Source organism: Diceros bicornis, chromosome 13 (assembly GCF_020826845.1).
Source record: "Diceros bicornis minor isolate mBicDic1 chromosome 13, mDicBic1.mat.cur, whole genome shotgun sequence".
Classification (NCBI taxonomy): Eukaryota; Metazoa; Chordata; class Mammalia; order Perissodactyla; family Rhinocerotidae; genus Diceros; species Diceros bicornis.
Genome location: NC_080752.1, coordinates 56,764,792 through 56,836,301, shown reverse-complemented (window position 1 = coordinate 56,836,301; position 71,510 = coordinate 56,764,792).

Genomic DNA, 71,510 nt, shown 5'->3' with positions numbered 1-71,510 from the left:
GTGAACACCCAGGGGACTGGATCTGGCTCTACCTTCCTGACCAGGGATCCCAGGCCTGAAGAGACAGCCCGAGGCAGAACAGAGCCTCATCACAGGTTGTGGAAGACTTAATCACCGTGCTAATGAATGGGCTTGAAAATGATTCTCAACTCTCTTCTATACTAACGGTGAACACCTCGAATTTAAAGTTACAAACACATCATTGATATCAGCATCAAAAATGACACACACAGGTGTAAATCTAAACACTTACGCACAAGATCGATGTGAGGAGGTCTACAACACGCTGACAGAAGAAATCACAGAAGACCAACAGCAATGCAGACTTCCTCCATGTTTCTTCATAGGTTGACTCGGTATTGTTCGGCAGATGTCAGCTCTTCCCAACAGGATCTACAGAGTCAAGACAATCCTAGTGAAGATCCCAGCGGCAGACTCAACACGCCTCCCCAGTATTGAAGCAGAACATAGTGAGAGGAAGGTACGGTACTACCATCTTCGGGACTGCCTCTAAAGCTACACTACTCGATAAAGGGTGTGTGGTGGTGGTGGTGGGCCTCCTGGAAACAGTCAGTGAGGAGGGGGCACGTGATGGGGTACTTAGGAGGCGGGGAGGGCGGGGGGGGCGGTGGCGGGGGCGGGGGGGGGCGGCAGGGGGCGGCTTGTCCAGAGGGAGTGGCACCTGGACAAGGCCTTGAAGGACAGGGAGGACTTGAAGGTTGGAGGCAGGTGGGAAGAGAGGCCCCTGCAGCCTGAGGGAGGCGACAGCAGGAAGCACGGCACGGAGGAGGGGAGGGCACTGCTGTGTGAGTGTGGGGTGACAGAGCACCAGGAGCTGGCACTGCGGGCAGCCAGGCCCTTCCCTTCCTCCTGTAAATCTGACCTGTGAGCCGCCAACGCCGCAGTCCCCGTTCCAGACAGTGGACATTCAGTCCAGCGCAGGACCGCAGCCTGCCTCCCGGGGCTGGACTTCTAGGTGGGGACAACAGGGGGGGCCCCATCCTGAGGGACCATCTGGGCACACATTTAATAAGAGGTGCCCACGGAAGTGGGGTGCACCGTGGCATGGCACAGGAGCCGCACTGAGCGGGGGCCCTTTGGGGGGGTTCCCCTAGAGCTGCGGGTGGTCAGGAGGGCCCAAGTGGAGAAGGAGTCGCTCGTCCCCGTCCACCCCTGCCCACCTCTGGGCTCTGAGCACGTTCGCGACACCATGGTCAAGGGCTCCACGCGTGGCGTGAACTGTTTCTTTGCAGACTCATTTGCCAAGCGCGGCCTTCGACGGGATTCGCTGGTGACGGGATGTTTGCTTCGCCACCTCCCACCTTCCCAGCCAAACCAGGGATCGGGGTGGCAGCGGGGTTCCCGGAAGTTCACAAAAGTGGAAACACGCCGCTCCTCTCTCAAAGGCAAGACGGAGGTGAGAAGAACCCCCTCCTCCCTCGGTCACTGACACCTAGGGAGCTTTCGAGGTTAGCGCCTTCAAAGATCTGTTCTCTTCACCAGGTACAGTTCTATACCCGTTTGGAATGTAAAAATGATATGCGTCTTCAGGAAGGGGAAAAAGTCACCGAAATGTCACCTCGAGAGGCCCATTTCAAGCCACTGTGGCAAGTATTCTTCCGCACGTCAGGAAGTGAGCTCTTCCCTGAGCAGCCCTGGTTCTGAGGAGGAGCCTCACGACGCATCCACAAATGGCAACGTGTGAGGCCCTCGAGCCCGGAGCGACGTCTGGGCCTCTCGGCCCTTCCTCCTGGCTCTAAAAGGCAACCCCGCTTCCAGAGCTAGGAGCTGCCCTAAAACCTGAGAACTGGCATCACCCCCAGGCCCTCCCTGCCAAAAACAAAGAAAGAAATGGGGACAGGAGAAGTATCAAGAGGAAAGAAAAGAGGCCAGCTTCATCTCTGTCCCCTAGAAATGCCACCATAAAACCCACGCCAGCTACAGACACCATCTTTTAGGGCCTCCCAGCCCCCTCGACCCGCCCCCACCACCCCCAACCCCACAAATGGATTCAGGCTCAGTGGACCTTCAAGACAGCTGCTTGAGGCTTCCTGTGCTCCCCTGGTCACCTGGCTCCCATGGGACACCTGGCTTCTGTTCTCTACTGTTTTCATCTGTGAGGCCTCCAAGCCCAGGACACCAGAGGCAGGCCTGGGCTGATTACTGACCCTTCCACTCCAGAGAAAGGAAAAGGTAAATATTCACTTCACTTCTCTGGGCCTCAGCTTCTGCATCTGTAAGATGGGCTCTCGCCGCAAACAGGCCCATGGAGTCTACCCTGTGGCATCTTCTCGGCCCTTGGACATCGTCTCTGCTACGGGAACTTCCCTCCCCGATGCCCCTGCGTACTTCTATCTGCAGCCGTGAACGCTCCTCTGAGCGCAGACACCTGTCTCCTCCGAACAGTTGGTATTTCTACTCTGCTGGCTGAGGGGCCCTGAAACCTAACTCTCACAGAGGCCCACTCTGATTTCCCGTCCAAAGGCACTCCTCTGCCATTCCCCCCATCTCGCTGAAGGACACCACCCCTCACCTGGGGCTCCCGTCCCCATGCCGACTCCTCTCTTTTCTCACACCCACAGGCATCAGCACGTCTCACGGTCTCTGCCTGCAGGACAGGTCCCGGATCCCACCCCACCTCTCCGTCTCCACCTCCACCGCTGCCCGGGGGCAGCCTTCACCATCCTCAGCCTCGAGTCCCTGCCATGCTCTCCCACAGGTTTCCCTCTGTTCTCCTCTTCCCCATGGCAGCTTCTGTCCTTTGAAAGGGAAACCAAACTCTTTACGGTGGATTCGACTCCCTCCACCTTCTGACCCCTGATGGCCTTGACCCCCTTCTCTCTGGCTTCACTCACTGCACTCGGGCCACTCTGGCTCCTGGTCGCTTCTCACACTCACCGTGCTCATGCCGCCTTCAGAGCCATGGCCCGTTCTGCACCCCCTGCCTACAGAGCTCTCCTCCAGGGCTCCTCAGTGCTCAGGTGACCACTCCCACCGAGAGTGTGTGTCTAGGCAAGTGTGCCCCCCATTCCCACACCCATCACCCCTTACCCTGCCTTGTTTATTCTTCTCCAGAACATTCGTTATCACCTAATATGCCATGTCTTCTACTCAATTTGATTCTTTAGCACCTGCCTGTCCTTCCTAAAATGTCAGCAACACAAGGGCAGGCTCTCGCATTCGAGTCTTCATTGCTCTGTTTCCAAGGCAAGCGCAGGTTTTTGGTTTGTTGCTTTCTCTCGACTTAAGAGGAGAAATCCTTTCTGTGCTGCTGATGCTGTCTCTGCCATTTGTCTCATGTGACCCCTCCTATTTGCTCCAACTGCCACTTGCTGCTTTCCTGCCACTAGAGTCATCCGCAGCTGGTGCTCGTTGCCTAACTGGGGGACATTATCTGTGAGTGAAACTAGGAATGATCGAGACCCTCACTTCGTCACATGGGAGAGAAACCCCTGAGACTTCCCTCAGCTTTCCAGTGTGGAGCGTTAGCTGGTGAGTAGAGGGGGCCGAGGGCAGCAACGAGGAGGTTCCCCCCACATGTCAAAGGTGATTTCCTCTTCATCAGTAAACTCTCCCTCGGCCTTCGTGTAGTGCAAGGACAAACCTCCACGTAGTTTATCATTTGTTTCTTTAAAATTGTTTAGCCGTTGCCACATTAGAATCAAGTCACAAAATAAGGCAAACCTCTCTCTAACCAGGCAATGTAACTTGATCCCCAAAGAGATCGATCAGCTTTTTCTTTTTCTAACCACTACATACTTAGTCCAAGAAAGCTCCTTCGACCTGTGAGTCGCGACTCTTGGGAATACTACTCTGAAACAAGACTGCTGTCGATTGCTAAAAGTCTTGACTGCTACATGGCGCACATTTACAACTTTCAATGCAACACTGAGACAGACACCGTGAATAATTCACTGAAGTTTAATATATACATAATATTTACACAATACCGTCTAGAGAAAGGTAGTTTGATGAAGGTTCAATTTAAGGAAAAGATCAGTCTCTTCTTCACTACTAACGAGGGATAATCCAAACAGTCCGTGAAGTGCAACAAAGTCCCACTTTTCTCGGTGTGCTCTAGGAATTCCAAAAGTCTGTCGATTTGGAGGAACTGACCGCGAAGGAGCCGTCTGCGGTGTCCAGCAGGCGAAGGTAGAGGATCTCCAGCCCAGCGAAGGGGCTCCCCTGCATCCACTGGCCTCAGGAACGCTCCGATGGAGGTCCAGCTGGCTGGAGGCAGCCAGGCGGCTTGGGAGGCCTGCGTGGAGGGGGAGAGAACAGGCCCGCTCTAAGACCCAGGCCCACCGCCGGGGAAGGGACCAGCAGGGCTTGGCTCTCGGCCTCCGGGCAGCTTTGGCAAAGCTCCTCGTGACGTGCTGGATCTCACGACCGCTTCTACGGACGCGAGCGCTTTTAGCATCTCGGCCATCTCTCCTTCTTCTTTCGACCTTTTGGCTCTCTCTGCCTTCAGTTCTCGAACCAGGCCAGTTAATTCCTCCATCAGCACTGAGTTGGTCCTCGTCACCTTTCGGTAAGCGTCTGTGAGGCCGGGTATATTTAGCGACTCTCTCTCTAGCCTGGCGTTCTCTGAAGACGAGTCGATCCCCATATACTCCTCTTGAGCAGCGCTGAGCTTGTCAATGAGCTGGCATTTCTCCTCAATCGCTGCAGCCACTGCTTCTGCCAGCCGCTTTTCACGTCTCACGTAACGTCGACTTCTAACAGACTGAACAAGTCTGAAGAGAAATAAGAGACCCACCAGTAAACCGACGACAGGTGGGCGCATCACTGTCTCCCACTGGAGGCTGTGGCAAGTGAGGCGTGGACTCAGGCCATCGGGCAGCAGCGCCACCACCACCTCGCCCAGCTTGCCGAGGATCGGCCCAAAGCCCAGCTCCACAGAGGACGGCAGCCCCTCCATGGCACTGACCCACCACAGGGCTCTGCCCAGTCACCGTGGCAACACCAGCCACAACAAATGTCGGCTCCCGACATTCCGCCTGGAACCCGACCGGCAACTGACAGTCTGGAAAGGTCACTTACATGGTGGGGCTGGGGGGAGATCTGTAAATAAACTATGCGTAGCTCCATGACGGTTCAGTGTTCCTTCTGATTTCCCTCTTTCTTTTCGCTTTTTAGTCAAATCAAATGAAAATAGAGTGAAACGTGTCAACATTAGCTGCGTGACTTGACCAATCTTCGACACTTCACGAACCCCTAGAGCGTCCAAACCCCCTCCCCTATATGAATCACTCCCATGACTACAGAAAACAGCCCTCTGCAACGTTTCAATTGAGACCCAACCACCCTCGACATGCGCAGCCTCTGTTTTCATTTCTGTTGACATCCTTCAGTTGGGTCGTGGCAGAACTTCATGAAAAGGAAGTAAATCACGGCCTACAGTTCGATGTCTGTCTGTTTTGCTCAAAGCAATGTTTTTTGAGATCTATATATTTTTCTTTGAATAAGCAGTACGCCCTCCTTTGAAGGCTGAGTATTTTGACCTCATGTAAATATATCCCAAAATGTCCAGCCCTTCACATAATAATGTACTTCTGCGTTAGTTCAAGCGTGGTATGTTATGAACAGAGATGCTGTGAAAATTCACGTATACGTCTGCCTTATAAGCACGTAGTTTCATTTACCTTGGGGGAAGAATACCCGGGAGTAGAAATGCTGGGTAGATACACGCTAAATGCCCTTTTATTTTGAAACCGTTTTCTTGAGGCACAATTTAGTGTCATCAATTCACACACCGAAATACGCAATTCACTGATTTTTCTCTGTACAAGTGCAGAGTTGTGTAACTATCACAGTGCCGTTGTAGGAAAAGTCCATCACTCACCCTTGACTCTCTTGGCTGCATTCGACACAGTCGGTCCCTTCTCCTTGAAATGCTTCCATCACTTCGTTGCCGGTTCGGTCCATTCTACTCTTTCGAGGATTGTCTTGTCGTCGGCTGGCGTGTTTCTCTGACCTCAGTAGCCTTTCCTTCTCTGTCTCCATCGCTGACGTCTGTGTTTCTCCCAAACCTCTCAGCATCAGTGTTGACCCAGGACGTAGATCCTGGACCGCTTTTGAGCCCTTGCTGACCTTAGCCAGTCTCCGGACTTCAATGACATCTGTGCTGTCGTGACTTCCACGTTTATTTATCCTTTCCACACCTTGCCACACAGTCCGGACTCACACCCACCCAGCTGCCTCCGTGACATCCCCATGTGGACATCGAACGAGCCCACACCATACTCCAATTCTCCCCTGAACCCGCTCTCCCTCTTTTCCACGTGGGCAACTCCACCCCGACGGGGGTTCAGGCCCCAGCTTTGTGGTCTTTCTTGACCTCTCCCCTCTCTCCTCTTCACCTCCACCCCATCGGCAAAGCCTTCATTCCCAGCATCAGAGTAATGCCCTCATCCGGCCATTCCTTGCCTCCCGCTACCCTACCTGTTCAGAGTCGCCTTCACCTTTTGACAACATGAGCGTGGCTGCTCCTAACCAAGCTCCTTCTCCTGCCCTCAGCCGTGCAGTCGGTTCTCCACCCAGCTCCAGAGGATCCAGTCAGGTCCGTCCTCAGCTCACGCCCCCAGCAGCTTTCCACTCATCAGAGTGCAAGTCAAACACACCCATGCCCCAGGAGCCCTACGGGATCTGACCCCCGCTTACCTCCCCGGTCGAACTGCACAGCTGGGCCCTCACGCGCTCTGCCCCAGCCTCGCAGGCCTCCTTCCTGCTCCACGAGTGCGCCAAGATGCTCCTGCCCCAGGGCTTGACGTTTCCTCCTCTCTCTGCCTTGAATCCCTGTCCTGTGAGACCCACGTGCTGGTCTCCCTCCTTCCCTTCAGGTCTCTGCTCAAGCGTCTCCCTGTCAGTGTCACCGCTTAGTCTCCAATACCTATCACAGGACCTATCCAGTCCCTATCATGACACGTGCAGTGTGAAGGCAGAGAAAAGCATGACTGAGTTACGTGAGCACCAAAAGTCTACTTTAGTGGATTGTACTAAGCCTGCGACTTTTTCCAGATCTGCATGTGGACATACACGTCATCGTAGTGCAGTCCCTCCTTAGTCTTCACATTTCCAATTAATTTCTTCAAGGTCGTCTCGGGAAATATTCCTCGGCTTGAGAAGACGTAACAGTAAAGAGCAGAAGAGCAGCTAAAGATATGTACGAGTACTTAAATGTATCTCCCAGTCATGCAACCTCTCGTAACGGATGCTGTGGGAGGGGAGCCCATGAGAAGGGTAATTGCCTGACCTCGTGCGTCTGCCCTGTGGTTGTGAGGAATGGTGTGTGTCCACGGATGTGCGTGTGACCTGTGCGGGGAGTCACGGTTCTGGAAGGCTTATCAGTATCTGCTTCTGCTCCCTCCAGGCCCAGCCTCACGGGGAGCTCACAGTCAAGTTCAGTCCTTGGGAATTTTCTGGAAGCCTCTTTCTTTCCCCGGCACAGAACTGGGGGATAAGAGCCCCATGGCTCTTCCTCATGCTCAAGGCAGAGCCGGGGATGTGGGGTCCACTCCAGCACATTCCCCTGCACCCACGAAACTCCGATCATAAAAGAAGAACCACCGAGATCGAGCCAGCTCCTCCCTTTCCAGGACACTGCAGATCACCTCTCTGGGATTTGGAGCAGGACCCAAGGCTGGCTCTGGTCTCACAGGCCTGTGCTCCTTCCCTTGACTCGGCTGTACACTCCCAGCCACGCATTTGTTCCGAGGCTGTGGCATCTCTCCGTAGCGTTGGCTCTCCCTGGCTGTCACAGGAAGGGAGCTCAGCCAGGACTTGCCTCTCCCTTTGTCGTCGGAGGCAAACCACAGGACACGTCCACTGTGGGTCGCATGAATTCCCCTTCCCTGCGTATCCCCTTGGAAGAACAGGCAGAAATTCTCAGATCCACATTCCCCATAGAGGACGCCTGGAAGCTGAGCTCCCTGCATCATGTCGCCGGGTCGGAAATTCCTTCACAGAAGGGAACAGCTTGACGGTGGCCTCCCAGGGCCATTGGCCCTCCTGGCCAAAGTCTCCCCAGAGCAGAAGGGGGGGTAGAGTCCACGGAAAGTTCTGCCCATACAAGGTGGTAGCAGTATTGTGTATGTGAACATAAATCTGCAGATTTTAGGTTTCGTCTGGAGTGCAAAGAAAACAGACGATCACGGGATCAGATGTGAAAAGTCGTTTAGCCGACTGGTTTGCGAACAGCGGCACCAAGCGTTCTCGCGGATGGGGACAGCGGGGACGCAGCAACAAACTGGGGAGAGTGGGGCGGTGGCGGTTCTTCGCTGCTTACAGCCCACAAAACCCTCCACTCCCCGGGGGACGGTAGGATCAAGAGTGCCGTGAACACCCAGGGGACTGGATCTGGCTCTACCTTCCTGACCAGGGATCCCAGGCCAGAAGAGACAGCCCGAGGCAGAACAGAGCCTCATCACAGGTTGTGGAAGACTTAATCACCGTGCTAATGAATGGGCTTGAAAATGATTCTCAACTCTCTTCTATACTAACGGTGAACACCTCGAATTTAAAGTTACAAACACATCATTGATATCAGCATCAAAAATGACACACACAGGTGTAAATCTAAACACTTACGCACAAGATCCATGTGAGGAGGTCTACAACACGCTGACAGAAGAAATCACAGAAGACCAACAGCAATGCAGACTTCCTCCATGTTTCTTCATAGGTTGACTCGGTATTGTTCGGCAGATGTCAGCTCTTCCCAACAGGATCTACAGAGTCAAGACAATCCTAGTGAAGATCCCAGCGGCAGACTCAACACGCCTCCCCAGTATTGAAGCAGAACATAGTGAGAGGAAGGTACGGTACTACCATCTTCGGGACTGCCTCTAAAGCTACACTACTCGATAAAGGGTGTGTGGTGGTGGTGGTGGGCCTCCTGGAAACAGTCAGTGAGGAGGGGGCACGTGATGGGGTACTTAGGAGGCGGGGAGGGCGGGGGGGGCGGTGGCGGGGGCGGGGGGGCGGGGGGGGGCGGCAGGGGGCGGCTTGTCCAGAGGGAGTGGCACCTGGACGAGGCCTTGAAGGACAGGGAGGACTTGAAGGTTGGAGGCAGGTGGGAAGAGAGGCCCCTGCAGCCTGAGGGAGGCGACAGCAGGAAGCACGGCACGGAGGAGGGGAGGGCACTGCTGTGTGAGTGTGGGGTGACAGAGCACCAGGAGCTGGCACTGCGGGCAGCCAGGCCCTTCCCTTCCTCCTGTAAATCTGACCTGTGAGCCGCCAACGCCGCAGTCCCCGTTCCAGACAGTGGACATTCAGTCCAGCGCAGGACCGCAGCCTGCCTCCCGGGGCTGGACTTCTAGGTGGGGACAACAGGGGGGGCCCCATCCTGAGGGACCATCTGGGCACACATTTAATAAGAGGTGCCCACGGAAGTGGGGTGCACCGTGGCATGGCACAGGAGCCGCACTGAGCGGGGGCCCTTTGGGGGGGTTCCCCTAGAGCTGCGGGTGGTCAGGAGGGCCCAAGTGGAGAAGGAGTCGCTCGTCCCCGTCCACCCCTGCCCACCTCTGGGCTCTGAGCACGTTCGCGACACCATGGTCAAGGGCTCCACGCGTGGCGTGAACTGTTTCTTTGCAGACTCATTTGCCAAGCGCGGCCTTCGACGGGATTCGCTGGTGACGGGATGTTTGCTTCGCCACCTCCCACCTTCCCAGCCAAACCAGGGATCGGGGTGGCAGCGGGGTTCCCGGAAGTTCACAAAAGTGGAAACACGCCGCTCCTCTCTCAAAGGCAAGACGGAGGTGAGAAGAACCCCCTCCTCCCTCGGTCACTGACACCTAGGGAGCTTTCGAGGTTAGCGCCTTCAAAGATCTGTTCTCTTCACCAGGTACAGTTCTATACCCGTTTGGAATGTAAAAATGATATGCGTCTTCAGGAAGGGGAAAAAGTCACCGAAATGTCACCTCGAGAGGCCCATTTCAAGCCACTGTGGCAAGTATTCTTCCGCACGTTAGGAAGTGAGCTCTTCCCTGAGCAGCCCTGGTTCTGAGGAGGAGCCTCACGACGCATCCACAAATGGCAACGTGTGAGGCCCTCGAGCCCGGAGCGACGTCTGGGCCTCTCGGCCCTTCCTCCTGGCTCTAAAAGGCAACCCCGCTTCCAGAGCTAGGAGCTGCCCTAAAACCTGAGAACTGGCATCACCCCCGGGCCCTCCCTGCCAAAAACAAAGAAAGAAATGGGGACAGGAGAAGTATCAAGAGGAAAGAAAAGAGGCCAGCTTCATCTCTGTCCCCTAGAAATGCCACCATAAAACCCACGCCAGCTACAGACACCATCTTTTAGGGCCTCCCAGCCCCCTCGACCCGCCCCCACCACCCCCAACCCCACAAATGGATTCAGGCTCAGTGGACCTTCAAGACAGCTGCTTGAGGCTTCCTGTGCTCCCCTGGTCACCTGGCTCCCATGGGACACCTGGCTTCTGTTCTCTACTGTTTTCATCTGTGAGGCCTCCAAGCCCAGGACACCAGAGGCAGGCCTGGGCTGATTACTGACCCTTCCACTCCAGAGAAAGGAAGAGGTAAATATTCACTTCACTTCTCTGGGCCTCAGCTTCTGCATCTGTAAGATGGGCTCTCGCCGCAAACAGGCCCATGGAGTCTACCCTGTGGCATCTTCTCGGCCCTTGGACATCGTCTCTGCTACGGGAACTTCCCTCCCCGATGCCCCTGCGTACTTCTATCTGCAGCCGTGAACGCTCCTCTGAGCGCAGACACCTGTCTCCTCCCAACAGTTGGTATTTCTACTCTGCTGGCTGAGGGGCCCTGAAACCTAACTCTCACAGAGGCCCACTCTGATTTCCCGTCCAAAGGCACTCCTCTGCCATTCCCCCCATCTCGCTGAAGGACACCACCCCTCACCTGGGGCTCCCGTCCCCATGCCGACTCCTCTCTTTTCTCACACCCACAGGCATCAGCACGTCTCACGGTCTCTGCCTGCAGGACAGGTCCCGGATCCCACCCCACCTCTCCGTCTCCACCTCCACCGCTGCCCGGGGGCAGCCTTCACCATCCTCAGCCTCGAGTCCCTGCCATGCTCTCCCACAGGTTTCCCTCTGTTCTCCTCTTCCCCATGGCAGCTTCTGTCCTCTGAAAGGGAAACCAAACTCTTTACGGTGGATTCGACTCCCTCCACCTTCTGACCCCTGATGGCCTTGACCCCCTTCTCTCTGGCTTCACTCACTGCACTCGGGCCACTCTGGCTCCTGGTCGCTTCTCACACTCACCGTGCTCATGCCGCCTTCAGAGCCATGGCCCGTTCTGCACCCCCTGCCTACAGAGCTCTCCTCCAGGGCTCCTCAGTGCTCAGGTGACCACTCCCACCGAGAGTGTGTGTCTAGGCAAGTGTGCCCCCCATTCCCACACCCATCACCCCTTACCCTGCCTTGTTTATTCTTCTCCAGAACATTCGTTATCACCTAATATGCCATGTCTTCTACTCAATTTGATTCTTTAGCACCTGCCTGTCCTTCCTAAAATGTCAGCAACACAAGGGCAGGCTCTCGCATTCGAGTCTTCATTGCTCTGTTTCCAAGGCAAGCGCAGGTTTTTGGTTTGTTGCTTTCTCTCGACTTAAGAGGAGAAATCCTTTCTGTGCTGCTGATGCTGTCTCTGCCATTTGTCTCATGTGACCCCTCCTATTTGCTCCAACTGCCACTTGCTGCTTTCCTGCCACTAGAGTCATCCGCAGCTGGTGCTCGTTGCCTAACTGGGGGACATTATCTGTGAGTGAAACTAGGAATGATCGAGACCCTCACTTCGTCACATGGGAGAGAAACCCCTGAGACTTCCCTCAGCTTTCCAGTGTGGAGCGTTAGCTGGTGAGTAGAGGGGGCCGAGGGCAGCAACGAGGAGGTTCCCCCCACATGTCAAAGGTGATTTCCTCTTCATCAGTAAACTCTCCCTCGGCCTTCGTGTAGTGCAAGGACAAACCTCCACGTAGTTTATCATTTGTTTCTTTAAAATTGTTTAGCCGTTGCCACATTAGAATCAAGTCACAAAATAAGGCAAACCTCTCTCTAACCAGGCAATGTAACTTGATCCCCAAAGAGATCGATCAGCTTTTTCTTTTTCTAACCACTACATACTTAGTCCAAGAAAGCTCCTTCGACCTGTGAGTCGCGACTCTTGGGAATACTACTCTGAAACAAGACTGCTGTCGATTGCTAAAAGTCTTGACTGCTACATGGCGCACATTTACAACTTTCAATGCAACACTGAGACAGACACCGTTAATAATTCACTGAAGTTTAATATATACATAATATTTACACAATACCGTCTAGAGAAAGGTAGTTTGATGAAGGTTCAATTTAAGGAAAAGATCAGTCTCTTCTTCACTACTAACGAGGGATAATCCAAACAGTCCGTGAAGTGCAACAAAGTCCCACTTTTCTCGGTGTGCTCTAGGAATTCCAAAAGTCTGTCGATTTGGAGGAACTGACCGCGAAGGAGCCGTCTGCGGTGTCCAGCAGGCGAAGGTAGAGGATCTCCAGCCCAGCGAAGGGGCTCCCCTGCATCCACTGGCCTCAGGAACGCTCCGATGGAGGTCCAGCTGGCTGGAGGCAGCCAGGCGGCTTGGGAGGCCTGCGTGGAGGGGGAGAGAACAGGCCCGCTCTAAGACCCAGGCCCACCGCCGGGGAAGGGACCAGCAGGGCTTGGCTCTCGGCCTCCGGGCAGCTTTGGCAAAGCTCCTCGTGACGTGCTGGATCTCACGACCGCTTCTACGGACGCGAGCGCTTTTAGCATCTCGGCCATCTCTCCTTCTTCTTTCGACCTTTTGGCTCTCTCTGCCTTCAGTTCTCGAACCAGGCCAGTTAATTCCTCCATCAGCACTGAGTTGGTCCTCGTCACCTTTCGGTAAGCGTCTGTGAGGCCGGGTATATTTAGCGACTCTCTCTCTAGCCTGGCGTTCTCTGAAGACGAGTCGATCCCCATATACTCCTCTTGAGCAGCGCTGAGCTTGTCAATGAGCTGGCATTTCTCCTCAATCGCTGCAGCCACTGCTTCTGCCAGCCGCTTTTCACGTCTCACGTAACGTCGACTTCTAACAGACTGAACAAGTCTGAAGAGAAATAAGAGACCCACCAGTAAACCGACGACAGGTGGGCGCATCACTGTCTCCCACTGGAGGCTGTGGCAAGTGAGGCGTGGACTCAGGCCATCGGGCAGCAGCGCCACCACCACCTCGCCCAGCTTGCCGAGGATCGGCCCAAAGCCCAGCTCCACAGAGGACGGCAGCCCCTCCATGGCACTGACCCACCACAGGGCTCTGCCCAGTCACCGTGGCAACACCAGCCACAACAAATGTCGGCTCCCGACATTCCGCCTGGAACCCGACCGGCAACTGACAGTCTGGAAAGGTCACTTACATGGTGGGGCTGGGGGGAGATCTGTAAATAAACTATGCGTAGCTCCATGACGGTTCAGTGTTCCTTCTGATTTCCCTCTTTCTTTTCGCTTTTTAGTCAAATCAAATGAAAATAGAGTGAAACGTGTCAACATTAGCTGCGTGACTTGACCAATCTTCGACACTTCACGAACCCCTAGAGCGTCCAAACCCCCTCCCCTATATGAATCACTCCCATGACTACAGAAAACAGCCCTCTGCAACGTTTCAATTGAGACCCAACCACCCTCGACATGCGCAGCCTCTGTTTTCATTTCTGTTGACATCCTTCAGTTGGGTCGTGGCAGAACTTCATGAAAAGGAAGTAAATCACGGCCTACAGTTCGATGTCTGTCTGTTTTGCTCAAAGCAATGTTTTTTGAGATCTATATATTTTTCTTTGAATAAGCAGTACGCCCTCCTTTGAAGGCTGAGTATTTTGACCTCATGTAAATATATCCCAAAATGTCCAGCCCTTCACATAATAATGTACTTCTGCGTTAGTTCAAGCGTGGTATGTTATGAACAGAGATGCTGTGAAAATTCACGTATACGTCTGCCTTATAAGCACGTAGTTTCATTTACCTTGGGGGAAGAATACCCGGGAGTAGAAATGCTGGGTAGATACACGCTAAATGCCCTTTTATTTTGAAACCGTTTTCTTGAGGCACAATTTAGTGTCATCAATTCACACACCGAAATACGCAATTCACTGATTTTTCTCTGTACAAGTGCAGAGTTGTGTAACTATCACAGTGCCGTTGTAGGAAAAGTCCATCACTCACCCTTGACTCTCTTGGCTGCATTCGACACAGTCGGTCCCTTCTCCTTGAAATGCTTCCATCACTTCGTTGCCGGTTCGGTCCATTCTACTCTTTCGAGGATTGTCTTGTCGTCGGCTGGCGTGTTTCTCTGACCTCAGTAGCCTTTCCTTCTCTGTCTCCATCGCTGACGTCTGTGTTTCTCCCAAACCTCTCAGCATCAGTGTTGACCCAGGACGTAGATCCTGGACCGCTTTTGAGCCCTTGCTGACCTTAGCCAGTCTCCGGACTTCAATGACATCTGTGCTGTCGTGACTTCCACGTTTATTTATCCTTTCCACACCTTGCCACACAGTCCGGACTCACACCCACCCAGCTGCCTCCGTGACATCCCCATGTGGACATCGAACGAGCCCACACCATACTCCAATTCTCCCCTGAACCCGCTCTCCCTCTTTTCCACGTGGGCAACTCCACCCCGACGGGGGTTCAGGCCCCAGCTTTGTGGTCTTTCTTGACCTCTCCCCTCTCTCCTCTTCACCTCCACCCCATCGGCAAAGCCTTCATTCCCAGCATCAGAGTAATGCCCTCATCCGGCCATTCCTTGCCTCCCGCTACCCTACCTGTTCAGAGTCGCCTTCACCTTTTGACAACATGAGCGTGGCTGCTCCTAACCAAGCTCCTTCTCCTGCCCTCAGCCGTGCAGTCGGTTCTCCACCCAGCTCCAGAGGATCCAGTCAGGTCCGTCCTCAGCTCACGCCCCCAGCAGCTTTCCACTCATCAGAGTGCAAGTCAAACACACCCATGCCCCAGGAGCCCTACGGGATCTGACCCCCGGTTACCTCCCCGGTCGAACTGCACAGCTGGGCCCTCACGCGCTCTGCCCCAGCCTCGCAGGCCTCCTTCCTGCTCCACGAGTGCGCCAAGATGCTCCTGCCCCAGGGCTTGACGTTTCCTCCTCTCTCTGCCTTGAATCCCTGTCCTGTGAGACCCACGTGCTGGTCTCCCTCCTTCCCTTCAGGTCTCTGCTCAAGCGTCTCCCTGTCAGTGTCACCGCTTAGTCTCCAATACCTATCACAGGACCTATCCAGTCCCTATCATGACACGTGCAGTGTGAAGGCAGAGAAAAGCATGACTGAGTTACGTGAGCACCAAAAGTCTACTTTAGTGGATTGTACTAAGCCTGCGACTTTTTCCAGATCTGCATGTGGACATACACGTCATCGTAGTGCAGTCCCTCCTTAGTCTTCAGATTTCCAATTAATTTCTTCAAGGTCGTCTCGGGAAATATTCCTCGGCTTGAGAAGACGTAACAGTAAAGAGCAGAAGAGCAGCTAAAGATATGTACGAGTACTTAAATGTATCTCCCAGTCATGCAACCTCTCGTAACGGATGCTGTGGGAGGGGAGCCCATGAGAAGGGTAATCGCCTGACCTCGTGCGTCTGCCCTGTGGTTGTGAGGAATGGTGTGTGTCCACGGATGTGCGTGTGACCTGTGCGGGGAGTCACGGTTCTGGAAGGCTTATCAGTATCTGCTTCTGCTCCCTCCAGGCCCAGCCTCACGGGGAGCTCACAGTCAAGTTCAGTCCTTGGGAATTTTCTGGAAGCCTCTTTCTTTCCCCGGCACAGAACTGGGGGATAAGAGCCCCATGGCTCTTCCTCATGCTCAAGGCAGAGCCGGGGATGTGGGGTCCACTCCAGCACATTCCCCTGCACCCACGAAACTCCGATCATAAAAGAAGAACCACCGAGATCGAGCCAGCTCCTCCCTTTCCAGGACACTGCAGATCACCTCTCTGGGATTTGGAGCAGGACCCAAGGCTGGCTCTGGTCTCACAGGCCTGTGCTCCTTCCCTTGACTCGGCTGTACACTCCCAGCCACGCATTTGTTCCGAGGCTGTGGCATCTCTCCGTAGCGTTGGCTCTCCCTGGCTGTCACAGGAAGGGAGCTCAGCCAGGACTTGCCTCTCCCTTTGTCGTCGGAGGCAAACCACAGGACACGTCCACTGTGGGTCGCATGAATTCCCCTTCCCTGCGTATCCCCTTGGAAGAACAGGCAGAAATTCTCAGATCCACATTCCCCATAGAGGACGCCTGGAAGCTGAGCTCCCTGCATCATGTCGCCGGGTCGGAAATTCCTTCACAGAAGGGAACAGCTTGACGGTGGCCTCCCAGGGCCATTGGCCCTCCTGGCCAAAGTCTCCCCAGAGCAGAAGGGGGGGTAGAGTCCACGGAAAGTTCTGCCCATACAAGGTGGTAGCAGTATTCTGTATGTGAAAATAAATCTGCAGATTTTAGGTTTCGTCTGGAGTGCAAAGAAAACAGACGATCACGGGATCAGATGTGAAAAGTCGTTTAGCCGACTGGTTTGCGAACAGCGGCACCAAGCGTTCTCGCGGATGGGGACAGCGGGGACGCAGCAACAAACTGGGGAGAGTGGGGCGGTGGCGGTTCTTCGCTGCTTACAGCCCACAAAACCCTCCACTCCCCGGGGGACGGTAGGATCAAGAGTGCCGTGAACACCCAGGGGACTGGATCTGGCTCTACCTTCCTGACCAGGGATCCCAGGCCAGAAGAGACAGCCCGAGGCAGAACAGAGCCTCATCACAGGTTGTGGAAGACTTAATCACCGTGCTAATGAATGGGCTTGAAAATGATTCTCAACTCTCTTCTATACTAACGGTGAACACCTCGAATTTAAAGTTACAAACACATCATTGATATCAGCATCAAAAATGACACACACAGGTGTAAATCTAAACACTTACGCACAAGATCGATGTGAGGAGGTCTACAACACGCTGACAGAAGAAATCACAGAAGACCAACAGCAATGCAGACTTCCTCCATGTTTCTTCATAGGTTGACTCGGTATTGTTCGGCAGATGTCAGCTCTTCCCAACAGGATCTACAGAGTCAAGACAATCCTAGTGAAGATCCCAGCGGCAGACTCAACACGCCTCCCCAGTATTGAAGCAGAACATAGTGAGAGGAAGGTACGGTACTACCATCTTCGGGACTGCCTCTAAAGCTACACTACTCGATAAAGGGTGTGTGGTGGTGGTGGTGGGCCTCCTGGAAACAGTCAGTGAGGAGGGGGCACGTGATGGGGTACTTAGGAGGCGGGGAGGGCGGGGGGGCGGTGGCGGGGGCGGGGGGGCGGGGGGGGCGGCAGGGGGCGGCTTGTCCAGAGGGAGTGGCACCTGGACGAGGCCTTGAAGGACAGGGAGGACTTGAAGGTTGGAGGCAGGTGGGAAGAGAGGCCCCTGCAGCCTGAGGGAGGCGACAGCAGGAAGCACGGCACGGAGGAGGGGAGGGCACTGCTGTGTGAGTGTGGGGTGACAGAGCACCAGGAGCTGGCACTGCGGGCAGCCAGGCCCTTCCCTTCCTCCTGTAAATCTGACCTGTGAGCCGCCAACGCCGCAGTCCCCGTTCCAGACAGTGGACATTCAGTCCAGCGCAGGACCGCAGCCTGCCTCCCGGGGCTGGACTTCTAGGTGGGGACAACAGGGGGGGCCCCATCCTGAGGGACCATCTGGGCACACATTTAATAAGAGGTGCCCACGGAAGTGGGGTGCACCGTGGCATGGCACAGGAGCCGCACTGAGCGGGGGCCCTTTGGGGGGGTTCCCCTAGAGCTGCGGGTGGTCAGGAGGGCCCAAGTGGAGAAGGAGTCGCTCGTCCCCGTCCACCCCTGCCCACCTCTGGGCTCTGAGCACGTTCGCGACACCATGGTCAAGGGCTCCACGCGTGGCGTGAACTGTTTCTTTGCAGACTCATTTGCCAAGCGCGGCCTTCGACGGGATTCGCTGGTGACGGGATGTTTGCTTCGCCACCTCCCACCTTCCCAGCCAAACCAGGGATCGGGGTGGCAGCGGGGTTCCCGGAAGTTCACAAAAGTGGAAACACGCCGCTCCTCTCTCAAAGGCAAGACGGAGGTGAGAAGAACCCCCTCCTCCCTCGGTCACTGACACCTAGGGAGCTTTCGAGGTTAGCGCCTTCAAAGATCTGTTCTCTTCACCAGGTACAGTTCTATACCCGTTTGGAATGTAAAAATGATATGCGTCTTCAGGAAGGGGAAAAAGTCACCGAAATGTCACCTCGAGAGGCCCATTTCAAGCCACTGTGGCAAGTATTCTTCCGCACGTTAGGAAGTGAGCTCTTCCCTGAGCAGCCCTGGTTCTGAGGAGGAGCCTCACGACGCATCCACAAATGGCAACGTGTGAGGCCCTCGAGCCCGGAGCGACGTCTGGGCCTCTCGGCCCTTCCTCCTGGCTCTAAAAGGCAACCCCGCTTCCAGAGCTAGGAGCTGCCCTAAAACCTGAGAACTGGCATCACCCCCGGGCCCTCCCTGCCAAAAACAAAGAAAGAAATGGGGACAGGAGAAGTATCAAGAGGAAAGAAAAGAGGCCAGCTTCATCTCTGTCCCCTAGAAATGCCACCATAAAACCCACGCCAGCTACAGACACCATCTTTTAGGGCCTCCCAGCCCCCTCGACCCGCCCCCACCACCCCCAACCCCACAAATGGATTCAGGCTCAGTGGACCTTCAAGACAGCTGCTTGAGGCTTCCTGTGCTCCCCTGGTCACCTGGCTCCCATGGGACACCTGGCTTCTGTTCTCTACTGTTTTCATCTGTGAGGCCTCCAAGCCCAGGACACCAGAGGCAGGCCTGGGCTGATTACTGACCCTTCCACTCCAGAGAAAGGAAGAGGTAAATATTCACTTCACTTCTCTGGGCCTCAGCTTCTGCATCTGTAAGATGGGCTCTCGCCGCAAACAGGCCCATGGAGTCTACCCTGTGGCATCTTCTCGGCCCTTGGACATCGTCTCTGCTACGGGAACTTCCCTCCCCGATGCCCCTGCGTACTTCTATCTGCAGCCGTGAACGCTCCTCTGAGCGCAGACACCTGTCTCCTCCGAACAGTTGGTATTTCTACTCTGCTGGCTGAGGGGCCCTGAAACCTAACTCTCACAGAGGCCCACTCTGATTTCCCGTCCAAAGGCACTCCTCTGCCATTCCCCCCATCTCGCTGAAGGACACCACCCCTCACCTGGGGCTCCCGTCCCCATGCCGACTCCTCTCTTTTCTCACACCCACAGGCATCAGCACGTCTCACGGTCTCTGCCTGCAGGACAGGTCCCGGATCCCACCCCACCTCTCCGTCTCCACCTCCACCGCTGCCCGGGGGCAGCCTTCACCATCCTCAGCCTCGAGTCCCTGCCATGCTCTCCCACAGGTTTCCCTCTGTTCTCCTCTTCCCCATGGCAGCTTCTGTCCTTTGAAAGGGAAACCAAACTCTTTACGGTGGATTCGACTCCCTCCACCTTCTGACCCCTGATGGCCTTGACCCCCTTCTCTCTGGCTTCACTCACTGCACTCGGGCCACTCTGGCTCCTGGTCGCTTCTCACACTCACCGTGCTCATGCCGCCTTCAGAGCCATGGCCCGTTCTGCACCCCCTGCCTACAGAGCTCTCCTCCAGGGCTCCTCAGTGCTCAGGTGACCACTCCCACCGAGAGTGTGTGTCTAGGCAAGTGTGCCCCCCATTCCCACACCCATCACCCCTTACCCTGCCTTGTTTATTCTTCTCCAGAACATTCGTTATCACCTAATATGCCATGTCTTCTACTCAATTTGATTCTTTAGCACCTGCCTGTCCTTCCTAAAATGTCAGCAACACAAGGGCAGGCTCTCGCATTCGAGTCTTCATTGCTCTGTTTCCAAGGCAAGCGCAGGTTTTTGGTTTGTTGCTTTCTCTCGACTTAAGAGGAGAAATCCTTTCTGTGCTGCTGATGCTGTCTCTGCCATTTGTCTCATGTGACCCCTCCTATTTGCTCCAACTGCCACTTGCTGCTTTCCTGCCACTAGAGTCATCCGCAGCTGGTGCTCGTTGCCTAACTGGGGGACATTATCTGTGAGTGAAACTAGGAATGATCGAGACCCTCACTTCGTCACATGGGAGAGAAACCCCTGAGACTTCCCTCAGCTTTCCAGTGTGGAGCGTTAGCTGGTGAGTAGAGGGGGCCGAGGGCAGCAACGAGGAGGTTCCCCCCACATGTCAAAGGTGATTTCCTCTTCATCAGTAAACTCTCCCTCGGCCTTCGTGTAGTGCAAGGACAAACCTCCACGTAGTTTATCATTTGTTTCTTTAAAATTGTTTAGCCGTTGCCACATTAGAATCAAGTCACAAAATAAGGCAAACCTCTCTCTAACCAGGCAATGTAACTTGATCCCCAAAGAGATCGATCAGCTTTTTCTTTTTCTAACCACTACATACTTAGTCCAAGAAAGCTCCTTCGACCTGTGAGTCGCGACTCTTGGGAATACTACTCTGAAACAAGACTGCTGTCGATTGCTAAAAGTCTTGACTGCTACATGGCGCACATTTACAACTTTCAATGCAACACTGAGACAGACACCGTTAATAATTCACTGAAGTTTAATATATACATAATATTTACACAATACCGTCTAGAGAAAGGTAGTTTGATGAAGGTTCAATTTAAGGAAAAGATCAGTCTCTTCTTCACTACTAACGAGGGATAATCCAAACAGTCCGTGAAGTGCAACAAAGTCCCACTTTTCTCGGTGTGCTCTAGGAATTCCAAAAGTCTGTCGATTTGGAGGAACTGACCGCGAAGGAGCCGTCTGCGGTGTCCAGCAGGCGAAGGTAGAGGATCTCCAGCCCAGCGAAGGGGCTCCCCTGCATCCACTGGCCTCAGGAACGCTCCGATGGAGGTCCAGCTGGCTGGAGGCAGCCAGGCGGCTTGGGAGGCCTGCGTGGAGGGGGAGAGAACAGGCCCGCTCTAAGACCCAGGCCCACCGCCGGGGAAGGGACCAGCAGGGCTTGGCTCTCGGCCTCCGGGCAGCTTTGGCAAAGCTCCTCGTGACGTGCTGGATCTCACGACCGCTTCTACGGACGCGAGCGCTTTTAGCATCTCGGCCATCTCTCCTTCTTCTTTCGACCGTTTGGCTCTCTCTGCCTTCAGTTCTCGAACCAGGCCAGTTAATTCCTCCATCAGCACTGAGTTGGTCCTCGTCACCTTTCGGTAAGCGTCTGTGAGGCCGGGTATATTTAGCGACTCTCTCTCTAGCCTGGCGTTCTCTGAAGACGAGTCGATCCCCATATACTCCTCTTGAGCAGCGCTGAGCTTGTCAATGAGCTGGCATTTCTCCTCAATCGCTGCAGCCACTGCTTCTGCCAGCCGCTTTTCACGTCTCACGTAACGTCGACTTCTAACAGACTGAACAAGTCTGAAGAGAAATAAGAGACCCACCAGTAAACCGACGACAGGTGGGCGCATCACTGTCTCCCACTGGAGGCTGTGGCAAGTGAGGCGTGGACTCAGGCCATCGGGCAGCAGCGCCACCACCACCTCGCCCAGCTTGCCGAGGATCGGCCCAAAGCCCAGCTCCACAGAGGACGGCAGCCCCTCCATGGCACTGACCCACCACAGGGCTCTGCCCAGTCACCGTGGCAACACCAGCCACAACAAATGTCGGTTCCCGACATTCCGCCTGGAACCCGACCGGCAACTGACAGTCTGGAAAGGTCACTTACATGGTGGGGCTGGGGGGAGATCTGTAAATAAACTATGCGTAGCTCCATGACGGTTCAGTGTTCCTTCTGATTTCCCTCTTTCTTTTCGCTTTTTAGTCAAATCAAATGAAAATAGAGTGAAACGTGTCAACATTAGCTGCGTGACTTGACCAATCTTCGACACTTCACGAACCCCTAGAGCGTCCAAACCCCCTCCCCTATATGAATCACTCCCATGACTACAGAAAACAGCCCTCTGCAACGTTTCAATTGAGACCCAACCACCCTCGACATGCGCAGCCTCTGTTTTCATTTCTGTTGACATCCTTCAGTTGGGTCGTGGCAGAACTTCATGAAAAGGAAGTAAATCACGGCCTACAGTTCGATGTCTGTCTGTTTTGCTCAAAGCAATGTTTTTTGAGATCTATATATTTTTCTTTGAATAAGCAGTACGCCCTCCTTTGAAGGCTGAGTATTTTGACCTCATGTAAATATATCCCAAAATGTCCAGCCCTTCACATAATAATGTACTTCTGCGTTAGTTCAAGCGTGGTATGTTATGAACAGAGATGCTGTGAAAATTCACGTATACGTCTGCCTTATAAGCACGTAGTTTCATTTACCTTGGGGGAAGAATACCCGGGAGTAGAAATGCTGGGTAGATACACGCTAAATGCCCTTTTATTTTGAAACCGTTTTCTTGAGGCACAATTTAGTGTCATCAATTCACACACCGAAATACGCAATTCACTGATTTTTCTCTGTACAAGTGCAGAGTTGTGTAACTATCACAGTGCCGTTGTAGGAAAAGTCCATCACTCACCCTTGACTCTCTTGGCTGCATTCGACACAGTCGGTCCCTTCTCCTTGAAATGCTTCCATCACTTCGTTGCCGGTTCGGTCCATTCTACTCTTTCGAGGATTGTCTTGTCGTCGGCTGGCGTGTTTCTCTGACCTCAGTAGCCTTTCCTTCTCTGTCTCCATCGCTGACGTCTGTGTTTCTCCCAAACCTCTCAGCATCAGTGTTGACCCAGGACGTAGATCCTGGACCGCTTTTGAGCCCTTGCTGACCTTAGCCAGTCTCCGGACTTCAATGACATCTGTGCTGTCGTGACTTCCACGTTTATTTATCCTTTCCACACCTTGCCACACAGTCCGGACTCACACCCACCCAGCTGCCTCCGTGACATCCCCATGTGGACATCGAACGAGCCCACACCATACTCCAATTCTCCCCTGAACCCGCTCTCCCTCTTTTCCACGTGGGCAACTCCACCCCGACGGGGGTTCAGGCCCCAGCTTTGTGGTCTTTCTTGACCTCTCCCCTCTCTCCTCTTCACCTCCACCCCATCGGCAAAGCCTTCATTCCCAGCATCAGAGTAATGCCCTCATCCGGCCATTCCTTGCCTCCCGCTACCCTACCTGTTCAGAGTCGCCTTCACCTTTTGACAACATGAGCGTGGCTGCTCCTAACCAAGCTCCTTCTCCTGCCCTCAGCCGTGCAGTCGGTTCTCCACCCAGCTCCAGAGGATCCAGTCAGGTCCGTCCTCAGCTCACGCCCCCAGCAGCTTTCCACTCATCAGAGTGCAAGTCAAACACACCCATGCCCCAGGAGCCCTACGGGATCTGACCCCCGGTTACCTCCCCGGTCGAACTGCACAGCTGGGCCCTCACGCGCTCTGCCCCAGCCTCGCAGGCCTCCTTCCTGCTCCACGAGTGCGCCAAGATGCTCCTGCCCCAGGGCTTGACGTTTCCTCCTCTCTCTGCCTTGAATCCCTGTCCTGTGAGACCCACGTGCTGGTCTCCCTCCTTCCCTTCAGGTCTCTGCTCAAGCGTCTCCCTGTCAGTGTCACCGCTTAGTCTCCAATACCTATCACAGGACCTATCCAGTCCCTATCATGACACGTGCAGTGTGAAGGCAGAGAAAAGCATGACTGAGTTACGTGAGCACCAAAAGTCTACTTTAGTGGATTGTACTAAGCCTGCGACTTTTTCCAGATCTGCATGTGGACATACACGTCATCGTAGTGCAGTCCCTCCTTAGTCTTCACATTTCCAATTAATTTCTTCAAGGTCGTCTCGGGAAATATTCCTCGGCTTGAGAAGACGTAACAGTAAAGAGCAGAAGAGCAGCTAAAGATATGTACGAGTACTTAAATGTATCTCCCAGTCATGCAACCTCTCGTAACGGATGCTGTGGGAGGGGAGCCCATGAGAAGGGTAATCGCCTGACCTCGTGCGTCTGCCCTGTGGTTGTGAGGAATGGTGTGTGTCCACGGATGTGCGTGTGACCTGTGCGGGGAGTCACGGTTCTGGAAGGCTTATCAGTATCTGCTTCTGCTCCCTCCAGGCCCAGCCTCACGGGGAGCTCACAGTCAAGTTCAGTCCTTGGGAATTTTCTGGAAGCCTCTTTCTTTCCCCGGCACAGAACTGGGGGATAAGAGCCCCATGGCTCTTCCTCATGCTCAAGGCAGAGCCGGGGATGTGGGGTCCACTCCAGCACATTCCCCTGCACCCACGAAACTCCGATCATAAAAGAAGAACCACCGAGATCGAGCCAGCTCCTCCCTTTCCAGGACACTGCAGATCACCTCTCTGGGATTTGGAGCAGGACCCAAGGCTGGCTCTGGTCTCACAGGCCTGTGCTCCTTCCCTTGACTCGGCTGTACACTCCCAGCCACGCATTTGTTCCGAGGCTGTGGCATCTCTCCGTAGCGTTGGCTCTCCCTGGCTGTCACAGGAAGGGAGCTCAGCCAGGACTTGCCTCTCCCTTTGTCGTCGGAGGCAAACCACAGGACACGTCCACTGTGGGTCGCATGAATTCCCCTTCCCTGCGTATCCCCTTGGAAGAACAGGCAGAAATTCTCAGATCCACATTCCCCATAGAGGACGCCTGGAAGCTGAGCTCCCTGCATCATGTCGCCGGGTCGGAAATTCCTTCACAGAAGGGAACAGCTTGACGGTGGCCTCCCAGGGCCATTGGCCCTCCTGGCCAAAGTCTCCCCAGAGCAGAAGGGGGGGTAGAGTCCACGGAAAGTTCTGCCCATACAAGGTGGTAGCAGTATTGTGTATGTGAAAATAAATCTGCAGATTTTAGGTTTCGTCTGGAGTGCAAAGAAAACAGACGATCACGGGATCAGATGTGAAAAGTCGTTTAGCCGACTGGTTTGCGAACAGCGGCACCAAGCGTTCTCGCGGATGGGGACAGCGGGGACGCAGCAACAAACTGGGGAGAGTGGGGCGGTGGCGGTTCTTCGCTGCTTACAGCCCACAAAACCCTCCACTCCCCGGGGGACGGTAGGATCAAGAGTGCCGTGAACACCCAGGGGACTGGATCTGGCTCTACCTTCCTGACCAGGGATCCCAGGCCTGAAGAGACAGCCCGAGGCAGAACAGAGCCTCATCACAGGTTGTGGAAGACTTAATCACCGTGCTAATGAATGGGCTTGAAAATGATTCTCAACTCTCTTCTATACTCACGGTGAACACCTCGAATTTAAAGTTACAAACACATCATTGATATCAGCATCAAAAATGACACACACAGGTGTAAATCTAAACACTTACGCACAAGATCGATGTGAGGAGGTCTACAACACGCTGACAGAAGAAATCACAGAAGACCAACAGCAATGCAGACTTCCTCCATGTTTCTTCATAGGTTGACTCGGTATTGTTCAGCAGATGTCAGCTCTTCCCAACAGGATCTACAGAGTCAAGACAATCCTAGTGAAGATCCCAGCGGCAGACTCAACACGCCTCCCCAGTATTGAAGCAGAACATAGTGAGAGGAAGGTACGGTACTACCATCTTCGGGACTGCCTCTAAAGCTACACTACTCGATAAAGGGTGTGTGGTGGTGGTGGTGGGCCTCCTGGAAACAGTCAGTGAGGAGGGGGCACGTGATGGGGTACTTAGGAGGCGGGGAGGGCGGGGGGGCGGTGGCGGGGGCGGGGGGGGCGGCAGGGGGCGGCTTGTCCAGAGGGAGTGGCACCTGGACGAGGCCTTGAAGGACAGGGAGGACTTGAAGGTTGGAGGCAGGTGGGAAGAGAGGCCCCTGCAGCCTGAGGGAGGCGACAGCAGGAAGCACGGCACGGAGGAGGGGAGGGCACTGCTGTGTGAGTGTGGGGTGACAGAGCACCAGGAGCTGGCACTGCGGGCAGCCAGGCCCTTCCCTTCCTCCTGTAAATCTGACCTGTGAGCCGCCAACGCCGCAGTCCCCGTTCCAGACAGTGGACATTCAGTCCAGCGCAGGACCGCAGCCTGCCTCCCGGGGCTGGACTTCTAGGTGGGGACAACAGGGGGGGCCCCATCCTGAGGGACCATCTGGGCACACATTTAATAAGAGGTGCCCACGGAAGTGGGGTGCACCGTGGCATGGCACAGGAGCCGCACTGAGCGGGGGCCCTTTGGGGGGGTTCCCCTAGAGCTGCGGGTGGTCAGGAGGGCCCAAGTGGAGAAGGAGTCGCTCGTCCCCGTCCACCCCTGCCCACCTCTGGGCTCTGAGCACGTTCGCGACACCATGGTCAAGGGCTCCACGCGTGGCGTGAACTGTTTCTTTGCAGACTCATTTGCCAAGCGCGGCCTTCGACGGGATTCGCTGGTGACGGGATGTTTGCTTCGCCACCTCCCACCTTCCCAGCCAAACCAGGGATCGGGGTGGCAGCGGGGTTCCCGGAAGTTCACAAAAGTGGAAACACGCCGCTCCTCTCTCAAAGGCAAGACGGAGGTGAGAAGAACCCCCTCCTCCCTCGGTCACTGACACCTAGGGAGCTTTCGAGGTTAGCGCCTTCAAAGATCTGTTCTCTTCACCAGGTACAGTTCTATACCCGTTTGGAATGTAAAAATGATATGCGTCTTCAGGAAGGGGAAAAAGTCACCGAAATGTCACCTCGAGAGGCCCATTTCAAGCCACTGTGGCAAGTATTCTTCCGCACGTCAGGAAGTGAGCTCTTCCCTGAGCAGCCCTGGTTCTGAGGAGGAGCCTCACGACGCATCCACAAATGGCAACGTGTGAGGCCCTCGAGCCCGGAGCGACGTCTGGGCCTCTCGGCCCTTCCTCCTGGCTCTAAAAGGCAACCCCGCTTCCAGAGCTAGGAGCTGCCCTAAAACCTGAGAACTGGCATCACCCCCGGGCCCTCCCTGCCAAAAACAAAGAAAGAAATGGGGACAGGAGAAGTATCAAGAGGAAAGAAAAGAGGCCAGCTTCATCTCTGTCCCCTAGAAATGCCACCATAAAACCCACGCCAGCTACACACACCATCTTTTAGGGCCTCCCAGCCCCCTCGACCCGCCCCCACCACCCCCAACCCCACAAATGGATTCAGGCTCAGTGGACCTTCAAGACAGCTGCTTGAGGCTTCCTGTGCTCCCCTGGTCACCTGGCTCCCATGGGACACCTGGCTTCTGTTCTCTACTGTTTTCATCTGTGAGGCCTCCAAGCCCAGGACACCAGAGGCAGGCCTGGGCTGATTACTGACCCTTCCACTCCAGAGAAAGGAAGAGGTAAATATTCACTTCACTTCTCTGGGCCTCAGCTTCTGCATCTGTAAGATGGGCTCTCGCCGCAAACAGGCCCATGGAGTCTACCCTGTGGCATCTTCTCGGCCCTTGGACATCGTCTCTGCTACGGGAACTTCCCTCCCCGATGCCCCTGCGTACTTCTATCTGCAGCCGTGAACGCTCCTCTGAGCGCAGACACCTGTCTCCTCCGAACAGTTGGTATTTCTACTCTGCTGGCTGAGGGGCCCTGAAACCTAACTCTCACAGAGGCCCACTCTGATTTCCCGTCCAAAGGCACTCCTCTGCCATTCCCCCCATCTCGCTGAAGGACACCACCCCTCACCTGGGGCTCCCGTCCCCATGCCGACTCCTCTCTTTTCTCACACCCACAGGCATCAGCACGTCTCACGGTCTCTGCCTGCAGGACAGGTCCCGGATCCCACCCCACCTCTCCGTCTCCACCTCCACCGCTGCCCGGGGGCAGCCTTCACCATCCTCAGCCTCGAGTCCCTGCCATGCTCTCCCACAGGTTTCCCTCTGTTCTCCTCTTCCCCATGGCAGCTTCTGTCCTTTGAAAGGGAAACCAAACTCTTTACGGTGGATTCGACTCCCTCCACCTTCTGACCCCTGATGGCCTTGACCCCCTTCTCTCTGGCTTCACTCACTGCACTCGGGCCACTCTGGCTCCTGGTCGCTTCTCACACTCACCGTGCTCATGCCGCCTTCAGAGCCATGGCCCGTTCTGCACCCCCTGCCTACAGAGCTCTCCTCCAGGGCTCCTCAGTGCTCAGGTGACCACTCCCACCGAGAGTGTGTGTCTAGGCAAGTGTGCCCCCCATTCCCACACCCATCACCCCTTACCCTGCCTTGTTTATTCTTCTCCAGAACATTCGTTATCACCTAATATGCCATGTCTTCTACTCAATTTGATTCTTTAGCACCTGCCTGTCCTTCCTAAAATGTCAGCAACACAAGGGCAGGCTCTCGCATTCGAGTCTTCATTGCTCTGTTTCCAAGGCAAGCGCAGGTTTTTGGTTTGTTGCTTTCTCTCGACTTAAGAGGAGAAATCCTTTCTGTGCTGCTGATGCTGTCTCTGCCATTTGTCTCATGTGACCCCTCCTATTTGCTCCAACTGCCACTTGCTGCTTTCCTGCCACTAGAGTCATCCGCAGCTGGTGCTCGTTGCCTAACTGGGGGACATTATCTGTGAGTGAAACTAGGAATGATCGAGACCCTCACTTCGTCACATGGGAGAGAAACCCCTGAGACTTCCCTCAGCTTTCCAGTGTGGAGCGTTAGCTGGTGAGTAGAGGGGGCCGAGGGCAGCAACGAGGAGGTTCCCCCCACATGTCAAAGGTGATTTCCTCTTCATCAGTAAACTCTCCCTCGGCCTTCGTGTAGTGCAAGGACAAACCTCCACGTAGTTTATCATTTGTTTCTTTAAAATTGTTTAGCCGTTGCCACATTAGAATCAAGTCACAAAATAAGGCAAACCTCTCTCTAACCAGGCAATGTAACTTGATCCCCAAAGAGATCGATCAGCTTTTTCTTTTTCTAACCACTACATACTTAGTCCAAGAAAGCTCCTTCGACCTGTGAGTCGCGACTCTTGGGAATACTACTCTGAAACAAGACTGCTGTCGATTGCTAAAAGTCTTGACTGCTACATGGCGCACATTTACAACTTTCAATGCAACACTGAGACAGACACCGTTAATAATTCACTGAAGTTTAATATATACATAATATTTACACAATACCGTCTAGAGAAAGGTAGTTTGATGAAGGTTCAATTTAAGGAAAAGATCAGTCTCTTCTTCACTACTAACGAGGGATAATCCAAACAGTCCGTGAAGTGAAACAAAGTCCCACTTTTCTCGGTGTGCTCTAGGAATTCCAAAAGTCTGTCGATTTGGAGGAACTGACCGCGAAGGAGCCGTCTGCGGTGTCCAGCAGGCGAAGGTAGAGGATCTCCAGCCCAGCGAAGGGGCTCCCCTGCATCCACTGGCCTCAGGAACGCTCCGATGGAGGTCCAGCTGGCTGGAGGCAGCCAGGCGGCTTGGGAGGCCTGCGTGGAGGGGGAGAGAACAGGCCCGCTCTAAGACCCAGGCCCACCGCCGGGGAAGGGACCAGCAGGGCTTGGCTCTCGGCCTCCGGGCAGCTTTGGCAAAGCTCCTCGTGACGTGCTGGATCTCACGACCGCTTCTACGGACGCGAGCGCTTTTAGCATCTCGGCCATCTCTCCTTCTTCTTTCGACCTTTTGGCTCTCTCTGCCTTCAGTTCTCGAACCAGGCCAGTTAATTCCTCCATCAGCACTGAGTTGGTCCTCGTCACCTTTCGGTAAGCGTCTGTGAGGCCGGGTATATTTAGCGACTCTCTCTCTAGCCTGGCGTTCTCTGAAGACGAGTCGATCCCCATATACTCCTCTTGAGCAGCGCTGAGCTTGTCAATGAGCTGGCATTTCTCCTCAATCGCTGCAGCCACTGCTTCTGCCAGCCGCTTTTCACGTCTCACGTAACGTCGACTTCTAACAGACTGAACAAGTCTGAAGAGAAATAAGAGACCCACCAGTAAACCGACGACAGGTGGGCGCATCACTGTCTCCCACTGGAGGCTGTGGCAAGTGAGGCGTGGACTCAGGCCATCGGGCAGCAGCGCCACCACCACCTCGCCCAGCTTGCCGAGGATCGGCCCAAAGCCCAGCTCCACAGAGGACGGCAGCCCCTCCATGGCACTGACCCACCACAGGGCTCTGCCCAGTCACCGTGGCAACACCAGCCACAACAAATGTCGGCTCCCGACATTCCGCCTGGAACCCGACCGGCAACTGACAGTCTGGAAAGGTCACTTACATGGTGGGGCTGGGGGGAGATCTGTAAATAAACTATGCGTAGCTCCATGACGGTTCAGTGTTCCTTCTGATTTCCCTCTTTCTTTTCGCTTTTTAGTCAAATCAAATGAAAATAGAGTGAAACGTGTCAACATTAGCTGCGTGACTTGACCAATCTTCGACACTTCACGAACCCCTAGAGCGTCCAAACCCCCTCCCCTATATGAATCACTCCCATGACTACAGAAAACAGCCCTCTGCAACGTTTCAATTGAGACCCAACCACCCTCGACATGCGCAGCCTCTGTTTTCATTTCTGTTGACATCCTTCAGTTGGGTCGTGGCAGAACTTCATGAAAAGGAAGTAAATCACGGCCTACAGTTCGATGTCTGTCTGTTTTGCTCAAAGCAATGTTTTTTGAGATCTATATATTTTTCTTTGAATAAGCAGTACGCCCTCCTTTGAAGGCTGAGTATTTTGACCTCATGTAAATATATCCCAAAATGTCCAGCCCTTCACATAATAATGTACTTCTGCGTTAGTTCAAGCGTGGTATGTTATGAACAGAGATGCTGTGAAAATTCACGTATACGTCTGCCTTATAAGCACGTAGTTTCATTTACCTTGGGGGAAGAATACCCGGGAGTAGAAATGCTGGGTAGATACACGCTAAATGCCCTTTTATTTTGAAACCGTTTTCTTGAGGCACAATTTAGTGTCATCAATTCACACACCGAAATACGCAATTCACTGATTTTTCTCTGTACAAGTGCAGAGTTGTGTAACTATCACAGTGCCGTTGTAGGAAAAGTCCATCACTCACCCTTGACTCTCTTGGCTGCATTCGACACAGTCGGTCCCTTCTCCTTGAAATGCTTCCATCACTTCGTTGCCGGTTCGGTCCATTCTACTCTTTCGAGGATTGTCTTGTCGTCGGCTGGCGTGTTTCTCTGACCTCAGTAGCCTTTCCTTCTCTGTCTCCATCGCTGACGTCTGTGTTTCTCCCAAACCTCTCAGCATCAGTGTTGACCCAGGACGTAGATCCTGGACCGCTTTTGAGCCCTTGCTGACCTTAGCCAGTCTCCGGACTTCAATGACATCTGTGCTGTCGTGACTTCCACGTTTATTTATCCTTTCCACACCTTGCCACACAGTCCGGACTCACACCCACCCAGCTGCCTCCGTGACATCCCCATGTGGACATCGAACGAGCCCACACCATACTCCAATTCTCCCCTGAACCCGCTCTCCCTCTTTTCCACGTGGGCAACTCCACCCCGACGGGGGTTCAGGCCCCAGCTTTGTGGTCTTTCTTGACCTCTCCCCTCTCTCCTCTTCACCTCCACCCCATCGGCAAAGCCTTCATTCCCAGCATCAGAGTAATGCCCTCATCCGGCCATTCCTTGCCTCCCGCTACCCTACCTGTTCAGAGTCGCCTTCACCTTTTGACAACATGAGCGTGGCTGCTCCTAACCAAGCTCCTTCTCCTGCCCTCAGCCGTGCAGTCGGTTCTCCACCCAGCTCCAGAGGATCCAGTCAGGTCCGTCCTCAGCTCACGCCCCCAGCAGCTTTCCACTCATCAGAGTGCAAGTCAAACACACCCATGCCCCAGGAGCCCTACGGGATCTGACCCCCGGTTACCTCCCCGGTCGAACTGCACAGCTGGGCCCTCACGCGCTCTGCCCCAGCCTCGCAGGCCTCCTTCCTGCTCCACGAGTGCGCCAAGATGCTCCTGCCCCAGGGCTTGACGTTTCCTCCTCTCTCTGCCTTGAATCCCTGTCCTGTGAGACCCACGTGCTGGTCTCCCTCCTTCCCTTCAGGTCTCTGCTCAAGCGTCTCCCTGTCAGTGTCACCGCTTAGTCTCCAATACCTATCACAGGACCTATCCAGTCCCTATCATGACACGTGCAGTGTGAAGGCAGAGAAAAGCATGACTGAGTTACGTGAGCACCAAAAGTCTACTTTAGTGGATTGTACTAAGCCTGCGACTTTTTCCAGATCTGCATGTGGACATACACGTCATCGTAGTGCAGTCCCTCCTTAGTCTTCAGATTTCCAATTAATTTCTTCAAGGTCGTCTCGGGAAATATTCCTCGGCTTGAGAAGACGTAACAGTAAAGAGCAGAAGAGCAGCTAAAGATATATACGAGTACTTAAATGTATCTCCCAGTCATGCAACCTCTCGTAACGGATGCTGTGGGAGGGGAGCCCATGAGAAGGGTAATCGCCTGACCTCGTGCGTCTGCCCTGTGGTTGTGAGGAATGGTGTGTGTCCACGGATGTGCGTGTGACCTGTGCGGGGAGTCACGGTTCTGGAAGGCTTATCAGTATCTGCTTCTGCTCCCTCCAGGCCCAGCCTCACGGGGAGCTCACAGTCAAGTTCAGTCCTTGGGAATTTTCTGGAAGCCTCTTTCTTTCCCCGGCACAGAACTGGGGGATAAGAGCCCCATGGCTCTTCCTCATGCTCAAGGCAGAGCCGGGGATGTGGGGTCCACTCCAGCACATTCCCCTGCACCCACGAAACTCCGATCATAAAAGAAGAACCACCGAGATCGAGCCAGCTCCTCCCTTTCCAGGACACTGCAGATCACCTCTCTGGGATTTGGAGCAGGACCCAAGGCTGGCTCTGGTCTCACAGGCCTGTGCTCCTTCCCTTGACTCGGCTGTACACTCCCAGCCACGCATTTGTTCCGAGGCTGTGGCATCTCTCCGTAGCGTTGGCTCTCCCTGGCTGTCACAGGAAGGGAGCTCAGCCAGGACTTGCCTCTCCCTTTGTCGTCGGAGGCAAACCACAGGACACGTCCACTGTGGGTCGCATGAATTCCCCTTCCCTGCGTATCCCCTTGGAAGAACAGGCAGAAATTCTCAGATCCACATTCCCCATAGAGGACGCCTGGAAGCTGAGCTCCCTGCATCATGTCGCCGGGTCGGAAATTCCTTCACAGAAGGGAACAGCTTGACGGTGGCCTCCCAGGGCCATTGGCCCTCCTGGCCAAAGTCTCCCCAGAGCAGAAGGGGGGGTAGAGTCCACGGAAAGTTCTGCCCATACAAGGTGGTAGCAGTATTCTGTATGTGAAAATAAATCTGCAGATTTTAGGTTTCGTCTGGAGTGCAAAGAAAACACACGATCACGGGATCAGATGTGAAAAGTCGTTTAGCCGACTGGTTTGCGAACAGCGGCACCAAGCGTTCTCGCGGATGGGGACAGCGGGGACGCAGCAACAAACTGGGGAGAGTGGGGCGGTGGCGGTTCTTCGCTGCTTACAGCCCACAAAACCCTCCACTCCCCGGGGGACGGTAGGATCAAGAGTGCCGTGAACACCCAGGGGACTGGATCTGGCTCTACCTTCCTGACCAGGGATCCCAGGCCTGAAGAGACAGCCCGAGGCAGAACAGAGCCTCATCACAGGTTGTGGAAGACTTAATCACCGTGCTAATGAATGGGCTTGAAAATGATTCTCAACTCTCTTCTATACTCACGGTGAACACCTCGAATTTAAAGTTACAAACACATCATTGATATCAGCATCAAAAATGACACACACAGGTGTAAATCTAAACACTTACGCACAAGATCGATGTGAGGAGGTCTACAACACGCTGACAGAAGAAATCACAGAAGACCAACAGCAATGCAGACTTCCTCCATGTTTCTTCATAGGTTGACTCGGTATTGTTCAGCAGATGTCAGCTCTTCCCAACAGGATCTACAGAGTCAAGACAATCCTAGTGAAGATCCCAGCGGCAGACTCAACACGCCTCCCCAGTATTGAAGCAGAACATAGTGAGAGGAAGGTACGGTACTACCATCTTCGGGACTGCCTCTAAAGCTACACTACTCGATAAAGGGTGTGTGGTGGTGGTGGTGGGCCTCCTGGAAACAGTCAGTGAGGAGGGGGCACGTGATGGGGTACTTAGGAGGCGGGGAGGGCGGGGGGGCGGTGGCGGGGGCGGGGGGGGGCGACAGGGGGCGGCTTGTCCAGAGGGAGTGGCACCTGGACGAGGCCTTGAAGGACAGGGAGGACTTGAAGGTTGGAGGCAGGTGGGAAGAGAGGCCCCTGCAGCCTGAGGGAGGCGACAGCAGGAAGCACGGCACGGAGGAGGGGAGGGCACTGCTGTGTGAGTGTGGGGTGACAGAGCACCAGGAGCTGGCACTGCGGGCAGCCAGGCCCTTCCCTTCCTCCTGTAAATCTGACCTGTGAGCCGCCAACGCCGCAGTCCCCGTTCCAGACAGTGGACATTCAGTCCAGCGCAGGACCGCAGCCTGCCTCCCGGGGCTGGACTTCTAGGTGGGGACAACAGGGGGGGCCCCATCCTGAGGGACCATCTGGGCACACATTTAATAAGAGGTGCCCACGGAAGTGGGGTGCACCGTGGCATGGCACAGGAGCCGCACTGAGCGGGGGCCCTTTGGGGGGGTTCCCCTAGAGCTGCGGGTGGTCAGGAGGGCCCAAGTGGAGAAGGAGTCGCTCGTCCCCGTCCACCCCTGCCCACCTCTGGGCTCTGAGCACGTTCGCGACACCATGGTCAAGGGCTCCACGCGTGGCGTGAACTGTTTCTTTGCAGACTCATTTGCCAAGCGCGGCCTTCGACGGGATTCGCTGGTGACGGGATGTTTGCTTCGCCACCTCCCACCTTCCCAGCCAAACCAGGGATCGGGGTGGCAGCGGGGTTCCCGGAAGTTCACAAAAGTGGAAACACGCCGCTCCTCTCTCAAAGGCAAGACGGAGGTGAGAAGAACCCCCTCCTCCCTCGGTCACTGACACCTAGGGAGCTTTCGAGGTTAGCGCCTTCAAAGATCTGTTCTCTTCACCAGGTACAGTTCTATACCCGTTTGGAATGTAAAAATTATATGCGTCTTCAGGAAGGGGAAAAAGTCACCGAAATGTCACCTCGAGAGGCCCATTTCAAGCCACTGTGGCAAGTATTCTTCCGCACGTTAGGAAGTGAGCTCTTCCCTGAGCAGCCCTGGTTCTGAGGAGGAGCCTCACGACGCATCCACAAATGGCAACGTGTGAGGCCCTCGAGCCCGGAGCGACGTCTGGGCCTCTCGGCCCTTCCTCCTGGCTCTAAAAGGCAACCCCGCTTCCAGAGCTACGAGCTGCCCTAAAACCTGAGAACTGGCATCACCCCCGGGCCCTCCCTGCCAAAAACAAAGAAAGAAATGGGGACAGGAGAAGTATCAAGAGGAAAGAAAAGAGGCCAGCTTCATCTCTGTCCCCTAGAAATGCCACCATAAAACCCACGCCAGCTACAGACACCATCTTTTAGGGCCTCCCAGCCCCCTCGACCCGCCCCCACCACCCCCAACCCCACAAATGGATTCAGGCTCAGTGGACCTTCAAGACAGCTGCTTGAGGCTTCCTGTGCTCCCCTGGTCACCTGGCTCCCATGGGACACCTGGCTTCTGTTCTCTACTGTTTTCATCTGTGAGGCCTCCAAGCCCAGGACACCAGAGGCAGGCCTGGGCTGATTACTGACCCTTCCACTCCAGAGAAAGGAAGAGGTAAATATTCACTTCACTTCTCTGGGCCTCAGCTTCTGCATCTGTAAGATGGGCTCTCGCCGCAAACAGGCCCATGGAGTCTACCCTGTGGCATCTTCTCGGCCCTTGGACATCGTCTCTGCTACGGGAACTTCCCTCCCCGATGCCCCTGCGTACTTCTATCTGCAGCCGTGAACGCTCCTCTGAGCGCAGACACCTGTCTCCTCCGAACAGTTGGTATTTCTACTCTGCTGGCTGAGGGGCCCTGAAACCTAACTCTCACAGAGGCCCACTCTGATTTCCCGTCCAAAGGCACTCCTCTGCCATTCCCCCCATCTCGCTGAAGGACACCACCCCTCACCTGGGGCTCCCGTCCCCATGCCGACTCCTCTCTTTTCTCACACCCACAGGCATCAGCACGTCTCACGGTCTCTGCCTGCAGGACAGGTCCCGGATCCCACCCCACCTCTCCGTCTCCACCTCCACCGCTGCCCGGGGGCAGCCTTCACCATCCTCAGCCTCGAGTCCCTGCCATGCTCTCCCACAGGTTTCCCTCTGTTCTCCTCTTCCCCATGGCAGCTTCTGTCCTCTGAAAGGGAAACCAAACTCTTTACGGTGGATTCGACTCCCTCCACCTTCTGACCCCTGATGGCCTTGACCCCCTTCTCTCTGGCTTCACTCACTGCACTCGGGCCACTCTGGCTCCTGGTCGCTTCTCACACTCACCGTGCTCATGCCGCCTTCAGAGCCATGGCCCGTTCTGCGCCCCCTGCCTACAGAGCTCTCCTCCAGGGCTCCTCAGTGCTCAGGTGACCACTCCCACCGAGAGTGTGTGTCTAGGCAAGTGTGCCCCCCATTCCCACACCCATCACCCCTTACCCTGCCTTGTTTATTCTTCTCCAGAACATTCGTTATCACCTAATATGCCATGTCTTCTACTCAATTTGATTCTTTAGCACCTGCCTGTCCTTCCTAAAATGTCAGCAACACAAGGGCAGGCTCTCGCATTCTAGTCTTCATTGCTCTGTTGCCAAGGCAAGCACAGGTTTTTGGTTTGTTGCTTTCTCTCGACTTAAGAGGAGAAATCCTTTCTGTGCTGCTGATGCTGTCTCTGCCATTTGTCTCATGTGACCCCTCCTATTTGCTCCAACTGCCACTTGCTGCTTTCCTGCCACAGGAAAGTCATCCGCAGCTGGTGCTCGTTGCCTAACTGGGGGACATTATCTGTGAGTGAAACTAGGAATGATCGAGACCCTCACTTCGTCACATGGGAGAGAAACCCCTGAGACTTCCCTCAGCTTTCCAGTGTGGAGCGTTAGCTGGTGAGTAGAGGGGGCCGAGGGCAGCAACGAGGAGGTTCCCCCCAGATGTCAAAGGTGATTTCCTCTTCATCAGTAAACTCTCCCTCGGCCTTCGTGTAGTGCAAGGACAAACCTCCACGTAGTTTATCATTTGTTTCTTGAAAATTGTTTAGCCGTTGCCACATTAGAATCAAGTCACAAAAGAAGGCAAACCTCTCTCTAACCAGGCAATCTAACTTGATCCCCAAAGAGATCGATCAGCTTTTGCTTTTTCTAACCACTACATACTTAGTCCAAGAAAGCTCCTTCGACTTGTGAGTCGCGACTGTTGGGAATACTACTCTGAAACAAGACTGCTGTCGATTGCTAAAAGTCTTGACTGCTACATGGCGCACATTTACAACTTTCAATGCAACACTGAGACAGACACCGTTAATAATTCACTGAAGTTTAATATATACATAATATTTACACAATATCGTCTAGAGAAAGGTAGTTTGATGAAGGTTCAATTTAAGGAAAAGATCAGGCTCTTCTTCACTACTAACGAGGGATAATCCAAACAGTCCGTGAAGTGAAACAAAGTCCCACTTTTCTCGGTGTGCTCTAGGAATTCCAAAAGTCTGTCGATTTGGAGGAACTGACCGCGAAGGAGCCGTCTGCGGTGTCCAGCAGGCGAAGGTAGAGGATCTCCAGCCCAGCGAAGGGGCTCCCCTGCATCCACTGGCCTCAGGAACGCTCCGATGGAGGTCCAGCTGGCTGGAGGCAGCCAGGCGGCTTGGGAGGCCTGCGTGGAGGGGGAGAGAACAGCCCCGCTTTAAGACCCAGGCCCACCGCCGGGGAAGGGACCAGCAGGGCTTGGCTCTCGGCCTCCGGGCAGCTTTGGCAAAGCTCCTCGTGACGTGCTGGATCTCACGACCGCTTCTATGGACGCGAGCGCTTTTAGCATCTCGGCCATCTCTCCTTCTTCTTTCGACCGTTTGGCTCTCTCTGCCTTCAGTTCTCGAACCAGGCCAGTTAATTCCTCCATCAGCACTGAGTTGGTCCTCGTCACCTTTCGGGAAGCGTCTGTGAGGCCGGGTATATTTAGCGACTCTCTCTCTAGCCTGGCGTTCTCTGAAGACGAGTCGATCCCCATATACTCCTCTTGAGCAGCGCTGAGCTTGTCAATGAGCTGGCATTTCTCCTCAATCGCTGCAGCCACTGCTTCTGCCAGCCGCTTTTCACGTCTCACGTAACGTCGACTTCTAACAGACTGAACAAGTCTGAAGAGAAATAAGAGACCCACCAGTAAACCGACGACAGGTGGGCGCATCACTGTCTCCCACTGGAGGCTGTGGCAAGTGAGGCGTGGACTCAGGCCATCGGGCAGCAGCGCCACCACCACCTCGCCCAGCTTGCCGAGGATCGGCCCAAAGCCCAGCTCCACAGAGGACGGCAGCCCCTCCATGGCACTGACCCACCACAGGGCTCTGCCCACTCACCGTGGCAACACCAGCCACAACAAATGTCGGCTCCCGACATTCCGCCTGGAACCCGACCGGCAACTGACAGTCTGGAAAGGTCACTTACATGGTGGGGCTGGGGGGAGATCTGTAAATAAACTATGCGTAGCTCCATGACGGTTCAGTGTTCCTTCTGATTTCCCTCTTTCTTTTCGCTTTTTAGTCAAATCAAATGAAAATAGAGTGAAACGTGTCAACATTAGCTGCATGACTTGACAAATCTTCGACACTTCACGAACCCCTAGAGTGTCCAAACCCCCTCCCCTATATGAATCATTCCCATGACTACAGAAAACAGCCCTCTGCAACGTTTCAATTGAGACCCAACCACCCTCGACATGCGCAGCCTCTGTTTTCATTTCTGTTGACATCCTTCAGTTGGGTCGTGGCAGAACTTCATGAAAAGGAAGTAAATCACGGCCTACGGTTCGATGTCTGTCTGTTTTGCTCAAAGCAATGTTTTTTGAGATCTATATCTTTTTCTTTGAATAAGCAGTACGCCCTCCTTTGAAGGCTGAGTATTTTGACCTCATGTAAATATATCCCAAAATGTCCAGCCCTTCACATAATAATGTACTTCTGCGTTAGTTCAAGCGTGGTATGTTATGAACAGAGATGCTGTGAAAATTCACGTATACGTCTGCCTTATAAGCACGTAGTTTCATTTACCTTGGGGGAAGAATACCCGGGAGCAGAAATGCTGGGTAGATACACGCTAAATGCCCTTTTATTTTGAAACCGTTTTCTTGAGGCACAATTTAGTGTCATCAATTCACACACCGAAATATGCAATTCACTGATTTTTCTCTGTACAAGTGCAGAGTTGTGTAACTATCACAGTGCCGTTGTAGGAGAAGTCCATCACTCACCCTTGACTCTCTTGGCTGCATTCGACACAGTCGGTCCCTTCTCCTTGAAATGCTTCCATCACTTCGTTGCCGGTTCGGTCCATTCTACTCTTTCGAGGATTGTCTTGTCGTCGGCTGGCGTGTTTCTCTGACCTCAGTAGCCTTTCCTTCTCTGTCTCCATCGCTGACGTCTGTGTTTCTCCCAAACCTCTCAGCATCAGTGTTGACCCAGGACGTAGATCCTGGACCGCTTTTGAGCCCTTGCTGACCTTAGCCAGTCTCCGGACTTCAATGACATCTGTGCTGTCGTGACTTCCACGTTTATTTATCCTTTCCACACCTTGCCATCCAGTCCGGACTCACACCCACCCAGCTGCCTCCGTGACGTCCCCATGTGGACATCGAACGAGCCCACACCATACTCCAATTCTCCCCTGAACCCGCTCTCCCTCTTTTCCACGTGGGCAACTCCACCCCGACGGGGGTTGAGGCCCCAGCTTTGTGGTCTTTCTTGACCTCTCCCCTCTCTCCTCTTCACCTCCACCCCATCGGCAAAGCCTTCATTCCCAGCATCAGAGTAATGCCCTCATCCGGCCATTCCTTGCCTCCCGCTACCCTACCTGTTCAGAGTCGCCTTCACCTTTTGACAACATGAGCGTGGCTGCTCCTAACCAAGCTCCTTCTCCTGCCCTCAGCCGTGCAGTCGGTTCTCCACCCAGCTCCAGAGGATCCAGTCAGGTCCGTCCTCAGCTCACGCCCCCAGCAGCTTTCCACTCATCAGAGTGCAAGTCAAACACACCCATGCCCCAGGAGCCCTACGGGATCTGACCCCCGCTTACCTCCCCGGTCGAACTGCACAGCTGGGCCCTCACGCGCTCTGCCCCAGCCTCGCAGGCCTCCTTCCTGCTCCACGAGTGCGCCAAGATGCTCCTGCCCCAGGGCTTGACGTTTCCTCTTCTCTCCGCCTTGAATCCCTGTCCTGTGAGACCCACGTGCTGGTCTCCCTCCTTCCCTTCAGGTCTCTGCTCAAGCGTCTCCCTGTCAGTGTCACCGCTTAGTCTCCAATACCTATCACAGGACCTATCCAGTCCCCATCATGACACGTGCAGTGTGAAGGCAGAGAAAAGCATGACTGAGTTACGTGAGCACCAAAAGTCTACTTTAGTGGATTGTACTAAGCCTGCGACTTTTTCCAGATCTGCATGTGGACATACACGTCATCGTAGCGCAGTCCCTCCTTAGTCTTCAGATTTCCAATTAATTTCTTCAAGGTCGTCTCGGGAAATATTCCTCGGCTTGAGAAGACGTAACAGTAAAGAGCACAAGAGCAGCTAAAGATATATACGAGTACTTAAATGTATCTCCCAGTCATGCAACTTCTCGTAACGGATGCTGTGGGAGGGGAGCCCATGAGAAGGGTAATCGCCTGACCTCGTGCGTCTGCCCTGTGGTTGTGAGGAATGGTGTGTGTCCACGGATGTGCGTGTGACCTGTGCGGGAAGTCACGGTTCTGGAAGGCTTATCAGTATCTGCTTCTGCTCCCTCCAGGCCCAGCCTCACGGGGAGCTCACAGTCAAGTTCAGTCCGTGGGAATTTTCTGGAAGCCTCTTTCTTTCCCCGGCACAGAACTGGGGGATAAGAGCCCCATGGCTCTTCCTCATGCTCAAGGCAGAGCCGGGGATGTGGGGTCCACTCCAGCACATTCCCCTGCACCCACGAAACTCCGATCATAAAAGAAGAACCACCGAGATCGAGCCAGCTCCTCCCTTTCCAGGACACTGCAGATCACCTCTCTGGGATTTGGAGCAGGACCCAAGGCTGGCTCTGGTCTCACAGGCCTGTGCTCCTTCCCTTGACTCGGCTGTACACTCCCAGCCATGCATTTGTTCCGAGGCTGTGGCATCTCTCCGTAGCGTTGGCTCTCCCTGGCTGTCACAGGAAGGGAGCTCAGCCAGGGCTTGCCTCTCCCTTTGTCGTCGGAGGCAAACCACAGGACATGTCCACCGTGGGTCGCATGAATTCCCCTTCCCTGCGTATCCCCTTGGAAGAACAGGCAGAAATTCTCAGATCCACATTCCCCATAGAGGACGCCTGGAGGCTGAGCTCCCTGCATCATGTCGCCGGGTCGGAAATTCCTTCACAGAAGGGAACAGCTTGACGGTGGCCTCCCAGGGCCATTGGCCCTCCTGGCCAAAGTCTCCCCAGAGCAGAAGGGGGGGTAGAGTCCACGGAAAGTTCTGCCCATACAAGGTGGTAGCAGTATTGTGTATGTGAAACTAAATCTGCAGATTTTAGGTTTCGTCTGGAGTGCAAAGAAAACAGACGATCACGGGATCAGATGTGAAAAGTCGTTTAGCCGACTGGTTTGCGAACAGCGGCACCAAGCGTTCTCGCGGATGGGGACAGCGGGGACGCAGCAACAAACTGGGGAGAGTGGGGCGGTGGCGGTTCTTCGCTGCTTACAGCCCACAAAACCCTCCACTCCCCGGGGGACGGTAGGATCAAGAGTGCCGTGAACACCCAGGGGACTGGATCTGGCTCTACCTTCCTGACCAGGGATCCCAGGCCTGAAGAGACAGCCCGAGGCAGAACAGAGCCTCATCACAGGTTGTGGAAGACTTAATCACCGTGCTAATGAATGGGCTTGAAAATGATTCTCAACTCTCTTCTATACTAACGGTGAACACCTCGAATTTAAAGTTACAAACACATCATTGATATCAGCATCAAAAATGACACACACAGGTGTAAATCTAAACACTTACGCACAAGATCGATGTGAGGAGGTCTACAACACGCTGACAGAAGAAATCACAGAAGACCAACAGCAATGCAGACTTCCTCCGTGTTTCTTCATAGGTTGACTCGGTATTGTTCAGCAGATGTCAGCTCTTCCCAACAGGATCTACAGAGTCAAGACAATCCTAGTGAAGATCCCAGCGGCAGACTCAACACGCCTCCCCAGTATTGAAGCAGAACATAGTGAGAGGAAGGTACGGTACTACCATCTTCGGGACTGCCTCTAAAGCTACACTACTCGATAAAGGGTGTGTGTGGTGGTGGTGGGCCTCCTGGAAACAGTCAGTGAGGAGGGGGCACGTGATGGGGTAATTAGGAGGCGGGGAGGGCGGGGGTGGCGGTGGCGGTGGCGGTGGCGGGGGGGGCGGGGGGGGCGGCAGGGGGCGGCTTGTCCAGAGGGAGTGGCATCTGGACGAGGCCTTGAAGGACAGGGAGGACTTGAAGGTTGGAGGCAGGTGGGAAGAGAGGCCCCTGCAGCCTGAGGGAGGCGACAGCAGGAAGCACGGCACGGAGGAGGGGAGGGCACTGCTGTGTGAGTGTGGGGTGACAGAGCACCAGGAGCTGGCACTGCGGGCAGCCAGGCCCTTCCCTTCCTCCTGTAAATCTGACCTGTGAGCCGCCAAAGCCGCAGTCCCCGTTCCAGACAGTGGACATTCAGTCCAGCGCAGGACCGCAGCCTGCCTCCCGGGGCTGGACTTCTAGGTGGGGACAACAGGCGGGGCCCCATCCTCAGGGACCATCTGGGCACACATTTAATAAGAGGTGCCCACGGAAGTGGGGTGCACCGTGGCATGGCACAGGAGCCGCACTGAGCGGGGGCCCTTTGGGGGGGTTCCCCTAGAGCTGCAGGTGGTCAGGAGGGCCCAAGTGGAGAAGGAGTCGCTCGTCCCCGTCCACCCCTGCCCACCTCTGGGCTCTGAGCACGTTCGCCACACCATGGTCAAGGGCTCCACGCGTGGCGTGAACTGTTTCTTTGCAGACTCATTTTCCAAGCGCGGCCTTCGACGGGATTCGCTGGTGACGGGATGTTTGCCTCGCCACCTCCCACCTTCCCAGCCAAACCAGGGATCGGGGTGGCAGCGGGGTTCCCGGAAGTTCACAAAAGTGGAAACACGCCGCTCCTCTCTCAAAGGCAAGACGGAGGTGAGAAGAACCCCCTCCTCCCTCGGTCACTGACACCTAGGGAGCTTTCGAGGTTAGCGCCTTCAAAGATCTGTTTTCTTCACCAGGTACAGTTCTATACCCGTTTGGAATGTAAAAATTATATGCGTCTTCAGGAAGGGGAAAAAGTCACCGAAATGTCACCTCGAGAGGCCCATTTCAAGCCACTGTGGCAAGTATTCTTCCGCGTGTTAGGAAGTGAGCTCTTCCCTGAGCAGCCCTGGTTCTGAGGAGGAGCCTCACGACGCATCCACAAATGGCAACGTGTGAGGCCCTCGAGCCCGGAGCGACGTCTGGGCCTCTCGGCCCTTCCTCCTGGCTCTAAAAGGCAACCCCGCTTCCAGAGCGAGGAGCTGCCCTAAAACCTGAGAACTGGCATCACCCCCGGGCCCTCCCTGCCAAAAACAAAGAAAGAAATGGGGACAGGAGAAGTATCAAGAGGAAAGAAGAGAGGCCAGCTTCATCTCTGTCCCCTAGAAATGCCACCATAAAACCCACGCCAGCTACACACACCATCTTTTAGGGCCTCCCAGCCCCCTCGACCCGCCCCCACCACCCCCAACCCCACAAATGGATTCAGGCTCAGTGGACCTTCAAGACAGCTGCTTGAGGCTTCCTGTGCTCCCCTGGTCACCTGGCTCCCATGGGACACCTGGCTTCTGTTCTCTACTGTTTTCATCTGTGAGGCCTCCAAGCCCAGGACACCAGAGGCAGGCCTGGGCTGATTACTGACCCTTCCACTCCAGAGAAAGGAAGAGGTAAATATTCACTTCACTTCTCTGGGCCTCAGCTTCTGCATCTGTAAGATGGGCTCTCGCCGCAAACAGGCCCATGGAGTCTACCCTGTGGCATCTTCTCGGCCCTTGGACATCGTCTCTGCTACGGGAACTTCCCTCCCCGATGCCCCTGCGTACTTCTATCTGCAGCCGTGAACGCTCCTCTGAGCGCAGACACCTGTCTCCTCCGAACATTCGGTATTTCTACTCTGCTGGCTGAGGGGCCCTGAAACCTAACTCTCACAGAGGCCCACTCTGATTTCCCGTCCAAAGGCACTCCTCTGCCATTCCCCCCATCTCGCTGAAGGACACCACCCCTCACCTGGGGCTCCCGTCCCCATGCCGACTCCTCTCTTTTCTCACACCCACAGGCATCAGCACGTCTCACGGTCTCTGCCTGCAGGACAGGTCCCGGATCCCACCCCATCTCTCCATCTCCACCTCCACCGCTGCCCGGGGGCAGCCTTCACCATCCTCAGCCTCGAGTCCCTGCCATGCTCTCCCACAGGTTTCCCTCTGTTCTCCTCTTCCCCATGGCAGCTTCTGTCCTCTGAAAGGGAAACCAAACTCTTTACGGTGGATTCGACTCCCTCCACCTTCTGACCCCTGATGGCCTTGACCCCCTTCTCTCTGGCTTCACTCACTGCACTCGGGCCACTCTGGCTCCTGGTCGCTTCTCACACTCACCGTGCTCATGCCGCCTTCAGAGCCACGGCCCGTTCTGCCCCCCCTGCCTACAGAGCTCTCCTCCAGGGCTCCTCAGTGCTCAGGTGACCACTCCCACCGAGAGTGTGTGTCTAGGCAAGTGTGCCCCCCATTCCCACACCCATCACCCCTTACCCTGCCTTGTTTATTCTTCTCCAGAACATTCGTTATCACCTAATATGCCATGTCTTCTACTCAATTTGATTCTTTAGCACCTGCCTGTCCTTCCTAAAATGTCAGCAACACAAGGGCAGGCTCTCGCATTCGAGTCTTCATTGCTCTGTTGCCAAGGCAAGCACAGGTTTTTGGTTTGTTGCTTTCTCTCGACTTAAGAGGAGAAATCCTTTCTGTGCTGCTGATGCTGTCTCTGCCATTCGTCTCATGTGACCCCTCCTATTTGCTCCAACTGCCACTTGCTGCTTTCCTGCCACTAGAGTCATCCGCAGCTGGTGCTCGTTGCCTAACTGGGGGACATTATCTGTGAGTGAAACTAGGAATGATCGAGACCCTCACTTCGTCACATGGGAGAGAAACCCCTGAGACTTCCCTCAGCTTTCCAGTGTGGAGCGTTAGCTGGTGAGTAGAGGGGGCCGAGGGCAGCAACGAGGAGGTTCCCCCCAGATGTCAAAGGTGATTTCCTCTTCATCAGTAAACTCTCCCTCGGCCTTCGTGTAGTGCAAGGACAAACCTCCACGTAGTTTATCATTTGTTTCTTGAAAATTGTTTAGCCGTTGCCACATTAGAATCAAGTCACAAAAGAAGGCAAACCTCTCTCTAACCAGGCAATGTAACTTGATCCCCAAAGAGATCGATCAGCTTTTTCTTTTTCTAACCACTACATACTTAGTCCAAGAAAGCTCCTTCGACTTGCGAGTCGCGACTGTTGGGAATACTACTCTGAAACAAGACTGCTGTCGATTGCTAAACGTCTTGACTGCTACATGGCGCACATTTACAACTTTCAATGCAACACTGAGACAGACACCGTTAATAATTCACTGAAGTTTAATATATACATAATATTTACACAATATCGTCTAGAGAAAGGTAGTTTGATGAAGGTTCAATTTAAGGAAAAGATCAGTCTCTTCTTCACTACTAACGAGGGATAATCCAAACAGTCCGTGAAGTGAAACAAAGTCCCACTTTTCTCGGTGTGCTCTAGGAATTCCAAAAGTCTGTCGATTTGGAGGAACTGACCGCGAAGGAGCCGTCTGCGGTGTCCAGCAGGCGAAGGTAGAGGATCTCCAGCCCAGCGAAGGGGCTCCCCTGCATCCACTGGCCTCAGGAACGCTCCGATGGAGGTCCAGCTGGCTGGAGGCAGCCAGGCGGCTTGGGAGGCCTGCGTGGAGGGGGAGAGAACAGCCCCGCTTTAAGACCCAGGCCCACCGCCGGGGAAGGGACCAGCAGGGCTTGGCTCTCGGCCTCCGGGCAGCTTTGGCAAAGCTCCTCGTGACGTGCTGGATCTCACGACCGCTCCTATGGACGCGAGCGCTTTTAGCATCTCGGCCATCTCTCCTTCTTCTTTCGACCGTTTGGCTCTCTCTGCCTTCAGTTCTCGAACCAGGCCAGTTAATTCCTCCATCAGCACTGAGTTGGTCCTCGTCACCTTTCGGGAAGCGTCTGTGAGGCCGGGTATATTTAGCGACTCTCTCTCTAGCCTGGCGTTCTCTGAAGACGAGTCGATCCCCATATACTCCTCTTGAGCAGCGCTGAGCTTGTCAATGAGCTGGCATTTCTCCTCAATCGCTGCAGCCACTGCTTCTGCCAGCCGCTTTTCACGTCTCACGTAACGTCGACTTCTAACAGACTGAACAAGTCTGAAGAGAAATAAGAGACCCACCAGTAAACCGACGACAGGTGGGCGCATCACTGGCTCCCACTGGAGGCTGTGGCAAGTGAGGCGTGGACTCAGGCCATCGGGCAGCAGCGCCACCACCACCTCGCCCAGCTTGCCGAGGATCGGCCCAAAGCCCAGCTCCACAGAGGACGGCAGCCCCTCCATGGCACTGACCCACCACAGGGCTCTGCCCAGTCACCGTGGCAACACCAGCCACAACAAATGTCGGCTCCCGACATTCCGCCTGGAACCCGACCGGCAACTGACAGTCTGGAAAGCTCACTTACATGGTGGGGCTGGGGGCAGATCTGGAAATAAACTATGCGTAGCTCCATGACGGTTCAGTGTTCCTTCTGATTTCCCTCTTTCTTTTCGCTTTTTAGTCAAATCAAATGAAAATAGAGTGAAACGTGTCAACATTAGCTGCATGACTTGACAAATCTTCGACACTTCACGAACCCCTAGAGTGTCCAAACCCCCTCCCCTATATGAATCATTCCCATGACTACAGAAAACGGCCCTCTGCAACGTTTCAATTGAGACCCAACCACCCTCGACATGCGCAGCCTCTGTTTTCATTTCTGTTGACATCCTTCAGTTGGGTCGTGGCAGAACTTCATGAAAAGGAAGTAAATCACGGCCTGCAGTTCGATGTCTGTCTGTTTTGCTCAAAGCAATGTTTTTTGAGATCTATATCTTTTTCTTTGAATAAGCAGTACGCCCTCCTTTGAAGGCTGAGTATTTTGACCTCATGTAAATATATCCCAAAATGTCCAGCCCTTCACATAATAATGTACTTCTGCGTTAGTTCAAGCGTGGTATGTTATGAACAGAGATGCTGTGAAAATTCACGTATACGTCTGCCTTATAAGCACGTAGTTTCATTTACCTTGGGGGAAGAATACCCGGGAGCAGAAATGCTGGGTAGATACACGCTAAATGCCCTTTTATTTTGAAACCGTTTTCTTGAGGCACAATTTAGTGTCATCAATTCACACACCGAAATACGCAATTCACTGATTTTTCTCTGTACAAGTGCAGAGTTGTGTAACTATCACAGTGCCGTTGTAGGAAAAGTCCATCACTCACCCTTGACTCTCTTGGCTGCATTCGACACAGTCGGTCCCTTCTCCTTGAAATGCTTCCATCACTTCGTTGCCGGTTCGGTCCATTCTACTCTTTCGAGGATTGTCTTGTCGTCGGCTGGCGTGTTTCTCTGACCTCAGTAGCCTTTCCTTCTCTGTCTCCATCGCTGACGTCTGTGTTTCTCCCAAACCTCTCAGCATCAGTGTTGACCCAGGACGTAGATCGTGGACCGCTTTTGAGCCCTTGCTGACCTTAGCCAGTCTCCGGACTTCAATGACATCTGTGCTGTCGTGACTTCCACGTTTATTTATCCTTTCCACACCTTGCCATCCAGTCCGGACTCACACCCACCCAGCTGCCTCCGTGACATCCCCATGTGGACATCGAACGAGCCCACACCATACTCCAATTCTCCCCTGAACCTGCTCTCCCTCTTTTCCACGTGGGCAACTCCACCCCGACGGGGGTTCAGGCCCCAGCTTTGTGGTCTTTCTTGACCTCTCCCCTCTCTCCTCTTCACCTCCACCCCATCGGCAAAGCCTTCATTCCCAGCATCAGAGTAACGCCCTCATCCGGCCATTCCTTGCCTCCCGCCAGCCTACCTGTTCAGAGTCGCCTTCACCTTTTGACAACATGAGCGTGGCTGCTCCTAACCAAGCTCCTTCTCCTGCCCTCAGCCGTGCAGTCGGTTCTCCACCCAGCTCCAGAGGATCCAGTCAGGTCCGTCCTCAGCTCACGCCCCCAGCAGCTTTCCACTCATCAGAGTGCAAGTCAAACACACCCATGCCCCAGGAGCCCTACGGGATCTGACCCCCGCTTACCTCCCCGGTCGAACTGCACAGCTGGGCCCTCACGCGCTCTGCCCCAGCCTCGCAGGCCTCCTTCCTGCTCCACGAGTGCGCCAAGATGCTCCTGCCCCAGGGCTTGACGTTTCCTCTTCTCTCTGCCTTGAATCCCTGTCCTGTGAGACCCATGTGCTGGTCTCCCTCCTTCCCTTCAGGTCTCTGCTCAAGCGTCTCCCTGTCAGTGTCACCGCTTAGTCTCCAATACCTATCACAGGACCTATCCAGTCCCTATCATGACACGTGCAGTGTGAAGGCAGAGAAAAGCATGACTGAGTTACGTGAGCACCAAAAGTCTACTTCAGTGGATTGTACTAAGCCTGCGACTTTTTCCAGATCTGCATGTGGACATACACGTCATCGTAGTGCAGTCCCTCCTTAGTCTTCAGATTTCCAATTAATTTCTTCAAGGTCGTCTCGGGAAATATTCCTCGGCTTGAGAAGACGTAACAGTAAAGAGCAGAAGAGTAGCTAAAGATATATACGAGTACTTAAATGTATCTCCCAGTCATGCAACTTCTCGTAACGGATGCTGTGGGAGGGGAGCCCATGAGGAGGGTAATCGCCTGACCTCGTGCGTCTGCCCTGTGGTTGTGAGGAATGGTGTGTGTCCACGGATGTGCGTGTGACCTGTGCGGGAAGTGACGGTTCTGGAAGGCTTATCAGTATCTGCTTCTGCTCCCTCCAGGCCCAGCCTCACGGGGAGCTCACAGTCAAGTTCAGTCCGTGGGAATTTTCTGGAAGCCTCTTTCTTTCCCCGGCACAGAACTGGGGGATAAGAGCCCCATGGCTCTTCCTCATGCTCAAGGCAGAGCCGGGGATGTGGGGTCCACTCCAGCACATTCCCCTGCACCCACGAAACTCCGATCATAAAAGAAGAACCACCGAGATCGAGCCAGCTCCTCCCTTTCCAGGACACTGCAGATCACCTCTCTGGGATTTGGAGCAGGACCCAAGGCTGGCTCTGGTCTCACAGGCCTGTGCTCCTTCCCTTGACTCGGCTGTACACTCCCAGCCACGCATTTGTTCCGAGGCTGTGGCATCTCTCCGTAGTGTTGGCTCTCCCTGGCTGTCACAGGAAGGGAGCTCAGCCAGGGCTTGCCTCTCCCTTTGTCGTCGGAGGCAAACCACAGGACATGTCCACCGTGGGTCGCATGAATTCCCCTTCCCTGCGTATCGCCTTGGAAGAACAGGCAGAAATTCTCAGATCCACATTCCCCATAGAGGACGCCTGGAGGCTGAGCTCCCTGCATCATGTCGCCGGGTCGGAAATTCCTTCACAGAAGGGAACAGCTTGACGGTGGCCTCCCAGGGCCATTGGCCCTCCTGGCCAAAGTCTCCCCAGAGCAGAAGGGGGGGTAGAGTCCACGGAAAGTTCTGCCCATACAAGGTGGTAGCAGTATTGTGTATGTGAAACTAAATCTGCAGATTTTAGGTTTCGTCTGGAGCGCAAAGAAAACAGACGATCACGGGATCAGATGTGAAAAGTCGTTTAGCCGACTGGTTTGCGAACAGCGGCACCAAGCGTTCTCGCGGATGGGGACAGCGGGGACGCAGCAACAAACTGGGGAGAGTGGGGCGGTGGCGGTTCTTCGCTGCTTACAGCCCACAAAACCCTCCACTCCCCGGGGGACGGTAGGATCAAGAGTGCCGTGAACACCCAGGGGACTGGATCTGGCTCTACCTTCCTGACCAGGGATCCCAGGCCTGAAGAGACAGCCCGAGGCAGAACAGAGCCTCATCACAGGTTGTGGAAGACTTAATCACCGTGCTAATGAATGGGCTTGAAAATGATTCTCAACTCTCTTCTACACTAACGGTGAACACCTCGAATTTCAAGTTACAAACACATCATTGATATCAGCATCAAAAATGACACACACAGGTGTAAATCTAAACACTTACGCACAAGATCGATGTGAGGAGGTCTACAACACGCTGACAGAAGAAATCACAGAAGACCAACAGCAATGCAGACTTCCTCCATGTTTCTTCGTAGGTTGACTCGGTATTGTTCAGCAGATGTCAGCTCTTCCCAACAGGATCTACAGAGTCAAGACAATCCTAGTGAAGATCCCAGCGGCAGACTCAACACGCCTCCCCAGTATTGAAGCAGAACATAGTGAGAGGAAGGTACGGTACTACCATCTTCGGGACTGCCTCTAAAGCTACACTACTCGATAAAGGGTGTGTGTGGTGGTGGTGGGCCTCCTGGAAACAGTCAGTGAGGAGGGGGCACGTGATGGGGTAATTAGGAGGCGGGGAGGGCGGGGGTGGCGGTGGCGGTGGCGGTGGCGGGGGGGCGGGGGGGGGCGGCAGGGGGCGGCTTGTCCAGAGGGAGTGGCATCTGGACGAGGCCTTGAAGGACAGGGAGGACTTGAAGGTTGGAGGCAGGTGGGAAGAGAGGCCCCTGCAGCCTGAGGGAGGCGACAGCAGGAAGCACGGCACGGAGGAGGGGAGGGCACTGCTGTGTGAGTGTGGGGTGACAGAGCACCAGGAGCTGGCACTGCGGGCAGCCAGGCCCTTCCCTTCCTCCTGTAAATCTGACCTGTGAGCCGCCAAAGCCGCAGTCCCCGTTCCAGACAGTGGACATTCAGTCCAGCGCAGGACCGCAGCCTGCCTCCCGGGGCTGGACTTCTAGGTGGGGACAACAGGCGGGGCCCCATCCTCAGGGACCATCTGGGCACACATTTAATAAGAGGTGCCCACGGAAGTGGGGTGCACCGTGGCATGGCACAGGAGCCGCACTGAGCGGGGGCCCTTTGGGGGGGTTCCCCTAGAGCTGCAGGTGGTCAGGAGGGCCCAAGTGGAGAAGGAGTCGCTCGTCCCCGTCCACCCCTGCCCACCTCTGGGCTCTGAGCACGTTCGCCACACCATGGTCAAGGGCTCCACGCGTGGCGTGAACTGTTTCTTTGCAGACTCATTTTCCAAGCGCGGCCTTCGACGGGATTCGCTGGTGACGGGATGTTTGCCTCGCCACCTCCCACCTTCCCAGCCAAACCAGGGATCGGGGTGGCAGCGGGGTTCCCGGAAGTTCACAAAAGTGGAAACACGCCGCTCCTCTCTCAAAGGCAAGACGGAGGTGAGAAGAACCCCCTCCTCCCTCGGTCACTGACACCTAGGGAGCTTTCGAGGTTAGCGCCTTCAAAGATCTGTTCTCTTCACCAGGTACAGTTCTATACCCGTTTGGAATGTAAAAATTATATGCGTCTTCAGGAAGGGGAAAAAGTCACCGAAATGTCACCTCGAGAGGCCCATTTCAAGCCACTGTGGCAAGTATTCTTCCGCGTGTTAGGAAGTGAGCTCTTCCTTGAGCAGCCCTGGTTCTGAGGAGGAGCCTCACGACGCATCCACAAATGGCAACGTGTGAGGCCCTCGAGCCCGGAGCGACGTCTGGGCCTCTCGGCCCTTCCTCCTGGCTCTAAAAGGCAACCCCGCTTCCAGAGCGAGGAGCTGCCCTAAAACCTGAGAACTGGCATCACCCCCGGGCCCTCCCTGCCAAAAACAAAGAAAGAAATGGGGACAGGAGAAGTATCAAGAGGAAAGAAGAGAGGCCAGCTTCATCTCTGTCCCCTAGAAATGCCACCATAAAACCCACGCCAGCTACACACACCATCTTTTAGGGCCTCCCAGCCCCCTCGACCCGCCCCCACCACCCCCAACCCCACAAATGGATTCAGGCTCAGTGGACCTTCAAGACAGCTGCTTGAGGCTTCCTGTGCTCCCCTGGTCACCTGGCTCCCATGGGACACCTGGCTTCTGTTCTCTACTGTTTTCATCTGTGAGGCCTCCAAGCCCAGGACACCAGAGGCAGGCCTGGGCTGATTACTGACCCTTCCACTCCAGAGAAAGGAAGAGGTAAATATTCACTTCACTTCTCTGGGCCTCAGCTTCTGCATCTGTAAGATGGGCTCTCGCCGCAAACAGGCCCATGGAGTCTACCCTGTGGCATCTTCTCGGCCCTTGGACATCGTCTCTGCTACGGGAACTTCCCTCCCCGATGCCCCTGCGTACTTCTATCTGCAGCCGTGAACGCTCCTCTGAGCGCAGACACCTGTCTCCTCCGAACAGTTGGTATTTCTACTCTGCTGGCTGAGGGGCCCTGAAACCTAACTCTCACAGAGGCCCACTCTGATTTCCCGTCCAAAGGCACTCCTCTGCCATTCCCCCCATCTCGCTGAAGGACACCACCCCTCACCTGGGGCTCCCGTCCCCATGCCGACTCCTCTCTTTTCTCACACCCACAGGCATCAGCACGTCTCACGGTCTCTGCCTGCAGGACAGGTCCCGGATCCCACCCCACCTCTCCGTCTCCACCTCCACCGCTGCCCGGGGGCAGCCTTCACCATCCTCAGCCTCGAGTCCCTGCCATGCTCTCCCACAGGTTTCCCTCTGTTCTCCTCTTCCCCATGGCAGCTTCTGTCCTCTGAAAGGGAAACCAAACTCTTTACGGTGGATTCGACTCCCTCCACCTTCTGACCCCTGATGGCCTTGACCCCCTTCTCTCTGGCTTCACTCACTGCACTCGGGCCACTCTGGCTCCTGGTCGCTTCTCACACTCACCGTGCTCATGCCGCCTTCAGAGCCATGGCCCGTTCTGCCCCCCCTGCCTACAGAGCTCTCCTCCAGGGCTCCTCAGTGCTCAGGTGACCACTCCCACCGAGAGTGTGTGTCTAGGCAAGTGTGCCCCCCATTCCCACACCCATCACCCCTTACCCTGCCTTGTTTATTCTTCTCCAGAACATTCGTTATCACCTAATATGCCATGTCTTCTACTCAATTTGATTCTTTAGCACCTGCCTGTCCTTCCTAAAATGTCAGCAACACAAGGGCAGGCTCTCGCATTCTAGTCTTCATTGCTCTGTTGCCAAGGCAAGCACAGGTTTTTGGTTTGTTGCTTTCTCTCGACTTAAGAGGAGAAATCCTTTCTGTGCTGCTGATGCTGTCTCTGCCATTTGTCTCATGTGACCCCTCCTATTTGCTCCAACTGCCACTTGCTGCTTTCCTGCCACAGGAAAGTCATCCGCAGCTGGTGCTCGTTGCCTAACTGGGGGACATTATCTGTGAGTGAAACTAGGAATGATCGAGACCCTCACTTCGTCACATGGGAGAGAAACCCCTGAGACTTCCCTCAGCTTTCCAGTGTGGAGCGTTAGCTGGTGAGTAGAGGGGGCCGAGGGCAGCAACGAGGAGGTTCCCCCCAGATGTCAAAGGTGATTTCCTCTTCATCAGTAAACTCTCCCTCGGCCTTCGTGTAGTGCAAGGACAAACCTCCACGTAGTTTATCATTTGTTTCTTGAAAATTGTTTAGCCGTTGCCACATTAGAATCAAGTCACAAAAGAAGGCAAACCTCTCTCTAACCAGGCAATCTAACTTGATCCCCAAAGAGATCGATCAGCTTTTGCTTTTTCTAACCACTACATACTTAGTCCAAGAAAGCTCCTTCGACTTGTGAGTCGCGACTGTTGGGAATACTACTCTGAAACAAGACTGCTGTCGATTGCTAAAAGTCTTGACTGCTACATGGCGCACATTTACAACTTTCAATGCAACACTGAGACAGACACCGTTAATAATTCACTGAAGTTTAATATATACATAATATTTACACAATATCGTCTAGAGAAAGGTAGTTTGATGAAGGTTCAATTTAAGGAAAAGATCAGGCTCTTCTTCACTACTAACGAGGGATAATCCAAACAGTCCGTGAAGTGAAACAAAGTCCCACTTTTCTCGGTGTGCTCTAGGAATTCCAAAAGTCTGTCGATTTGGAGGAACTGACCGCGAAGGAGCCGTCTGCGGTGTCCAGCAGGCGAAGGTAGAGGATCTCCAGCCCAGCGAAGGGGCTCCCCTGCATCCACTGGCCTCAGGAACGCTCCGATGGAGGTCCAGCTGGCTGGAGGCAGCCAGGCGGCTTGGGAGGCCTGCGTGGAGGGGGAGAGAACAGCCCCGCTTTAAGACCCAGGCCCACCGCCGGGGAAGGGACCAGCAGGGCTTGGCTCTCGGCCTCCGGGCAGCTTTGGCAAAGCTCCTCGTGACGTGCTGGATCTCACGACCGCTTCTATGGACGCGAGCGCTTTTAGCATCTCGGCCATCTCTCCTTCTTCTTTCGACCGTTTGGCTCTCTCTGCCTTCAGTTCTCGAACCAGGCCAGTTAATTCCTCCATCAGCACTGAGTTGGTCCTCGTCACCTTTCGGGAAGCGTCTGTGAGGCCGGGTATATTTAGCGACTCTCTCTCTAGCCTGGCGTTCTCTGAAGACGAGTCGATCCCCATATACTCCTCTTGAGCAGCGCTGAGCTTGTCAATGAGCTGGCATTTCTCCTCAATCGCTGCAGCCACTGCTTCTGCCAGCCGCTTTTCACGTCTCACGTAACGTCGACTTCTAACAGACTGAACAAGTCTGAAGAGAAATAAGAGACCCACCAGTAAACCGACGACAGGTGGGCGCATCACTGTCTCCCACTGGAGGCTGTGGCAAGTGAGGCGTGGACTCAGGCCATCGGGCAGCAGCGCCACCACCACCTCGCCCAGCTTGCCGAGGATCGGCCCAAAGCCCAGCTCCACAGAGGACGGCAGCCCCTCCATGGCACTGACCCACCACAGGGCTCTGCCCACTCACCGTGGCAACACCAGCCACAACAAATGTCGGCTCCCGACATTCCGCCTGGAACCCGACCGGCAACTGACAGTCTGGAAAGGTCACTTACATGGTGGGGCTGGGGGGAGATCTGTAAATAAACTATGCGTAGCTCCATGACGGTTCAGTGTTCCTTCTGATTTCCCTCTTTCTTTTCGCTTTTTAGTCAAATCAAATGAAAATAGAGTGAAACGTGTCAACATTAGCTGCATGACTTGACAAATCTTCGACACTTCACGAACCCCTAGAGTGTCCAAACCCCCTCCCCTATATGAATCATTCCCATGACTACAGAAAACAGCCCTCTGCAACGTTTCAATTGAGACCCAACCACCCTCGACATGCGCAGCCTCTGTTTTCATTTCTGTTGACATCCTTCAGTTGGGTCGTGGCAGAACTTCATGAAAAGGAAGTAAATCACGGCCTACGGTTCGATGTCTGTCTGTTTTGCTCAAAGCAATGTTTTTTGAGATCTATATCTTTTTCTTTGAATAAGCAGTACGCCCTCCTTTGAAGGCTGAGTATTTTGACCTCATGTAAATATATCCCAAAATGTCCAGCCCTTCACATAATAATGTACTTCTGCGTTAGTTCAAGCGTGGTATGTTATGAACAGAGATGCTGTGAAAATTCACGTATACGTCTGCCTTATAAGCACGTAGTTTCATTTACCTTGGGGGAAGAATACCCGGGAGCAGAAATGCTGGGTAGATACACGCTAAATGCCCTTTTATTTTGAAACCGTTTTCTTGAGGCACAATTTAGTGTCATCAATTCACACACCGAAATATGCAATTCACTGATTTTTCTCTGTACAAGTGCAGAGTTGTGTAACTATCACAGTGCCGTTGTAGGAGAAGTCCATCACTCACCCTTGACTCTCTTGGCTGCATTCGACACAGTCGGTCCCTTCTCCTTGAAATGCTTCCATCACTTCGTTGCCGGTTCGGTCCATTCTACTCTTTCGAGGATTGTCTTGTCGTCGGCTGGCGTGTTTCTCTGACCTCAGTAGCCTTTCCTTCTCTGTCTCCATCGCTGACGTCTGTGTTTCTCCCAAACCTCTCAGCATCAGTGTTGACCCAGGACGTAGATCCTGGACCGCTTTTGAGCCCTTGCTGACCTTAGCCAGTCTCCGGACTTCAATGACATCTGTGCTGTCGTGACTTCCACGTTTATTTATCCTTTCCACACCTTGCCATCCAGTCCGGACTCACACCCACCCAGCTGCCTCCGTGACGTCCCCATGTGGACATCGAACGAGCCCACACCATACTCCAATTCTCCCCTGAACCCGCTCTCCCTCTTTTCCACGTGGGCAACTCCACCCCGACGGGGGTTGAGGCCCCAGCTTTGTGGTCTTTCTTGACCTCTCCCCTCTCTCCTCTTCACCTCCACCCCATCGGCAAAGCCTTCATTCCCAGCATCAGAGTAATGCCCTCATCCGGCCATTCCTTGCCTCCCGCTACCCTACCTGTTCAGAGTCGCCTTCACCTTTTGACAACATGAGCGTGGCTGCTCCTAACCAAGCTCCTTCTCCTGCCCTCAGCCGTGCAGTCGGTTCTCCACCCAGCTCCAGAGGATCCAGTCAGGTCCGTCCTCAGCTCACGCCCCCAGCAGCTTTCCACTCATCAGAGTGCAAGTCAAACACACCCATGCCCCAGGAGCCCTACGGGATCTGACCCCCGCTTACCTCCCCGGTCGAACTGCACAGCTGGGCCCTCACGCGCTCTGCCCCAGCCTCGCAGGCCTCCTTCCTGCTCCACGAGTGCGCCAAGATGCTCCTGCCCCAGGGCTTGACGTTTCCTCTTCTCTCCGCCTTGAATCCCTGTCCTGTGAGACCCACGTGCTGGTCTCCCTCCTTCCCTTCAGGTCTCTGCTCAAGCGTCTCCCTGTCAGTGTCACCGCTTAGTCTCCAATACCTATCACAGGACCTATCCAGTCCCCATCATGACACGTGCAGTGTGAAGGCAGAGAAAAGCATGACTGAGTTACGTGAGCACCAAAAGTCTACTTTAGTGGATTGTACTAAGCCTGCGACTTTTTCCAGATCTGCATGTGGACATACACGTCATCGTAGCGCAGTCCCTCCTTAGTCTTCAGATTTCCAATTAATTTCTTCAAGGTCGTCTCGGGAAATATTCCTCGGCTTGAGAAGACGTAACAGTAAAGAGCACAAGAGCAGCTAAAGATATATACGAGTACTTAAATGTATCTCCCAGTCATGCAACTTCTCGTAACGGATGCTGTGGGAGGGGAGCCCATGAGAAGGGTAATCGCCTGACCTCGTGCGTCTGCCCTGTGGTTGTGAGGAATGGTGTGTGTCCACGGATGTGCGTGTGACCTGTGCGGGAAGTCACGGTTCTGGAAGGCTTATCAGTATCTGCTTCTGCTCCCTCCAGGCCCAGCCTCACGGGGAGCTCACAGTCAAGTTCAGTCCGTGGGAATTTTCTGGAAGCCTCTTTCTTTCCCCGGCACAGAACTGGGGGATAAGAGCCCCATGGCTCTTCCTCATGCTCAAGGCAGAGCCGGGGATGTGGGGTCCACTCCAGCACATTCCCCTGCACCCACGAAACTCCGATCATAAAAGAAGAACCACCGAGATCGAGCCAGCTCCTCCCTTTCCAGGACACTGCAGATCACCTCTCTGGGATTTGGAGCAGGACCCAAGGCTGGCTCTGGTCTCACAGGCCTGTGCTCCTTCCCTTGACTCGGCTGTACACTCCCAGCCATGCATTTGTTCCGAGGCTGTGGCATCTCTCCGTAGCGTTGGCTCTCCCTGGCTGTCACAGGAAGGGAGCTCAGCCAGGGCTTGCCTCTCCCTTTGTCGTCGGAGGCAAACCACAGGACATGTCCACCGTGGGTCGCATGAATTCCCCTTCCCTGCGTATCCCCTTGGAAGAACAGGCAGAAATTCTCAGATCCACATTCCCCATAGAGGACGCCTGGAGGCTGAGCTCCCTGCATCATGTCGCCGGGTCGGAAATTCCTTCACAGAAGGGAACAGCTTGACGGTGGCCTCCCAGGGCCATTGGCCCTCCTGGCCAAAGTCTCCCCAGAGCAGAAGGGGGGGTAGAGTCCACGGAAAGTTCTGCCCATACAAGGTGGTAGCAGTATTGTGTATGTGAAACTAAATCTGCAGATTTTAGGTTTCGTCTGGAGTGCAAAGAAAACAGACGATCACGGGATCAGATGTGAAAAGTCGTTTAGCCGACTGGTTTGCGAACAGCGGCACCAAGCGTTCTCGCGGATGGGGACAGCGGGGACGCAGCAACAAACTGGGGAGAGTGGGGCGGTGGCGGTTCTTCGCTGCTTACAGCCCACAAAACCCTCCACTCCCCGGGGGACGGTAGGATCAAGAGTGCCGTGAACACCCAGGGGACTGGATCTGGCTCTACCTTCCTGACCAGGGATCCCAGGCCTGAAGAGACAGCCCGAGGCAGAACAGAGCCTCATCACAGGTTGTGGAAGACTTAATCACCGTGCTAATGAATGGGCTTGAAAATGATTCTCAACTCTCTTCTATACTAACGGTGAACACCTCGAATTTCAAGTTACAAACACATCATTGATATCAGCATCAAAAATGACACACACAGGTGTAAATCTAAACACTTACGCACAAGATCGATGTGAGGAGGTCTACAACACGCTGACAGAAGAAATCACAGAAGACCAACAGCAATGCAGACTTCCTCCGTGTTTCTTCATAGGTTGACTCGGTATTGTTCAGCAGATGTCAGCTCTTCCCAACAGGATCTACAGAGTCAAGACAATCCTAGTGAAGATCCCAGCGGCAGACTCAACACGCCTCCCCAGTATTGAAGCAGAACATAGTGAGAGGAAGGTACGGTACTACCATCTTCGGGACTGCCTCTAAAGCTACACTACTCGATAAAGGGTGTGTGTGGTGGTGGTGGGCCTCCTGGAAACAGTCAGTGAGGAGGGGGCACGTGATGGGGTAATTAGGAGGCGGGGAGGGCGGGGTGGCGGTGGCGGTGGCGGTGGCGGGGGGGGGGGGGGGGGGCGGCAGGGGGCGGCTTGTCCAGAGGGAGTGGCATCTGGACGAGGCCTTGAAGGACAGGGAGGACTTGAAGGTTGGAGGCAGGTGGGAAGAGAGGCCCCTGCAGCCTGAGGGAGGCGACAGCAGGAAGCACGGCACGGAGGAGGGGAGGGCACTGCTGTGTGAGTGTGGGGTGACAGAGCACCAGGAGCTGGCACTGCGGGCAGCCAGGCCCTTCCCTTCCTCCTGTAAATCTGACCTGTGAGCCGCCAAAGCCGCAGTCCCCGTTCCAGACAGTGGACATTCAGTCCAGCGCAGGACCGCAGCCTGCCTCCCGGGGCTGGACTTCTAGGTGGGGACAACAGGCGGGGCCCCATCCTCAGGGACCATCTGGGCACACATTTAATAAGAGGTGCCCACGGAAGTGGGGTGCACCGTGGCATGGCACAGGAGCCGCACTGAGCGGGGGCCCTTTGGGGGGGTTCCCCTAGAGCTGCAGGTGGTCAGGAGGGCCCAAGTGGAGAAGGAGTCGCTCGTCCCCGTCCACCCCTGCCCACCTCTGGGCTCTGAGCACGTTCGCCACACCATGGTCAAGGGCTCCACGCGTGGCGTGAACTGTTTCTTTGCAGACTCATTTTCCAAGCGCGGCCTTCGACGGGATTCGCTGGTGACGGGATGTTTGCCTCGCCACCTCCCACCTTCCCAGCCAAACCAGGGATCGGGGTGGCAGCGGGGTTCCCGGAAGTTCACAAAAGTGGAAACACGCCGCTCCTCTCTCAAAGGCAAGACGGAGGTGAGAAGAACCCCCTCCTCCCTCGGTCACTGACACCTAGGGAGCTTTCGAGGTTAGCGCCTTCAAAGATCTGTTTTCTTCACCAGGTACAGTTCTATACCCGTTTGGAATGTAAAAATTATATGCGTCTTCAGGAAGGGAAAAAGTCACCGAAATGTCACCTCGAGAGGCCCATTTCAAGCCACTGTGGCAAGTATTCTTCCGCGTGTTAGGAAGTGAGCTCTTCCCTGAGCAGCCCTGGTTCTGAGGAGGAGCCTCACGACGCATCCACAAATGGCAACGTGTGAGGCCCTCGAGCCCGGAGCGACGTCTGGGCCTCTCGGCCCTTCCTCCTGGCTCTAAAAGGCAACCCCGCTTCCAGAGCGAGGAGCTGCCCTAAAACCTGAGAACTGGCATCACCCCCGGGCCCTCCCTGCCAAAAACAAAGAAAGAAATGGGGGACAGGAGAAGTATCAAGAGGAAAGAAGAGAGGCCAGCTTCATCTCTGTCCCCTAGAAATGCCACCATAAAACCCACGCCAGCTACACACACCATCTTTTAGGGCCTCCCAGCCCCCTCGACCCGCCCCCACCACCCCCAACCCCACAAATGGATTCAGGCTCAGTGGACCTTCAAGACAGCTGCTTGAGGCTTCCTGTGCTCCCCTGGTCACCTGGCTCCCATGGGACACCTGGCTTCTGTTCTCTACTGTTTTCATCTGTGAGGCCTCCAAGCCCAGGACACCAGAGGCAGGCCTGGGCTGATTACTGACCCTTCCACTCCAGAGAAAGGAAGAGGTAAATATTCACTTCACTTCTCTGGGCCTCAGCTTCTGCATCTGTAAGATGGGCTCTCGCCGCAAACAGGCCCATGGAGTCTACCCTGTGGCATCTTCTCGGCCCTTGGACATCGTCTCTGCTACGGGAACTTCCCTCCCCGATGCCCCTGCGTACTTCTATCTGCAGCCGTGAACGCTCCTCTGAGCGCAGACACCTGTCTCCTCCGAACATTCGGTATTTCTACTCTGCTGGCTGAGGGGCCCTGAAACCTAACTCTCACAGAGGCCCACTCTGATTTCCCGTCCAAAGGCACTCCTCTGCCATTCCCCCCATCTCGCTGAAGGACACCACCCCTCACCTGGGGCTCCCGTCCCCATGCCGACTCCTCTCTTTTCTCACACCCACAGGCATCAGCACGTCTCACGGTCTCTGCCTGCAGGACAGGTCCCGGATCCCACCCCATCTCTCCATCTCCACCTCCACCGCTGCCCGGGGGCAGCCTTCACCATCCTCAGCCTCGAGTCCCTGCCATGCTCTCCCACAGGTTTCCCTCTGTTCTCCTCTTCCCCATGGCAGCTTCTGTCCTCTGAAAGGGAAACCAAACTCTTTACGGTGGATTCGACTCCCTCCACCTTCTGACCCCTGATGGCCTTGACCCCCTTCTCTCTGGCTTCACTCACTGCACTCGGGCCACTCTGGCTCCTGGTCGCTTCTCACACTCACCGTGCTCATGCCGCCTTCAGAGCCACGGCCCGTTCTGCCCCCCCTGCCTACAGAGCTCTCCTCCAGGGCTCCTCAGTGCTCAGGTGACCACTCCCACCGAGAGTGTGTGTCTAGGCAAGTGTGCCCCCCATTCCCACACCCATCACCCCTTACCCTGCCTTGTTTATTCTTCTCCAGAACATTCGTTATCACCTAATATGCCATGTCTTCTACTCAATTTGATTCTTTAGCACCTGCCTGTCCTTCCTAAAATGTCAGCAACACAAGGGCAGGCTCTCGCATTCGAGTCTTCATTGCTCTGTTGCCAAGGCAAGCACAGGTTTTTGGTTTGTTGCTTTCTCTCGACTTAAGAGGAGAAATCCTTTCTGTGCTGCTGATGCTGTCTCTGCCATTCGTCTCATGTGACCCCTCCTATTTGCTCCAACTGCCACTTGCTGCTTTCCTGCCACTAGAGTCATCCGCAGCTGGTGCTCGTTGCCTAACTGGGGGACATTATCTGTGAGTGAAACTAGGAATGATCGAGACCCTCACTTCGTCACATGGGAGAGAAACCCCTGAGACTTCCCTCAGCTTTCCAGTGTGGAGCGTTAGCTGGTGAGTAGAGGGGGCCGAGGGCAGCAACGAGGAGGTTCCCCCCAGATGTCAAAGGTGATTTCCTCTTCATCAGTAAACTCTCCCTCGGCCTTCGTGTAGTGCAAGGACAAACCTCCACGTAGTTTATCATTTGTTTCTTGAAAATTGTTTAGCCGTTGCCACATTAGAATCAAGTCACAAAAGAAGGCAAACCTCTCTCTAACCAGGCAATGTAACTTGATCCCCAAAGAGATCGATCAGCTTTTTCTTTTTCTAACCACTACATACTTAGTCCAAGAAAGCTCCTTCGACTTGCGAGTCGCGACTGTTGGGAATACTACTCTGAAACAAGACTGCTGTCGATTGCTAAACGTCTTGACTGCTACATGGCGCACATTTACAACTTTCAATGCAACACTGAGACAGACACCGTTAATAATTCACTGAAGTTTAATATATACATAATATTTACACAATATCGTCTAGAGAAAGGTAGTTTGATGAAGGTTCAATTTAAGGAAAAGATCAGTCTCTTCTTCACTACTAACGAGGGATAATCCAAACAGTCCGTGAAGTGAAACAAAGTCCCACTTTTCTCGGTGTGCTCTAGGAATTCCAAAAGTCTGTCGATTTGGAGGAACTGACCGCGAAGGAGCCGTCTGCGGTGTCCAGCAGGCGAAGGTAGAGGATCTCCAGCCCAGCGAAGGGGCTCCCCTGCATCCACTGGCCTCAGGAACGCTCCGATGGAGGTCCAGCTGGCTGGAGGCAGCCAGGCGGCTTGGGAGGCCTGCGTGGAGGGGGAGAGAACAGCCCCGCTTTAAGACCCAGGCCCACCGCCGGGGAAGGGACCAGCAGGGCTTGGCTCTCGGCCTCCGGGCAGCTTTGGCAAAGCTCCTCGTGACGTGCTGGATCTCACGACCGCTCCTATGGACGCGAGCGCTTTTAGCATCTCGGCCATCTCTCCTTCTTCTTTCGACCGTTTGGCTCTCTCTGCCTTCAGTTCTCGAACCAGGCCAGTTAATTCCTCCATCAGCACTGAGTTGGTCCTCGTCACCTTTCGGGAAGCGTCTGTGAGGCCGGGTATATTTAGCGACTCTCTCTCTAGCCTGGCGTTCTCTGAAGACGAGTCGATCCCCATATACTCCTCTTGAGCAGCGCTGAGCTTGTCAATGAGCTGGCATTTCTCCTCAATCGCTGCAGCCACTGCTTCTGCCAGCCGCTTTTCACGTCTCACGTAACGTCGACTTCTAACAGACTGAACAAGTCTGAAGAGAAATAAGAGACCCACCAGTAAACCGACGACAGGTGGGCGCATCACTGGCTCCCACTGGAGGCTGTGGCAAGTGAGGCGTGGACTCAGGCCATCGGGCAGCAGCGCCACCACCACCTCGCCCAGCTTGCCGAGGATCGGCCCAAAGCCCAGCTCCACAGAGGACGGCAGCCCCTCCATGGCACTGACCCACCACAGGGCTCTGCCCAGTCACCGTGGCAACACCAGCCACAACAAATGTCGGCTCCCGACATTCCGCCTGGAACCCGACCGGCAACTGACAGTCTGGAAAGCTCACTTACATGGTGGGGCTGGGGGCAGATCTGGAAATAAACTATGCGTAGCTCCATGACGGTTCAGTGTTCCTTCTGATTTCCCTCTTTCTTTTCGCTTTTTAGTCAAATCAAATGAAAATAGAGTGAAACGTGTCAACATTAGCTGCATGACTTGACAAATCTTCGACACTTCACGAACCCCTAGAGTGTCCAAACCCCCTCCCCTATATGAATCATTCCCATGACTACAGAAAACGGCCCTCTGCAACGTTTCAATTGAGACCCAACCACCCTCGACATGCGCAGCCTCTGTTTTCATTTCTGTTGACATCCTTCAGTTGGGTCGTGGCAGAACTTCATGAAAAGGAAGTAAATCACGGCCTGCAGTTCGATGTCTGTCTGTTTTGCTCAAAGCAATGTTTTTTGAGATCTATATCTTTTTCTTTGAATAAGCAGTACGCCCTCCTTTGAAGGCTGAGTATTTTGACCTCATGTAAATATATCCCAAAATGTCCAGCCCTTCACATAATAATGTACTTCTGCGTTAGTTCAAGCGTGGTATGTTATGAACAGAGATGCTGTGAAAATTCACGTATACGTCTGCCTTATAAGCACGTAGTTTCATTTACCTTGGGGGAAGAATACCCGGGAGCAGAAATGCTGGGTAGATACACGCTAAATGCCCTTTTATTTTGAAACCGTTTTCTTGAGGCACAATTTAGTGTCATCAATTCACACACCGAAATACGCAATTCACTGATTTTTCTCTGTACAAGTGCAGAGTTGTGTAACTATCACAGTGCCGTTGTAGGAAAAGTCCATCACTCACCCTTGACTCTCTTGGCTGCATTCGACACAGTCGGTCCCTTCTCCTTGAAATGCTTCCATCACTTCGTTGCCGGTTCGGTCCATTCTACTCTTTCGAGGATTGTCTTGTCGTCGGCTGGCGTGTTTCTCTGACCTCAGTAGCCTTTCCTTCTCTGTCTCCATCGCTGACGTCTGTGTTTCTCCCAAACCTCTCAGCATCAGTGTTGACCCAGGACGTAGATCGTGGACCGCTTTTGAGCCCTTGCTGACCTTAGCCAGTCTCCGGACTTCAATGACATCTGTGCTGTCGTGACTTCCACGTTTATTTATCCTTTCCACACCTTGCCATCCAGTCCGGACTCACACCCACCCAGCTGCCTCCGTGACATCCCCATGTGGACATCGAACGAGCCCACACCATACTCCAATTCTCCCCTGAACCTGCTCTCCCTCTTTTCCACGTGGGCAACTCCACCCCGACGGGGGTTCAGGCCCCAGCTTTGTGGTCTTTCTTGACCTCTCCCCTCTCTCCTCTTCACCTCCACCCCATCGGCAAAGCCTTCATTCCCAGCATCAGAGTAACGCCCTCATCCGGCCATTCCTTGCCTCCCGCCAGCCTACCTGTTCAGAGTCGCCTTCACCTTTTGACAACATGAGCGTGGCTGCTCCTAACCAAGCTCCTTCTCCTGCCCTCAGCCGTGCAGTCGGTTCTCCACCCAGCTCCAGAGGATCCAGTCAGGTCCGTCCTCAGCTCACGCCCCCAGCAGCTTTCCACTCATCAGAGTGCAAGTCAAACACACCCATGCCCCAGGAGCCCTACGGGATCTGACCCCCGCTTACCTCCCCGGTCGAACTGCACAGCTGGGCCCTCACGCGCTCTGCCCCAGCCTCGCAGGCCTCCTTCCTGCTCCACGAGTGCGCCAAGATGCTCCTGCCCCAGGGCTTGACGTTTCCTCTTCTCTCTGCCTTGAATCCCTGTCCTGTGAGACCCATGTGCTGGTCTCCCTCCTTCCCTTCAGGTCTCTGCTCAAGCGTCTCCCTGTCAGTGTCACCGCTTAGTCTCCAATACCTATCACAGGACCTATCCAGTCCCTATCATGACACGTGCAGTGTGAAGGCAGAGAAAAGCATGACTGAGTTACGTGAGCACCAAAAGTCTACTTCAGTGGATTGTACTAAGCCTGCGACTTTTTCCAGATCTGCATGTGGACATACACGTCATCGTAGTGCAGTCCCTCCTTAGTCTTCAGATTTCCAATTAATTTCTTCAAGGTCGTCTCGGGAAATATTCCTCGGCTTGAGAAGACGTAACAGTAAAGAGCAGAAGAGTAGCTAAAGATATATACGAGTACTTAAATGTATCTCCCAGTCATGCAACTTCTCGTAACGGATGCTGTGGGAGGGGAGCCCATGAGGAGGGTAATCGCCTGACCTCGTGCGTCTGCCCTGTGGTTGTGAGGAATGGTGTGTGTCCACGGATGTGCGTGTGACCTGTGCGGGAAGTGACGGTTCTGGAAGGCTTATCAGTATCTGCTTCTGCTCCCTCCAGGCCCAGCCTCACGGGGAGCTCACAGTCAAGTTCAGTCCGTGGGAATTTTCTGGAAGCCTCTTTCTTTCCCCGGCACAGAACTGGGGGATAAGAGCCCCATGGCTCTTCCTCATGCTCAAGGCAGAGCCGGGGATGTGGGGTCCACTCCAGCACATTCCCCTGCACCCACGAAACTCCGATCATAAAAGAAGAACCACCGAGATCGAGCCAGCTCCTCCCTTTCCAGGACACTGCAGATCACCTCTCTGGGATTTAGAGCAGGACCCAAGGCTGGCTCTGGTCTCACAGGCCTGTGCTCCTTCCCTTGACTCGGCTGTACACTCCCAGCCACGCATTTGTTCCGAGGCTGTGGCATCTCTCCGTAGTGTTGGCTCTCCCTGGCTGTCACAGGAAGGGAGCTCAGCCAGGGCTTGCCTCTCCCTTTGTCGTCGGAGGCAAACCACAGGACATGTCCACCGTGGGTCGCATGAATTCCCCTTCCCTGCGTATCGCCTTGGAAGAACAGGCAGAAATTCTCAGATCCACATTCCCCATAGAGGACGCCTGGAGGCTGAGCTCCCTGCATCATGTCGCCGGGTCGGAAATTCCTTCACAGAAGGGAACAGCTTGACGGTGGCCTCCCAGGGCCATTGGCCCTCCTGGCCAAAGTCTCCCCAGAGCAGAAGGGGGGGTAGAGTCCACGGAAAGTTCTGCCCATACAAGGTGGTAGCAGTATTGTGTATGTGAAACTAAATCTGCAGATTTTAGGTTTCGTCTGGAGCGCAAAGAAAACAGACGATCACGGGATCAGATGTGAAAAGTCGTTTAGCCGACTGGTTTGCGAACAGCGGCACCAAGCGTTCTCGCGGATGGGGACAGCGGGGACGCAGCAACAAACTGGGGAGAGTGGGGCGGTGGCGGTTCTTCGCTGCTTACAGCCCACAAAACCCTCCACTCCCCGGGGGACGGTAGGATCAAGAGTGCCGTGAACACCCAGGGGACTGGATCTGGCTCTACCTTCCTGACCAGGGATCCCAGGCCTGAAGAGACAGCCCGAGGCAGAACAGAGCCTCATCACAGGTTGTGGAAGACTTAATCACCGTGCTAATGAATGGGCTTGAAAATGATTCTCAACTCTCTTCTACACTAACGGTGAACACCTCGAATTTCAAGTTACAAACACATCATTGATATCAGCATCAAAAATGACACACACAGGTGTAAATCTAAACACTTACGCACAAGATCGATGTGAGGAGGTCTACAACACGCTGACAGAAGAAATCACAGAAGACCAACAGCAATGCAGACTTCCTCCATGTTTCTTCGTAGGTTGACTCGGTATTGTTCAGCAGATGTCAGCTCTTCCCAACAGGATCTACAGAGTCAAGACAATCCTAGTGAAGATCCCAGCGGCAGACTCAACACGCCTCCCCAGTATTGAAGCAGAACATAGTGAGAGGAAGGTACGGTACTACCATCTTCGGGACTGCCTCTAAAGCTACACTACTCGATAAAGGGTGTGTGTGGTGGTGGTGGGCCTCCTGGAAACAGTCAGTGAGGAGGGGGCACGTGATGGGGTAATTAGGAGGCGGGGAGGGCGGGGGTGGCGGTGGCGGTGGCGGTGGCGGGGGGGGCGGGGGGGGGCGGCAGGGGGCGGCTTGTCCAGAGGGAGTGGCATCTGGACGAGGCCTTGAAGGACAGGGAGGACTTGAAGGTTGGAGGCAGGTGGGAAGAGAGGCCCCTGCAGCCTGAGGGAGGCGACAGCAGGAAGCACGGCACGGAGGAGGGGAGGGCACTGCTGTGTGAGTGTGGGGTGACAGAGCACCAGGAGCTGGCACTGCGGGCAGCCAGGCCCTTCCCTTCCTCCTGTAAATCTGACCTGTGAGCCGCCAAAGCCGCAGTCCCCGTTCCAGACAGTGGACATTCAGTCCAGCGCAGGACCGCAGCCTGCCTCCCGGGGCTGGACTTCTAGGTGGGGACAACAGGCGGGGCCCCATCCTCAGGGACCATCTGGGCACACATTTAATAAGAGGTGCCCACGGAAGTGGGGTGCACCGTGGCATGGCACAGGAGCCGCACTGAGCGGGGGCCCTTTGGGGGGGTTCCCCTAGAGCTGCAGGTGGTCAGGAGGGCCCAAGTGGAGAAGGAGTCGCTCGTCCCCGTCCACCCCTGCCCACCTCTGGGCTCTGAGCACGTTCGCCACACCATGGTCAAGGGCTCCACGCGTGGCGTGAACTGTTTCTTTGCAGACTCATTTTCCAAGCGCGGCCTTCGACGGGATTCGCTGGTGACGGGATGTTTGCCTCGCCACCTCCCACCTTCCCAGCCAAACCAGGGATCGGGGTGGCAGCGGGGTTCCCGGAAGTTCACAAAAGTGGAAACACGCCGCTCCTCTCTCAAAGGCAAGACGGAGGTGAGAAGAACCCCCTCCTCCCTCGGTCACTGACACCTAGGGAGCTTTCGAGGTTAGCGCCTTCAAAGATCTGTTTTCTTCACCAGGTACAGTTCTATACCCGTTTGGAATGTAAAAATTATATGCGTCTTCAGGAAGGGGAAAAAGTCACCGAAATGTCACCTCGAGAGGCCCATTTCAAGCCACTGTGGCAAGTATTCTTCCGCGTGTTAGGAAGTGAGCTCTTCCTTGAGCAGCCCTGGTTCTGAGGAGGAGCCTCACGACGCATCCACAAATGGCAACGTGTGAGGCCCTCGAGCCCGGAGCGACGTCTGGGCCTCTCGGCCCTTCCTCCTGGCTCTAAAAGGCAACCCCGCTTCCAGAGCGAGGAGCTGCCCTAAAACCTGAGAACTGGCATCACCCCCGGGCCCTCCCTGCCAAAAACAAAGAAAGAAATGGGGACAGGAGAAGTATCAAGAGGAAAGAAGAGAGGCCAGCTTCATCTCTGTCCCCTAGAAATGCCACCATAAAACCCACGCCAGCTACACACACCATCTTTTAGGGCCTCCCAGCCCCCTCGACCCGCCCCCACCACCCCCAACCCCACAAATGGATTCAGGCTCAGTGGACCTTCAAGACAGCTGCTTGAGGCTTCCTGTGCTCCCCTGGTCACCTGGCTCCCATGGGACACCTGGCTTCTGTTCTCTACTGTTTTCATCTGTGAGGCCTCCAAGCCCAGGACACCAGAGGCAGGCCTGGGCTGATTACTGACCCTTCCACTCCAGAGAAAGGAAGAGGTAAATATTCACTTCACTTCTCTGGGCCTCAGCTTCTGCATCTGTAAGATGGGCTCTCGCCGCAAACAGGCCCATGGAGTCTACCCTGTGGCATCTTCTCGGCCCTTGGACATCGTCTCTGCTACGGGAACTTCCCTCCCCGATGCCCCTGCGTACTTCTATCTGCAGCCGTGAACGCTCCTCTGAGCGCAGACACCTGTCTCCTCCGAACAGTTGGTATTTCTACTCTGCTGGCTGAGGGGCCCTGAAACCTAACTCTCACAGAGGCCCACTCTGATTTCCCGTCCAAAGGCACTCCTCTGCCATTCCCCCCATCTCGCTGAAGGACACCACCCCTCACCTGGGGCTCCCGTCCCCATGCCGACTCCTCTCTTTTCTCACACCCACAGGCATCAGCACGTCTCACGGTCTCTGCCTGCAGGACAGGTCCCGGATCCCACCCCACCTCTCCGTCTCCACCTCCACCGCTGCCCGGGGGCAGCCTTCACCATCCTCAGCCTCGAGTCCCTGCCATGCTCTCCCACAGGTTTCCCTCTGTTCTCCTCTTCCCCATGGCAGCTTCTGTCCTCTGAAAGGGAAACCAAACTCTTTACGGTGGATTCGACTCCCTCCACCTTCTGACCCCTGATGGCCTTGACCCCCTTCTCTCTGGCTTCACTCACTGCACTCGGGCCACTCTGGCTCCTGGTCGCTTCTCACACTCACCGTGCTCATGCCGCCTTCAGAGCCATGGCCCGTTCTGCCCCCCCTGCCTACAGAGCTCTCCTCCAGGGCTCCTCAGTGCTCAGGTGACCACTCCCACCGAGAGTGTGTGTCTAGGCAAGTGTGCCCCCCATTCCCACACCCATCACCCCTTACCCTGCCTTGTTTATTCTTCTCCAGAACATTCGTTATCACCTAATATGCCATGTCTTCTACTCAATTTGATTCTTTAGCACCTGCCTGTCCTTCCTAAAATGTCAGCAACACAAGGGCAGGCTCTCGCATTCTAGTCTTCATTGCTCTGTTGCCAAGGCAAGCACAGGTTTTTGGTTTGTTGCTTTCTCTCGACTTAAGAGGAGAAATCCTTTCTGTGCTGCTGATGCTGTCTCTGCCATTTGTCTCATGTGACCCCTCCTATTTGCTCCAACTGCCACTTGCTGCTTTCCTGCCACAGGAAAGTCATCCGCAGCTGGTGCTCGTTGCCTAACTGGGGGACATTATCTGTGAGTGAAACTAGGAATGATCGAGACCCTCACTTCGTCACATGGGAGAGAAACCCCTGAGACTTCCCTCAGCTTTCCAGTGTGGAGCGTTAGCTGGTGAGTAGAGGGGGCCGAGGGCAGCAACGAGGAGGTTCCCCCCAGATGTCAAAGGTGATTTCCTCTTCATCAGTAAACTCTCCCTCGGCCTTCGTGTAGTGCAAGGACAAACCTCCACGTAGTTTATCATTTGTTTCTTGAAAATTGTTTAGCCGTTGCCACATTAGAATCAAGTCACAAAAGAAGGCAAACCTCTCTCTAACCAGGCAATCTAACTTGATCCCCAAAGAGATCGATCAGCTTTTGCTTTTTCTAACCACTACATACTTAGTCCAAGAAAGCTCCTTCGACTTGTGAGTCGCGACTGTTGGGAATACTACTCTGAAACAAGACTGCTGTCGATTGCTAAAAGTCTTGACTGCTACATGGCGCACATTTACAACTTTCAATGCAACACTGAGACAGACACCGTTAATAATTCACTGAAGTTTAATATATACATAATATTTACACAATATCGTCTAGAGAAAGGTAGTTTGATGAAGGTTCAATTTAAGGAAAAGATCAGGCTCTTCTTCACTACTAACGAGGGATAATCCAAACAGTCCGTGAAGTGCAACAAAGTCCCACTTTTCTCGGTGTGCTCTAGGAATTCCAAAAGTCTGTCGATTTGGAGGAACTGACCGCGAAGGAGCCGTCTGCGGTGTCCAGCAGGCGAAGGTAGAGGATCTCCAGCCCAGCGAAGGGGCTCCCCTGCATCCACTGGCCTCAGGAACGCTCCGATGGAGGTCCAGCTGGCTGGAGGCAGCCAGGCGGCTTGGGAGGCCTGCGTGGAGGGGGAGAGAACAGCCCCGCTTTAAGACCCAGGCCCACCGCCGGGGAAGGGACCAGCAGGGCTTGGCTCTCGGCCTCCGGGCAGCTTTGGCAAAGCTCCTCGTGACGTGCTGGATCTCACGACCGCTTCTATGGACGCGAGCGCTTTTAGCATCTCGGCCATCTCTCCTTCTTCTTTCGACCGTTTGGCTCTCTCTGCCTTCAGTTCTCGAACCAGGCCAGTTAATTCCTCCATCAGCACTGAGTTGGTCCTCGTCACCTTTCGGGAAGCGTCTGTGAGGCCGGGTATATTTAGCGACTCTCTCTCTAGCCTGGCGTTCTCTGAAGACGAGTCGATCCCCATATACTCCTCTTGAGCAGCGCTGAGCTTGTCAATGAGCTGGCATTTCTCCTCAATCGCTGCAGCCACTGCTTCTGCCAGCCGCTTTTCACGTCTCACGTAACGTCGACTTCTAACAGACTGAACAAGTCTGAAGAGAAATAAGA